The following is a 62,912-nucleotide window of genomic DNA, read 5'->3' on the forward strand; positions in this document are numbered from 1 at the left end:
AAGTATTTATCCTTTTCTTTTAATGTATCTATAGTTAAATTTTCTATATTATTTTTTTTATTTTTAAACTATATTTTCTATAAACTGTATCAGATAATTCCAAAACTAATAGTGAATATTGATGGATATCTTTGCTTAAATGGGGCAACTGGGGGTAGTGATCGAACTTAGAGTTATCAGTTTTTTGCTTTTCTACAATTCTATTTAATATTTCTTGTAATGGATATTTTATAGACTTTAAAGATTTCTTTATATATTTTAAGTAATTCACATACCTCAACTGCACCGAAACTGTCAAGTGGTCCATGCATCATTGTAAACATAGGTAGGTGTATCAAACTATAAACATTGTAAGATATTAAACTGTAACACATTTTTTCAATAATCGAGAAGCTATATAATTGAGTGTCTGACAAGTTTCAGCACATGCTAAAATACGAACACAAATACTAAAAGCATAGAATGATTATAAAAATCTTTATTTAATTTACCTTGCAAGACAATTTAGTATAGTTATTAGGTAGTTAATTTAACAGCAATATCGAATAATTATAAAATAAAAAAAAAAAATGTTCAACGCACAGACTGATAGGGCAAAAACGGTTTACAATAATAATTGCTTCACGTGTATGCGCATTACAGTTGAAAATGCAATAACGCAGTGTCAAAAATATTATGTGTGGTGACTGATGGCTGGTGGGTGGATTAGATATAGCCACGTTTTAGCGGCAAGCGTGGGATATAGATAAAAAAAATACAAAAATGCCAGTATATTTGTCTATTTATAAATAATAATTTAATTCATTTGTTATTATAATATATTTTTTCAGAAAAAAATACAAAAAAAATTAGATCTTGAAGATGTATTTTTTATATTATGCAGATGCATTTATTACAACCCGTGAAAATGCCATGTGGCCATACACTCTGACTAGAATGCTTCTAAAGTATGGTGGATTTAACGGCATACCAGTGTCCCATGTGCTAAAGACGAATAAGTAGGTAATTGGCTTCGTAAATTCAAACATGATTGGGATGCCGTGCTTAATGTAAACCTTTATACCTTTTAAGCTATAAAACAGCAGTACCCAGTAGAAGTACAGAAAAGATTAAATGATGAAGATGATGGTCTCGATGAAAGTAATTATTATTAATATTGATATACACCTATCAAATACATAATAATGTAACAAAGAACAGCTCTTATGTTACTTAGGTGGGCATTAACTTGTTAAAAAGTTAAAGTTGAGTTGAAAAGTTAATTTTTTTTAACTTTTTAACTTAACTAGTTAGTTTTTTTGGTTTTTAACTTATTAACTTGTTCAGTTAAATTTTGTATTGTCTTAATTTAACTTTTTAAAGTTAATTATCATTATTGTACAGTTAAGTTAATTACATTTTTTTTTATCATGTGTGGAACCAAGAGACAAAACTTATTCACTCGATTTTGGTAATTTATTTTTCTAATAATATAATATCATCAATTCATAATAATCAAATTATATTATAATCTATATTCTATAGGTACTACAGTAAAGAGTAATAATTAGTATACTATCCATTGTATGGACTGGCTATTTTCACGAATTCTATTATTTAATGATCTACTCGGTATTGAATAATCCGATTTTTGTTTTATCTAACTCCCCAATTCCTAAAAACAGGTTTAAAACCAAATATTATCATAGTCTTTAAATGGAAATCATTATATCAATAAATATACCTACTGATCAGTCCTGTAAAGTATTTAAGTAAAAGTATTTGAGTAAAAGTATTCAAATACTTTTTTCAGTATTGAATAACTTTTTAAATACTTTCAGCATGAAGTATTTTGAATGGTATTTTAAATACTTTTTTTTGTATTAAATACTTTTTGGTATTGAATACTTTGGTTTTTTATTTCAAAAATGTTATTTTTATTCGAAATAATTGGTTAAAAAAATATTATTGTCAACTACAATAATATTTAATAGTTTTATTTAATATTCTATATTTCTGTGTTAGCCGAAGCCCAAAGGTTTGTGAAAACCAGATTTCTAAAAAAAGTTATTGAATATAACAATATTCCCTTTAAAACTATTAGATTACCTACTACCTATGTGTTTATATTACGATAATTAGAAACCCACTTTAAAAACGAAAAGTATTTGAAAAGTATTCCAAATACTTTTTCAAAGTATTTGAGTAGTATCTTAAATACTTAAAAAAAAATGTATTTGAGTATTTACTCAAGTACTTTTTAAAAGTATTCTTTACAGGACTGCTACTGATTTCTGGTAAATACGACAATAATTCCAATGGACAAAACAAAAAATCGTCCGAGATATTTATATTGCCGTATTTGTTATGAATACAAGCAAACGTATGAGATTAGAAAATAACATTATCGAAATAAATATGGAAACAAATTTTGGTAGGTATTATACTATTATCATTATTCATTGATTTTATTTTAATAATAGACTATTATGGTACTAAATATAATAAGTCTAACTAGGATAGAAGACTTACAGTAAAATGTATACTACCACTAAAAATTAATATCTTCTCTAGACTCTAACAAGTTTAGTATAATCTAAAGTTTATAAGTTAACCTATAACTTATATGTTTCTGCCAACAATGAAATATAATAATAATTTTAATTTTTGTGTTTGCACAGTGCTAAGCGTCTTGGTAAATGTCCGTACAAATCAAAATACTAGGGCAATTGATGAATTATGAATATTATGACTTAAAAAAAAAATTATTAAATTATAATATATAAATTTATTTTCCATCTTAACTTTTAACGTAACTAGTTAAATTTTATTTTTTTGTTAACTTTTAACTTAACTGAAGGTAATTTAATTGAATTAACTTAACTTTCCACAGTTAATTATTTTCATTAACTTGCCCACCATTGATATTCTATTAGTAGGTACGTAATCACTAATCTAGTACCTATTCCAATTTCAAAACCTATAATATGGGAGGGAATATACAACTTAAATACTTTCTTATAACATTATTATAAATTATTTCTGGACACTTATCAGAAACATGTCTACAGTTGAAAATTATTTATTTCGTTAAGTATTCATAAAGTAGATTTATGATGGTAACTCAGACCATTTGAATTCTGAATATATTCAGAGCAGTGGCGTATTTAGCATTTTTTTAGGGAGTGACAAGAATTTTGGCATACACAGACCGACAACCGTGGAAGGCTACAATAATTATATAATAATACATGTATTTAAAGAGCTATGCTAGCGGATCTGTCTTGAGATCCGCCCCAATAAATACGCCTCTGATTCAGGGACTAGCACATCGAAATGTATATTAAGTACCTACTTCGTTTACTTGATCACAAATAAAATTAAAAACACAAATTATCATTGTTTTCCATATAATCTGTGACCTATGGTTATATCACAGAACCATAACGGCATAACATTAATAATATCAACTAGGTATTAATTGCTATTATGGTTTTTCAATGATAATAATATCGGAGTAGTTTGATCTACCTTCGTAGTTATGTATTTAATCGGAGAACTCGTATTCGTAACATTTTACATTCGGAGTTATATGTTGGGAGCAGGGACGGCGCCAGGGTTTGCGAGGCCCTACATTAAAATTATTTTAATCTTTATCATATGAGGGATTGTACAAAAAAAAATTAATAAGAAGTCTTTTAACAAACATAATTACGTGATCGTCGGCCTATATTCTGTCGTCTTGGTCGTGGCTTTTTTTACACCTAAATCCATACAATTGAAATTGAATAAAAATCAATCTCATTTAATCTCAAACCAATTATTATTTTATAACCATATTTATCTGAAAAATAAAATTTTTATTGTCATATTATGTATGTGCAGCTGTACGCGATATATTTACTGCGCAATGCGATAATGAAATCGAATGTGACGCACGATTTGATGTAAAACTGTAGAAAAAAAAACAAATTAATTAATTTCCATGTTTCCGTGGTTTCCGAGGTTTCCACTTAAATATATACAAAAATAAATATTGCTATGTCGCCAGGTGTGCACTTAAAAGGCCATGACTCCGGAACCACTTATCGCACAGCGTACAAGCTTCACAGAAACCATCTACATATCCAATCCTTATATGCCCTGAAATTTTTATCGAAATCGGTTCGGTGAATCTTGAGTTATAAAATTTATTCAAAATGTACAATAATTTTTATATATATAGATATCTATCTATATAATATAATGTATCTACCTTATTTAATTGTTATTTCGACATGTATGGTTTCCTTCCAATCATATATAAATCCAGGTCCAGGCCCATCGGGCCATTCCCGTTCACCCTCGGGAACGAATAGAAGGGCAGTTTCTCAGTTTCTCCCAGTAGATTTCCGAGGCCTTCACATTTTTGCACATCTAATATTTCATCTCTTGCTTTTGTAATAGCTATTCGTATAATTCTGATTCCGTCTAAATCGTAGTCAGTCACATCGTACATCTGTGGGCAGAATGAAAAAGACAGATAGAGAGAAAGAAAATTAATCAACCGTAACTTATAATTTAACTTATAATTATAAACACTAGGTAGCTAAATAACTCGGCTTCGCCCGTTGCAGTTTTTTTTTTATTCGTTTTTATAATATCTACATGGAGATATTATGTTTAGATCATTACCACTATTGATAATGTAATAAATTATTAGTATTATTATGCATTCGATCACCTTAATATATTAAAAATCTGGTAAGTGGACGTCACTGTGTTAGTCTGTTGTATAAGTGGATGGTGCTAAATTTGAATTAAATGATTTAAAACCATTTTATACGAAATAAAGCCTATAATATTAACAAGTATATTTGACAATATTATTTATTTATTTTAAAATACACGCCCGAAGTAATTCAGTATAGAATTATAACGAATTATTGTGATTAAAGTAATTTATTTTACTATCAGGCATTACTAATATTAACAGCAGGATAGATAAATTTTTTTCAAAAAAATTACATTTAAAAATGTCATTGTGTGCATATAATATAATAGTGTACTCTAAGAGTCTCAAATACCCACGAATAATATTTTCGTTATAGTAATTTCTTCAAATTTGAACTTAAAATGTCTGTAACAATATATATTTTAGACTTTATGGTACAGTATTGATACTGCATAGTTATCGTTTGCTAGCTGCAGTACCAATTCATACGGTTATAATACGAGGGTCTAGTATTAAAGAAACGTAACAACCAAAAATGCGATATTTTGATTATTAGCATAAAATATTCATTTTTAAAGTATTTATTAGTAGTAGAACGGCGTATTTGAGTATCTCCAATGATACTAGATTGACTTTTTTTTTTATTGAACGTATCAACAATTATTAAAACTGTAAATTATTCATGTACGCAGTATTATTGTATTATTCATGAAAATGTATAAAAAGTGTATGACCATGGCATCACTGTATGTGAATATGTCTGATTGAAATTCAGTATTGTTTGTCTATTTAAATAATTTTGTGCCGACTTCCACATATTTATCTGTTGTACATATCCTGTTAAAATGTTTATTTATTAAATGGTATTGTGTTTGTGTATAGTTATAAATTAAAATCGGTTATTTGAACAACTTACGGATTAACTTCAAAACTTTCATCCAACTTTAAATAATTATAATAACGTACACATTTTTCCCTTAACTCACGAAATTTAAATTTAATAATGGAATAATATATTTGTCCATTACTACAAATTACTTGTCTCTTATATATATCAAATGTATTATAAATAAAATCTATAATAATATGTTGCAACTTGCAACACTCAACATATAATATAAAAATATTTTTAAAATTATTGAAGTAAGTTGTAAGGCTACATCTGTAAATATTTGAATTATTGTCATATTATTATTAAATATTGTTAAATAATAAATGCTTAATACTCACAAATCTGTGTTAACAAATATATTACTTTCTTCGACCTTCATTTTGTTAATCAAAAAATCCATCATTTTCATATACTGTTTGTTATTTGTTATTTTATTTTCTTTCAGATATAACCAAAATTCATACGGCAACATATTAGGTAATTTTTGTATAATGGTATCAATTCTATAATTATGTTTATATACAATTCTTATACTGTCTTGACATTGTATTTTTTTTTGATTACTACAGTTTCTAATAAATATTATAAGTGTAAAGGTAATATTATAAGTTTTAGGTAGTGTAATTATAGTATACATACTTGTGGAATAATTCATATAAGCCAAATAATTTTTTAATTTGTACACTATTCATTTTGTTCTTGGCTTCCTGATACGCCACTTTTTTAATATTTTTTTTTTTTTTTTAATAATTTTGGCTGACCATCCACATACATTTTTGCCAATTTATTGATGTCATTGATCGAGGAATTTTTGCACAAAAACTGAACTATTCAACAAACATCTTCAGATAAATGAAAATTGTAGAATGTTCCATCATAAATATTTGATTATAATTCACAAGCATTGCCCAAATACTTGTGAGTGTCAATCATCCGACCAAAACTATTTAAAATATTCTTCAAATCTTCAAGATTTACACTGATTGTATTTTCACTGTCCATGATATTTTGTGCTAAAACAATAGCTCCCAAAACACAAATTGTTTTTTCCTTGTAAGATAGAAGAAAAAAAAATTTAATTTGGAAAAATAAAAATTAAACTCCATTTATGCTTACATTTTCATAAACTTGTATAGTAAAAGTAGGTAATAACAATATTTAAAATTTAAAAAATACCACATCAAATTTTATATGGTTTCTATATTGGAATTTTTTAAGAAAATTGAAAATCTAATAATTTTAAAATAGTTCCATATTAATAGTTAATACTTAATACCACTCTTTAGTTTATTTTTTTCATTAAAATGTAATCAATATTAGTTGAAGTATATCTGAATGCAGAATGAAATATGTGAACATGTATCTATAAATAGTCAGACATGTTATAATAATTTTTAAAATCTATGATAAGTAGTAACATAATATCCCACTGAACAATTATTTGTCTCACCGATGTTACTGGGTTGTTTTTTTGAAACACGGAACATCATAGATTGCGTTTCATACACGTATGAATAACATCTCTTAAACTGTCTTTACTCCGCAATGATGTCTTTTAAGATACGTATTATTAACATTTCTTTTTAACATCCCTTCAAAAGTTACACATCAATGTTTTATAAACGTAAGATAATTACATCTCTATAACATCAATTGAGGTTGCCAAGATGTTTAAAAGTAATCTTCCCTCAATACATCTATGTAATGTTTCAAATTACCGTAATATGGTTGTTCTATTAAAAAAATATAATAGGCATACAAACTCATTTTGAGCATTGAACTTTTTATAATAAATACTAATAAAAAACAATTTTTTAGAAATGAATAATAATTTATTATGAAAACATTAAACATATAAAAAATATAAGAAATATAATAAATATAAAATACAAGTAAATTCTTTTATGTAGTTATAATCAGCTTGATTTTACAAAAAAATAAAACAAAATATAGATAACATAATTTATACTGCATGGTTCAAAGAAGAAATCAATGCTAAATTGTTTGAGATCCTAATAAAAAAACATTTGTATTTAATTTCAGTTAAATTTGAACAAAACAATTCAGACATTTTAGTAGTGTCAATGATGTACACACCAATTTTAAAAGATGATAATGGTACAGTAGTAAATTCTGAAAAACTAAGGAACTGTTTTACAATTAAACACGCTGGTTTGTTCCGAGACAGAATAATATGTTGAACAGAGACAATTTTACTATTTGTTAACATTAAGTATTTATCTTTTTCTTTTTTAATATTTATTGATGTATTAGAAAATGGTAAAATAATTTTTTCAAATAGTACATCATTATTATTAAAAAATGGTAAAGGAATTCTATGTATAATTTCATTGCATAAGGAAGGGATTGGAGAGAATAATTGAGAAGGAAGTTCATTACTTATTTTTTGACTTTCTATTATTCTATTAAACATTTCTTGCAATGGGTATTTAATAGATTTGATTGATTTTTTTAAATCTTGTAAATAGTTTTCATACCGGAAACAGCTAAAATTGTCTAGTTTACCATGTTTAAGTACAAACATTGGTAAATTAACTAAGCTATGGACATTTTATGTTATTAAATGAAAGCCATATAAGATAGCATAATCATTCACAAATTTTTTAAGGAACTGAAATGCTAATTCATTGTATTTATAACAGGTTGCAGCACAAATTAAAATTCTAATTGCAAAGACTAATAATAAGAAATGAAAGTAGAACTTTTTTTTTAAATTACCTTTCAAAACAATTTGACCAGTATATAATAAAAATGTCCTAAGTTCTGTCGCTTTATAGTACTCTATGTCATCTAATGGTCTTGGTAAGCGACATAACTCTGATGGTACATAGGGTCTTATATTTTTTAATTCATTATTTATCTTATCTTTTTTTTCTTTTACCAACCTAAATTGTTTATTCCCTCCAACCCAAATTTCTATTAATCTTTTTATTACACCTAGGCAAACATTATGCATATAGTCTAATACGACTATATCTGTTATGTTGATGGGTAAACGAACTAACGGGCTATTACCTTTGTGATAATCATCATCAGTTTGATTCCTAAGAGACTCATCAGTACGCAATGGTGAATCCAACCCAGGATATGTCATTCTATGCTCTAGATATGTACCCTCTTCGGTACAAGATGTACAACCAAAATAAGCATTGTGGCTTTTAACATTGAGTAAAAAAGCTTTTGCCGGAGCATCATAAGATATATTAGAAATTGTTAATGTAAATAAAGTTTCATTTACATTTAAGCCATTGTCGATCACTTCTAATAAATCAATAATAAATGTATTTAGATATTCTTCTATAGATTTAGGCTTTTGAAATCCATGAAAAATACCTATAGGAATCACATTATTTGGTAACTCTTTAAAATTTAATATTGAAATTAATATTGGCCAAAGTTGGCTTTTTGAACTTTTAGCGATTGGTAGTCCATCTATATTAATTCCAATATTTAAAATACGGGACGGAATATATAGTTGCGCATTTTGTCTGATTAAATAGGGAATCAGCATATTTCTAATACCCAAATGTATGTATGAGCCGCCAGAATTTTCAACAATTTCATGGTGTTTAGGCGTTTTCATTAACGTTCTTATATTTTTGGGAACATCTAAACCTTCACCTTTCAATAAACCCAGTAAACTATTACAAAAATTGTGCGAAACTTTATGTTTCATAATTAATAATCGTAACTTGTCATTAATACTTAAGTTAGGTACACTATTTTTAAATGGAGAACTTAAAACTGTATGATCAATTGTACCCACATCACTAGGATTGTTAGAGGGATTATTATTATTGGTTTTTAGTGGTTCAATATTCAACATATCAAAGGAATATTCAGAAGGCATAACATTAACTACTGATTCTGTAAATTGAGGTGTAACATCATTAACATTTAATATTACAGAAGTACTTACAATTGACTTAATATTGTTCAATTGATTATGTTGGTTGAAAATGACACATTTATGTTGCTCAGCTTTCAATACCTTTTTAAAATGCTTTGCTGAAACAGTAGATAGCTTTTTTTTTATATATACTTCTTGAACCTGAAAAACAAGTTAATCATTCTTATTATTTTTTTAAAAATATTTTATGACAATTGTCTATTTAATTAAACTCTGTAATTTCCTTAAGTTATGTATTTTGATTTTGTTATAACATTTAAGTTTAAATTTACATATCCCATTATATTTCATAACACAAAAAATTCAATGAAAAAAGTACAATATATTATGTTTATGATACATATTTAACAATTTTAACTATGTAAAATAAATTATAGTAGAAATAGAAAAATAGTAAAAATACTAAGGGCCACATTTTATATCCTAAGCTTAAGAATAAGTGATAAAAATAAAAATTTGTGATCATAACTAAAAGCAATGCTTAAGATAAGTCTCGGGCATCCTTAATTTAAGTAATACTTTTTCTTTTCTTAAGCTAAAGTCTCATTTATGAATTTCATTTGTGACATAAGTTTAGCTTACGCAATACTTATTCTTAAGCATCAACAATGAAATAGCCCTAAATAACCCAATAAGTATTTTTTTTTTATAATTGAAGATTTTTAATTAGTTTATAATTTATATACCTAACTTATTTTGATCTATTCAAACGAGTATTGGCATGTCTTAGCCAATTAGCCACCACAATTTCAAACTCTGAATCAGTTACGTATTATTTGAATTAGCTTTAATGATTCCTAAAAAACAACACAAAGTTTAAATGAATAAATGTGTATATCCTATTAGTTATAGGTAGGTACTAAATAAAAATTTGAATTTATAATATAATCACTTCTTAATAGTTTCACAACATCTGAAGTGCCTATGGAAATAGATATATTTTTCCCATGACCAGTCCATGTATACACTATACATAGTTATAACTATAGTTATTATAGCAAATTCGTTAGTAAATAATTTCTGTAGTACCTACTCTTACTCTATACCACTACCAATATTTGTGGCTGCTTATAAATATACATGTTATAGTTATTTTTTACTATTTTTTTATGTGGTGAGTACCTATTCAATACTTCTTCTTAAAGGCGTCCAAGTAAGATTTTGATGCCGGTAGTCATATCTGAAATTGGAGTACCTATAGGTACAATCAAAAGTGTAAAAATGTAATATAATTTGTAAGATTATTGTATAAAAAATATAAAATTCAAATCGTTTATCAATTTTGTGTAGGTATAAATTAGTATTATCAATTATCAGTATTTTCCACTAAAATAAATATTGTATTATCAAATATAATTCATATAATTTATTGCTGAAGTTTTAACAAGTATGTCGGTACCTATATACTGTAAACGATGCCTGCCCGCTAGTCATATAATATATTATAATACTAATATTTTGATGGGTGTTTAAATTATTTTTATAGTATATATTGGTAGGTATATTATGTACATAACATATAGATATACCCAAACATAAGTGTATATTATAATAGTTAAAGGTTTATGAGATCGCATCGCAGAGTTTTTATCATTATTATCGCGCGCCCGTGCGTTAACTACCCGTGAGATGTATTATATTATTATAGTTGTATACATTAAACCTACGTAGTCCATCGTGTGTCAGTCGTCGTTCGATTGGGTCACGCGCGTTCTCCGGAAATCTGGTTAATTTATTTACCGATGCCCGGGTCCCTCTGTATCGCACCCACCGTAAAAATATAATAGTAATAATAATAATAATAATATGTTTATTTAGAGTCTGTCGACGAAGGATCGATTTCTCCCAGTGCAGTTAATATACTTATACATATGAATGTGCGTGTTTACTTGTGTGTGTATGTGTACGAGGAAGGTATATATTTACTGCACACTCGCAGTCATTAATTTACATTTCTCGTTTTGTCTTCTATATACATTCGTGACGTTGCGGATCCCTTATATATAATACTACCCACACACATATCTATCTATATATAACACGTAAACGTATTTGTGAAAAGGAGACGGTTGTGCAGTGGCGGCGGCGTCGAACGAGAGGTGTTGAGGTGAAGGAGTAGCAGAGAAGAGCATAAAAAGAATAATAATAATAACAACAACAATATAGCGAGCGTGCGAGAGTGAGTGAGTGAGCGGTGTACGTGTGGAGGAGTGGTGTCGTCTTGTGCGCAAAGAGGCAGTAGCGGGGTGAACGAACAGCTCAATCGGCCGGCCAATAGCGCTGGGCGGCGGGTACGGTGGGCGTGGCCCAACAGTCGCGCCCGTTGGCCCGCCGGCCCCGTGTAACCATGGTACGGGGTCGGGCGGAGCCTGCGCGGCGGCCACGGAGGCCCGTGACCGGACGGCACGGTGGCGCCGGTAGACTCTTTCCGACGACGACGATTACAACAGATCGAGCCGCGGAGACGAGTCGCACGCCGCCTCCGTTGCCGCCGTTTTTCGGGTAATACGCGCGGCCGACCGCGAAACCGCCGCCGCGCACACGCGCTAAACAGACGCTATTTTCAACATTTATATTATTATTATTATTATTATCGTACGCATTGCCGACGACGTCATATTATTGTGTAGGTTTGGCCCGTTGAATTATACGTAAGCCCGCGATTGTCGACTTTTATCGTTTCACGACGGATCCAGGCCTGCAGGTCATGGCCCTGGAGACGGAACGTTGCAGCCCGAACAACGCTTCAAGCCCCGGCCCCACGGACAACAACCGGCGGCCCGGGCTGGACGACTGCAGCGATCAGACCAAAGAAGTGGTGTCATCGTCGGCGTCGTCGTCTACAACGACTTCGCCGCAGCAGCCGCAGCCGGACGTCACAGTCTCTGCGTTCCGGCCTGTGCGTGACGGTGCGGCTGCGGACGGTGACGACGATCGGATGCCACCGAAAGCCGTGGCCGAGGAATCGTCACTATTGGCCTGCAGCAAGCCGCTGAGCATATGTTCGCCGCTTCAGAACAAGACTGCCGTGGCGGTCGACCCACTCTATAATCGTCACTCTTCACCACCACCACTGCAGCAACCCGTGAGGAAGAAATCATCAACACACGTTCAGAAGGCTCAGCAAGTGACCACCGACGTGCCACGATGGGTCCAACTGCAGCAGCAGCAACAACACGTCGCCCACAATGGCGATCACGGCCCGTTACAGCCACCGTCCAACGCAGCGGCCGCAGCCGCGGTCGAGTACACGATGGCCATGGCTGCGGCCGCCGCCGCTGCTGCCGGTAGTGGCGGTCACGTGCCACATGGGTTTCCATTCAACTCTTGGATGTACCGGTTCAACTTCCTGCCAATCGTGCCAGCCGCGGCTGAATATTTCCGGGAAATCCAACATCACAACCTCCAACACCCGACCGACGGTGGATCGCCCGAAACGACCGACGACCGACCACCAGCCGCGCTCCACTTACAGTCGCAGCACGCCGAATTCGCGAGGCAACTGCAGCTGAACGGTACGGTTGGCAACCTACACCACCACCATAATCCAGTGGTGCCGTCGCCACAAGTGGTGCAGTCAGCAGCGCACCAACCCCTACAACCACCGCCACCGCCGCCGCCGCCGCCCCAACCGTCTTCGCAACAGCCGCCAATGATGCCCACCGGTTACGTTTCCCGACCGGCCAGCACTTCTGGTTCATCGGACGTATCATCGTCGTACGGCTGCGGTGGCGGTCCCCTGATGGCCGCCGGCGCCGGAACCACGAAGAACTGCAGCAGCTACCGTTCGCCGTCACCCCGCTCGCCCAGCCCGTTCCGATTGGCATTTTCCGTCGACAACATACTTCGACCGGAATTCGGCAGTAAACTCCATCACCACCTACAGCAGCAGCAGGAACACCAACATCACCTACATCACCATCACCACCAGCCTTTGCCGCAGCACAATCGTCTCGGCAGGCCGTTGTCCGCGTCTCCACCCCCGCCAACCGCCGCCAAACTGCACTTTAGCACTCTGCTGCAGAACAAGCCACACACGCAGCAGTCCACACTGTCGCTGCATCGGCCCGCTCCGACCCGTCCCAAAGCAGCGGTTGTCGGTCCCAAACGACCCGCGCCTGCTGTCGCGCCGGACAAGGTAAACAAGCGAAAGCCGGCCCAACAGCCGTTGCCGGCGTGTTCGCCTGTCATTAGCAACAACAATAACAACTGCTACGACAGCGATAACAGCAAGTCGGCAAACGGTAGCCGGAACAACCAGCACCACCACAAGCCAGACGACTCTGGCAACGAACAGGAATCGGCGGGATCGGACGCGACCGGAAGCGGCGACCAGCAGTCCAACGACAAGGAGATGTGGCCGGCCTGGGTGTACTGTACGCGGTACTCGGACAGACCGTCTTCGGGTGAGTGCGAAAACGGGCTTTCGTTATCTTATATTATAATATTATCGTTAAGTTTGTATTCGGATTTCCGGTCTGTTGCACATCTCGCGCGAGAGTAATATATATTGACAATGAAGGGGGTCGTTCCGAAAGTGGTCATCGTTTACTGCCGTATATCACATAATTTATAATATTACTTATATCTGAGGTCCTTAGACTATATCATAAAAGTTGTATGTGTGCGTATAATAATGAGTTCTTCGTCGGCAGTTGCGATGTTTTTTTTTATATTCGCCGTCTGTGTTTGCCTTTAATTTCTGGCAGCCAGATTGCCGCTGCTGTCGCTCGCAATTATGTAAATTCAATTTTATGTTTATGATAATATGTTATTTATGCACGCGCGAAACCGTTTTCAACGCGATTTAATCGAGCGAACAAACCGCAGATAATAATATGATTATTACTATTATGCTATAATATTGTATAATATAATCGCGTTCTCGCGTAAGGTATAATATAATATAATATGTATATACACAAACGTCGCTAAACGTCGTGTGATAATCGTATATGTTTACATATTATATATGCACACACACACACGCATAGTATAATATATATTTAGTCATTAGCGTTAAATAATATATAAATTAACATACGAGAAATTAAGTCATTCGTCGCGTACGAGCGCAATGAAAAGAAAAAAAATAATCCGCGAGAATTTCGATTCCGTTCCTACGTAATATACACGCGTATTATACTGAACGCGTTTATAACGTATAATTTATGTAGATAAATACGGAAAAAATCAAAAAAAAAAATCGTCTCTATTCGCCGCCGTCGTATATATACATAATATTATACACGTTGATACGGTCGTACGATAATATCATATTATATTATATTGTCGCACACGTTGAATACGATTAATGATTATATAGGTATAATAATAATAATGTGCACAGGTATAAAAAATAATATTATATACACATTAGGTATAGATATTATGTCTATACCTAATATATAATACGCGTAGGTGTGTTATTGTGTACACATGCACATATAATGATATAATTATATATATTAATATAATATATATTTCGCATTCATGTCTATAGCCGATTTTCGTAATGATATATTCGTTGCACTTGTCGTCGTCGAATGATTGATGACTACTTTACCGTGTACACGACTTATACCTACAGCTAATGTGCATGTGTGTGTGTGTGTGTGTTTGTGTGTACACCGTTCCATTGTCTTTGGTCCGATTGTTCGCTTATTATAATATTGTTGTATATTATTATAAATCGACGGTTTAACGGTTTATGCGCAAGCGCGAAACGTGCAATGTTGCGCAATGGTAAGCGAAAAGTAAAAGTCAAATGATATGCCTACTTATAAAGTTATAATAGGTAGCTACATAGGTAGGCTATTTAATACGCATGTCTATTGAATGTACGTATTTAAAAAGGTGACAACTCGCTATATTATTTCGAAACGGTGTCCTATGAGTTTTCTACCTATATACCTAAAAACCGAAATTAATGTGTAAAATTTACAATATTTACGATTTTATAGTTTGTTTCTTGGCTATTGTCAAACGTCGTTATTTTTTTAAGCGACTGTTCATAATATTTTAGTGACAGCGAATTCATCGCAGGAATATATTATAACGCTTATTATTGACCATTAGGTATTATCATCTATTAGTTTTACGCAGTATTATACCTAATAGATAACAAAATATCATACACCAATGTTAACTCGAGTGATTTTCGGGAAGAAAAATTCGATTTTGGTCTGGGCCCTAACCTAAACATCGTAAAATCTCGGAAGTTTCGTGACCCATATGTATGCAGCTTTTTGGGCGCCTACGTGTCGGCATGACTTGTCGTTGATTTTCGCACATTCCCGACGCCCAAGCATGGCTTACAGTAAAACTGTATAGTTCTACTGTAAGCCATATGTGGCCTGTAGGCAATATATCTCAATAGGAATTTTTTCATGATTATTGATTATGTTAGGTTATATTATGAGGGAAAACAGTAAATACTGTATATTATACCTTACCATATATATATTGAGTTCTTAAACGTAAAATAATATAAAAATTCGTCCCATAATGCATTATTATTAATAGATAACATCAAGCGATATCACATTCCATCATAAGTTTTGGTCATTTAGATCAAAATTTCGCGGAAAGTCGAATAATTTCGGGCTACAATTAAGTAAACGGGAAGCGAGCCAATCGAATAATTGATTATATTATAATATGCACGCATTTAAAACATTAAATCGACGCCACATATAAAACCACATTTACATTAATTATAATTGACATAGAATATAAGCACCATTTCAACTGGCATCGACTTATCTTCAGTCGTTTGGCTTTTATAAAACGTTTTCATAATAGAATAATTTTGGTTTAATGGGTTTAATAGCTAATGCCGTGGATCACCGCATGGTTAGTGGTTATTGGAATATATATTATGTACCTACCAGGTACATAGATATGGTACATATCTAATGTGTGGGTTTCGGGTACATTTCGAATAACGTGCAGATTACAATGATATACGCGCGTTTGGTCCTGCACAATATTCACGATGTTTATGTACTTGTACCAATTTAATATAATATATTATATTCGCAATACTCCGCGGATGTGATAATTTATAAATAATATTTAATTGTGGTTTCGCGTGACTCGTGTCATCGCATGCATATAGAGTGAATTTCTAAACGCGCCCTACCACGAAGTTACCTAATTTTTCGTGACAAATTGTTTTTGAAATGGTTTGATTTGTCACCAGGAAGAAATAGGTATCTCGTACCTATCTATGATTATTCTTATTAACTTGGGTGTTCAAGTAGAAAAAACATCTATTATATTATGATGGTCAATAATAACGATAAAAAATTGATTGCAAACATTTAAAAATATGGGTATTCCACTAAATCACCACAATACACCGGAGTTGTGGTGATCGTTGTCTATTGCGCACAGTATTTATAAATTAATATAATGTTTCAATATAGAACTACGTATGTAGATTGCATCACGTAGCCCCTTACCCGATATAGCCGTTGACAAACAAATACTTACTGATGATCTAAGGTATTATATTCGATTCGCCTACATCGTAATCACTTCGTGATGACGCGGCAATGCAACATTTTTATAATAAATACAGTGTCTGTGCGACCTACCAAAATGTTTTTCGACGTATTTAATCGATTTATTTTCAATGTGTTGTCAATAAATGTATGGGTAATATACATGCTCGATGACACGTTTATGTTCTTTTTCAACAATCGTGGCGCAATATTTATTAAGCGACACGACTGCACAATTAATCATCAACTTTATACTGAGCATAAAATCTATTTGGTATAATTAATTTTTAAAGTCATTCGAGGTCGAGATTATAATCGACCACCAACGAACTGTATAATAAAGAACAGCGCGTGCCCTGATTTTGTGTAAAACAAAAAATATGATAATTTTATAAATTAGCCCTCTTCCGCGCTGAATGGTATGTACAATAGCTATCTTAATTTTTTGGCACAATAAAACTCTTAAGCAGTATTTAAAATAGAGCGATAAAGCATAAAGCACTAAAAATCATTTAAGAATAAACCGAAAAAAAAAAGCTTAAACGCGCCTATAGGCGGTAGCCGCCGCCATTATATAGGTACCTTGTACCAACTAATTTTGTTTTTTTTCTATGCATTTGTTATATTATAACAGTATTATATACCTATACCTGGCTACCTATTACCTCATACCTGCGTCTATAATAATCGTATTACAGGTTGGTTAAAAATTCCAAATCTCAAGATTTGTACGTACATAGACATTATAAATGATGTTAAAATAAACGTTGAGCTATAAAATATTTCAGATTCCATTGAATAAGAATACATTTTGTAAAAAAAAAAATAACTTAAAACAATAATATCTTTTTAAAAGTAAATAAAAAATCATAAGAAAAAAATAGCTAAAAGAAATGTGTAGGTATTATATATTGTATACGTTTTGTAGGAATAAATGAATCAAATTTATAGCTGACGTAGTTGTTTCTCATTAGACAGAATAAAAAAAAATGCATACGCGCTTAGGACAATAACGTTTGATTTTACACGATATAATAATGCCTAATAATAAGCGTACACGATCGCTTATAATTTTATATAATATCCATGTGCTGTCGGATTGTGGTTTTGTATTCTATATACTATATATATGTATGTTTATGTGTGCATAAAAACGACGGGGGTGGTTTATGCTCTCCGACTGCCGTTATATGCATGCGGCAAATCCCCAAACGTATTCACACTCTCGCACAGACACACAATATGTTATGTATATAAATAATACGCGTGTGTGTGTGCCCAAAACCACCCTAATCGCGTAATAGTCTCTCGTGTTTTTTTTTTTTGTCATTATCTCCGTCGCAGCTTCTCACCACACCCCCTCGTTTCGGTTGGGTAGGGGTGGGCGTCGGCGGTGGCGGCATCGCACAACGTCGTGTTTAACGCATGTACGAACATCGCCGATGGTATATAATGACATGATATAATATCGCGATAAATAAATGATTGTAATAATAACACAAACGACGTATAATGGTCCCCGGGCGGCGCGGGACCACATCGGCGGCGACAAAAGACGATTTTATTACATACTATCTAGTATATATATTATTATATTATTTCACGACAATGGCGGTTCTTTTTTTATTTATCTTTTTTCCCGTTCTGCGTTCGCTTGTGTGTTATTGTACACACGGGCCTTATGTCGCCGAAACCGCAGCGGGAGCCGCGTGTACAAATTTTGGTTCGTCGACTAGCGTATATATATACAGATTTTTTGTATATTGTTGTTGAAAAATAATGATATTTTCGATTCACTCCTCACCCCACCTCCACCAAGAATAGACTTTGAAATCCTCGTTGATCCTTGGAGTTATAATATATTATATAGGTACGCGTGGATCAATCGGCGGATTAAGACACTCGAAATTGATCAGGATTTGACGATCGTCGTGGTCAGTGGCAGAGGAGCTAAACCTCGGTCTTAGTATATATTATAATTATATTCATATATATTATGTATTGTGTACCTACAGATATATAGTATGGAGACTACTGCATGTCTGCATGCACCGGTCACTTTGGGAATTGCGACGCATGTCATTTTAACCGAGAACACAATTTTGTTTATTTTTTCGCCGCAATCATCCTATATATGTAATTAGATTCTCCGTTTCTACATTAAAAACGATCGTATACCTATAATATATATATATTATTGTATATATTAAAATATAATATGTCTGTGTATTTATTTATAAACATTGTCGGTCATATTAAACATAATAATATAATCCTTTGAGAAAAAAACTTGCAATTTATGCACCTATATAAGGTATTTTCTACTTGAGAAAACAAATAAATCTTATGAGATTTTTAAAGTATAATTTTTTTGGTTAAAATGATGTCAATAATTTTATTTGCAATTTACGAACCACCACCAATTCTATATAGGTACATAATACCTACGTATATTATATTTATTTATAAGCTACCTGTAGAGTAAATTCGCAATAAAAATTTGGCGTGTCTTTTCACACCGGTTTTCACAGGTCTCGTACGATTATAATATTATTTGGCTTACGTCCGTTTAATATATATGTGTTTATCCTGTTTACTTATTGTATAAACACATCGGTGTCCACTGCAAAATCGTCGCAGAATTTGCAAAATTTCCACGTACCTACCACCAAGACTGTGTAACATTTGTTGTTGAGGGAAAAAATGTCAAAATTGTTTTTATATAATGAGTCAATATTAGTATATGTATGAAGGTAGTAGGTACAACAGTAAAAAGTCATTCGTTTACTTGTATCTATATATATTCCATACTATATCTATGGACACGGACCTTTTGGTTTTCGACCATGACAAAAATCATTGTCTTCTCTTACTCGTATTTAATATTTTTTGAATTACAAATATATTTATTATTTACAAATTTAGGCTTTTCTGCTACATAAAATAAGTCCAAGCCGTGTACTCCATAGTAATAAAATAGGCTTATTTTATGTTAATTTTTCACCAGTTATTTTATTATAGATTGGTTGATGGGCATTTTGTGTCCAAATTCATACTTAAACAAATTTTCTGGTTTTGGAAATCGCACTAGTATTAAATTTAAAACGTAAAATATTAGAGACTCCATTATAACTATAGATATTCTTACGTGTATTGTACCATTGTGTAGTTATTGCACAACTAACTGTTAATTTAAAAACACAATAGATTTCAGTGGTTAGTCCGTTAAAATATCCGTACTATAGTTCAAATATTTTATTGAAATTTAGGCACACTTTTATAACAACAAATAAGAACAATTTTATAGGTAGGTAGGTACTAGGTACACAGGTATCTTAATTGTATTATTTGTGTATTTTATACGATTTTGTACTTTTACATGTATAAGATCGTTTTGATAAGTTAAAGATAAATTAAATAAAAGTTTAAACAACTAATACAATTTAACATTATTTTCGTGGTTCCAATCTATACATATATTTAAAGTAAATTTGAGTTTTTTTTATGTTTATGAAATAGTATAGTAGATTTAAAATAGGAGGTATATATATCTATATAAAATGTATTTCATAAATAGGTAATTGTATAGGCAGGTTCTGCATTTTTAAATATTTACAATAACTTTAAATATGAACTATCTAACCGTAAAATATTCTCCATACGATTTGTTAGGATGTGATGGGATTTATTTAATATTTATTTATTTTAATTATTTGATACTTAATAATTGAGAAAGTAGAATATAAAACATATTTTTAATATAAGGCTCTATTATGTCGGTAGATTATAATTTATAGTAATACATTGCAGAATTGCCGCATATACATCCGAGATGGCGTCTCGATTACCGACTGAAAACATTTTTTAATATTATTACCATTTCAACAAGTCACAATAGGTTGGTACACGGTCATTTGTTCAGAAGGACTTTTGCGTTCTACAATTATTTTTTATCCATCTATACGAAATACAAATACATAGTAGGTAGGTAGGTAATATAATATATATATAACAGTGACATACCGTACTACATATATATTTCATATATGAAAACAAATTTAATGATTTCGCAGTTCGCTGTTTGTATTCTTTATTTTTGTACGCAACGCGCATTTTAAAAACCACTGCAGCTATTCAAAACGGGACCAGTTTTTCTCAGGTAACATTTTTTTTTTTTTTTTGGATATCCGCTGGTTTCCCGAACCCGTTATTGAATTTGTCCATGTTATACCCAGGGTATATATAATGAACCTGCTCCATCACGTTTCAGAGTTCACGGTTTAAAAGTCCATTAAAAAAAAATTATATTCTTATTGTGCCTGCAGTCTTATATATAAATATAAATATGTATCTATATTATATTATAGGTAAAAGCAATTTAAAATTTCACGAAATATGAAAACAAAAATTATGGTTGCTAATAATTTATTGTATACCATGCATGTTAATTTTTGTTAAATAAAATAGATAACTGATAAAAGTCTTTTTTATTATACAGGATTAGTGGATATGATTTCTTTAAAAGTTGTTTCTCCATCATATATTAAGTTTAGTTATCATAACTTTTGAATAATATTTAAGTCATACTTCGACTGGAAATAAAAATTAAAAATTAAAAAGTAAAAAGTAAAAACATTCAACATATTATGGAATCGTTACAATAAGTTTCCTTGGTTAAATATTGTATATGGTTATTTAATTTGAATTGCTTTTATAAATAAATGATATTGAAATACAATTCCATTAAACACAGATAATAATGTAGTAATTATTATTAGTGTGCATTATAACGTTTGTACCACAATAATTTATTCAATTTTCATAAAATAAATATGTGATGCGAATTATCAAAATCTTACTAGCTCCGCCACGCAGTGTCTCACAATAATCACGCGTTGACATATGTTATTGTTTTACATAATATACATAAAAAATAATTGTGTACGGGTAAATAGAGAGCGTTTCAACGTTAAACACGCCGTATAACTATGATATATTAATTTTGTCAAAAGGTCAACCCGTGCTTACGGTAAAATTAATTGACGTTTAACGGTTTAACCAATATTATACCTTTAGGTATATTGTATACAGTTCAACGCCTAAGAAATTCATCGAAATCGATAGTAATTAAATCGTCAACGAGATTCCGTAGTCGGAGACGATCGATTTTTTTCTGATCACTATACACATATAGGTATAAATAATACAGGTATTAAGCCTACGTTTCGTAGCACTTCGTATCGTTCTTATAATATAATCTCGAGCTTCTATATCTTGAAATTCTTGGCATTTTTGCCATGTATGTGTAATGTGTAACCGTATAAATTATTCCCGACCCCATTTTGGGATTTGACATAAAACCGCAACGAGACGGTATTTATGTCATACCTACGTACAAGAAAACGATTTTCAAAACATTTTTAGTCTTTTTTTCTGTTGAAAAGTCGCATATTGTGACGTCGTCAAGGCAATTTAAAATATCACGCACTCACGTGGTTTCGAATTAATAGGTTACCAATAATAACATTATTAGTTTCCTAATATTACCTAAACTTATTGGCCAGGTTATTAGTTTTTAATTTGCATCTAAGAAACAAATGCATTCCTCGAAATTGAATTTTAATATTCTACATTCAAAAATCTAAGAATATCTTTTTAAAATATCTATAAATTAATTAATCATTAATCATGTTCATAAATAGATTTTATATAGGTACTGATTTTACCGAATAAGTACACCTACCTACATTTTGTCCAGTTCCATGTTAAGACTTAAGAGACATGGTGGGAGGGAAAAGTGTTTGGCAGTTTCTCGGGTGTCAATCTTTTAAAAACAAAACAAATGTTGTATTTTTGTAATTTCTGTAATTTTCTTTATTTTTTTTTTAGTTATACATAGGTACTCAGTAATTATAGGTATTGAAAAATGTGCATAATAATAACCTTATCGGAGCTGGTAAGCATTCGGTGGCCGTGCCGATATTATTGTTTTCACCTCAGTGGTAGTAATAATATATATTATGTTGCATGCGCAATATTATATATTATAGGGCTCACCGCAGCAGCGATATCGTGTTACATAATGATAGAGATCCTGGACATGTCATTGCGATCGAACCGATTCATTTCATTTTCATTCATATTATTTTCGAGTATATATAATGTATACACATATTAACTGTTTAGGTACATCCTCATATACTTACATTGTTATTTTTCGTGTTTTCCCATATAATATTTATTGAATCTAAAATGTTATATATTTTATACATTAGGTACCTATTTTAATAGTCTCTCGTATACTCTCGTTTCGATACGATACTAGAGTAGCAGAGCACCTACTAAAAACTCAAGTAGACCATTTCGTTTGACACACGACGCTGATATTATTTGCATAATTTGATGTTTAACGAATTATAGGTACATAGGTACAGGTTATGCGTGAAGGTGATGATTAGGAAAATTAAAGTTGAACGTGAAATTAAAAAAACAACATTCGAACAGTATTTTTCAGTATTTGTATTATTGCACTGCGGTCGTCGGAATCCGGTATTTCATCAATACGCGAACATTACCTTATGCCGCAGTGCAAAACAAGTGGCGTGCATGTACCTACGTGATTTAATAATTTTCTCGCCGATTTCCGCGTCACAGCGAATAATTTCGATCATTCCGACACCCATTTTGCGGGGTTTGCCCTCAGACCTATACATTTAACCGAACGGCGTCGGCGTATAACAAAATAATAGAATAAATATATATACCTACATTTATTTGCGCGCGCGTGCGCGTGGGTGTGTGAGACGAGCGCGATGATCGATAAAACGCGAACGGTCTGCACCGCTGCCGCGTTTCACCGCCCAATTACCGCGCGCGCACAGTGTCTGCGATTGTTTTATTTCGCCACGCTCGCACAATAACCGACGACCACGACCGCGGTTGTTTATATTACATTTTATTTATAATGTGCATATGTATAGTGTGCACGTATGGGTATATAACAGCTACATATTATTCGAATAGTATAAAGTATAAATTGATGAACGATAACACATTTAACAATAATTGCAAGTAGGTACCAAGTTATTTTAAACTTCCGCGTCAATAAATTGTTATTCGTTATCACAGGTGCAATAGAAGAACGTATCTTCACTTACAATCTGTATTACATGACACAATAAGTAAAATAGATGACTGACATAACACCTATATACATAATAAGAACAACACATGAAGCACAATATGAGGGAAATCATCCAGCGATGGAACCCTCCAATTTTATAGTTCCTAGTCTAGTTTCATAATATTTTGCTACCAATTTAAAAATTATATAATATGCTTTGTGCATTATAAATAGGACGTTTTGGTCAACGAATTTAAAATTGAAACCTAAGTTCGGTTCCGTTTGTTTTTGTGGCCCCCAATTAACTAATTTCCTTCGGGTGTAAGAACATACGTATACGTAAATACTCGTTGCCGGAAACTATATACAGTCACAATATCTCCGTCCTGTATTTCAATGAACACGTACAGCCCGTAAACTCTAAAATGGTACCTATTGATTTTGCATTATCGACATTCGGCAGATTTATTTTTGTGTATGAAGACATTTTTCCTAGTACAAAAAATGGTCCGACTGGTCATCAACTGTACTTAACTATGTCCTTTTGTCTGTTAAATTGATAAAAATTAATAAATTTAAGTGACTGGGAGTAATTTAAACTTTCTTTAACTATTCCATATTGGACTTTGGAATTAAATATTTGAATAACCATGGCAGAATTTTCAATTATATTCAGAACATACCTACTATATTAAAAGGCTAAGATCTAAGAAATGCATTTTTAGTGTTGTAATAATACACAATTTTCTAGTCTGCTGCACGTTTATTAATGGCGGTAGTCCCTCGTTGGCCTAATCGATTAAGTTTCAAGTCTCGGCTCCCTTTTCAATTTCACTTTCGGCTACGAATCATTTATGACTCCACAGTCAACCCCTGCACGTGCCTCGCAAATCCCTCATGCCCCTCACATCATTTTTACATAAACGATGTGTGTAAACATTTTATTTGGTTTTGTTTTACTGCGCTTGTTGTGTTATACACTAACCATTTAATCGTCTACGCTTATAACCTTGCAGTCAATTATTCATAACTCTCATTACATTATTATGTCCATATTGTTCACACGAGACGTAATAACTCGATAAATAGCTAATGATATTACGTTGAAAGTGTGGGAAACCATTATAGGGTCTGTTGGGTGATTTTATTTTGTTTACACACTTGGTTTAGTGCTTTAGCTAATTTATATTTTTATTGTCTGTTTGTTTTCGATCTTGATATTATTTATTATATTATAGGTTAGGGAATTATGCATTTACACAATGCCATTGTATAGAATCGTTTTTAACGGTTCCAAAATATTAGTTATATACTTAATTAAATAGGGTTCAGACATAATATTAAGCACAATCTGCGGATTATTTTTATAGATGTTTTTTTTTTCAATCACAAATGTATTATTATGATAATCGATTATATTGTTTACTATTTAGTGTTACTTATTATAAGACATACGCGATCATATTTTATGATAGGTATTAGTGTTCTTATAATATTATACAATATTATATACCTATATAGGTACAGCCAGTATTTGTATTTCATATTTTAATTTTCAGCCGTGTCGAAAAATGTAATTCGCAGATAATTAGGACTGCAAATTCATGAACAACGACAATATTAAATCTATACCTACCTATATTGTTATAATATTATTGCCTCTCGAGATCAGAGAGAATGCGCTTAGTAACGATAATAATTTATCCACGTGTGCCTTGATAATATATAAGTATGTACCTATACACGCCGATCGGATGATACAACTGGCTATTTACAGTGTGTGTATATACTTATATATAACATAGGTACCATACGAACCGGGGCAAATCTCAGAAGAGATCTTATTTTAATGTCAGTTTATAAAATAATAATACTCTATGGGTATTGGTATATGTGTGTGTGTGTGTGTGCATAATATATATATATTAGGTATCAACCTACATTATCGTAATATACATCGTGGTAGTATGCGTCGTCGTCTATATATTATATATAAGTATATAGGTTTATTATAATAATGTATATAATTGTAGATAGGTAGTATTATATAATATAGTAGTACGTGCATATATATCTAGGTACCTATCTGTAATAATAATAATGGTAGCGGACTCTAAAAAGCGATCACAAGAAACAAAAGAAAATAATAATATAATGAAAAAAAGTCTTGTGTTATAATATATTATATAGGTACCGAGTGCGCGTTTTACAAAGGGAGAATATTACAGCCTACCTATATTATTATGTATACTGATATAACATTATACGGGCATGGACATAAGTAATATTAAACATGTATTATATACCTAAACATATATTACGAGCTCGTGTAATTTTTTTATTTAATTTCTTCTAATGGCCGTTTTTGCATTTGTATAGAATTACAACCTCGGCCATTTAGTACATATATAGGTACCTGTATGCACTACCCCGCGGAGCTCGTACATATACGTTTTACGCACATGTATAAACGTATGCACCAGACTTATTTAATGCATGTGAATTGGTATTTATAAATGTACAATGATACTGTTTGTCGGCGTATAAGTTACTTGTAGAAGTGGCGTTTGCCTATTTCCAAGTAGGTACAGATAGTATACTGTTATATAGATATAAATATAATATAATACGAGCACGTTCAATGGGACCGATTTTTCTGTTGGAATAAAAATAAAAATATACTTAATAATACGAAAATAAAGAAACAATGTTTTGTTTTTGACAAACAACATTTTTTATTATTGTGTAACGAAAATGGATGAAACAAATTTTTAGTTTTTTTGCTTAAAATGGCACATAAACAGATAATGTTATAAAAACCATGCAACGATTGTTTTTTGTATTGGTACAAATGTACGCTGCAATGTATGCTGAAAATTAGCAAACAACTTGCACTTTGCGCAAATGATGTACAATAAATGTACGTGCCTAAGGTAAAGATCTCGGTCGAGCACCATCGCCAAACTTTGAACTCTAATCTCGACTTCATATGTGACCTATACGTCTGGCGTTTGTGAATCACTTCGTTGCAACTTGCAAACAAATAAAACCCTATCGTACTTATTCCGTCAGTACAAAAAGTAAATAATAAATAGCTAAAAAATAACGTATGCTGATCAGTAAAAGCCATTTCGCAGTTAGTGATTTATAAATTGAAATATATCGGAACACACCCTGACACGTGCAGGAGAGTACCATATCATAATAGAATCGTGATATCGGCTTTACGCAGGTCGATCATAAAAATATAATTTTGTCAATCCAGCTGGTGGAGCACATTAACCGGCCTACTAAGTTAACTGTGCGGAGTGCGATAGTGGAAAAGTATCATATTATTAAATGCGCATTAACAAAATTACTTTTTGTTTATTTCGTGTAGTACCTACGGCGTTTTTCCTCCGAAAAACGAGCGAGCACGCGATTACCTATTTCGTTTTAAATCGATCGCGGTGTATACAACAACAGCGGTATAAACCTAACGACCGACCGGGTCTGTCCAATAGCGAATATTAAACGACGCGACCGCGGTATATACCTACAATCCATAATATTATATACGTGATGGCCGAGGAATTTTCGTGACGCGAAACGCTCCCTCTAAACGTGTATAATATAACCATATATAGATACAATACGGGCGTGTGTATTATAATTTACAACACATATTATATACAGTTCATCGTCGTTATAAATTATCATATTATGTAGTTATTATATACAAGACGCGTCCTATATGACATTATGATGCCAATTTATAATACGCCCACCCGGTGGGTGCGTGTGTAGACATACACCCCGCTTACAATGGTTATTATTACAACGCAAATATTGTATGGAATAAAAGTAAAAACCAAAAATGTAGAATTCGCAAATAAATTCATAATAAACAAATCACGTAGGATTTTTTTCAAACTTTCGGCTAATATATATAGAACCCAAACCATGTAATATTGGAAACACAATACACTCAACTGAGTTGTGCCTGCAGTTAGAACAAAGAAATCGTAGGTACCCAGATAATATTATATTCCTACTCTTATTCCAACTTTCTCGCCAATAGTTCCATTCTAGAACACTGTTGAATGTCAAAAAATAAAATAGGAATTTTTGACCTTGTAAAGATTACCTAAAAGTATATTTTATCATATTTATCAGCTATCATCATATAAGTGAAAGAAAATGTATTATAATTTAGGTAAGATAGAAACTCTGGTTCTATGAATTTACGATCGTAATAATTTCGACACTGAAACTGTACTCTCTGAGTATCTCCAAAATCACATTCCGAAAATACTAATTTATGAAAAAAAAACCGTTGACGATGACTATAAATATTATAATATTATATCAACGAGTTTACATTATATACAACAGCCGACTACAGACGTTTACTGCACGATGTACTTTGCATAATAATATATAACACGACATAATATATCGTTGTATGTGCAGACGACCGCAAAGGCTGCTTTTGGCGAACAAACTTTGTGCGTGCGCCGTAGATAAGCCTTTCCCGCGTCCCCTTATTCCCGCCTACATGACCCTTTCACGCCGCCGCGCACATTATCACGCCCGACGCTTTTACATCCCGCCCGTTATTATAATATAATACAATGATATATGTGAGGTATCCATTTAACACACCCTTCTCACTTGCTCAGTAAATTGTTTCGATTTTCCAGAAATTTATCCACTCAGTCCGTTATTATATCGTAATTTTGCGGCATGAAAGCACAAATTTGTTGTTTTAAATTAAAAAAGTTGGTATGAAAATAGTTTTATCCGTAAAAAAAACTGTTACGTCATCTCCTGGTCTATTATTTTCCTATTTACTTTAACTATAGCACTATAATTACATCCCAATATATCCTGTATAATATGCTTCGCAGTCGTGATTCATATAAAAGCAACGGGTCCGAACTACAGTTTCGATACGCCAGTAGTTGACATGCTAATTAGTAATTACCACTGAGTTAATGCCAGGTGTAAATAAATTATCGTCTACATTATCGTTACAAACGTGCCATTATTCCATATAATCCTCTTAATCTGCTCGTTCATATATTATATAGTCAAGTGAGCAATTATTTTCGCTTCAACTCCTCTCCATCACGAGTACCTTTATAACGATTACAAACTCTACCTATATACTACGAACTTTGTTGCCGATAATGTTGATTATTTATATTGTATAAACAACTTTTTGTCAGTGGATGGTAAAATCGGACCGGAATGCTGTATACCGATGGGTACGATTTCCAATCGGGTCTAAAGTCAGTTTTAAGCATAGATCGTTCACAATTAATTTAACTATTGCGAAATCGTTACTTCTATTGTTGCAACGAGTTAAATGTGACATCGTTTTAGAAGTTAAATGTTGAAATAAAACGATGGAATTTGTATGATGGACACTTGAAACTTTTTAAAACATTATTATCCATACCGAAATTAGTTTAGCACGACGACGTTAATTGGTTCACACTGTATATAATAGTAATATTATGATGACGTGCACGACCGCCTTATTGATAATAACGTACGCACGCACCCCGGGTCTTTGTCGATTTACATTTTAAAACATTTACATAAGCCGTATTATAGGCCAACGTGGTGTACTTAGACTTATAAACTTGTGTACGCGACGAGTTGAGATAATTATATTTGAGTAGACATTTTTCCATAATTGTATTATATCAGTATAATAATATAAAATTCAACACGTGCAGTTAAAAGTATACTGATTTAAAATAGGATTATGTTAATTAATTATTTTAATTTATAAACAAAACTAGAATCCTAATATTTTTTGATTTTAAACTTGTATGAATAAATAACAATAAATAATAATAATTTAGTTCATACGTCCGTTAATAATATTGTTTTAAGTTTTCTATTAGACTTTCTGGTCGACCATTATTTTAACGTCATATTATAAAATAACGTTTTAATTTATTTTTTATTCCCATGAACAATCCCGTTTCATTCTAGGAATATCCGACTACCCTAGAATGTTCCCGAAATTATACACGTGGGGTTGACTTTTCCAACTCGTTTTTACGACATCTTTCAGACTTGAAACACAATCATAGCACAAACGAACAATCGCATCTATATGTGCCTGCGGACTATTTACGACGCCCGACCACGGTATTGTAAATAATAGAAATTTGTATGGCCTTCGGATTGGCTATGCCCAACTCGAATGTCTATAGTTTATACGGTACACAAACAATACATTTGATGTAGACGCATTATTCTCGGTGAACACACTCGCTGCACCTAACCTGTACAGTTATCACAATTGCGTTATTTAGAGTTTCTTTTACTCGTCGTGTGTGCTCGGTAAAAATAGTGCATATAGTATTTACATATCACCAAAACAAATCATAGTAGCTGGTATGTACGGTAACCATAATAATTATATCTCCAAGAAGCGAATTAAGGTCATGTGCGTGTTACCTATCATAACATTTGACCACGACAATTATTTACTAAAACGTCTTCTGATATTTCTACAAGAAATAAAACATTTTTAATGCTACGAAATAATATTATATATTGATGAAACCAATTTTCGTATTTTTATTTTATCGAAAACGGGGCCCAGGGTTTGGGCGCTGCCTTTCCGACCAAGAATGTCCCTCTTAGTATACCTTCTGAAGTACCTATACCGACTCTATACGCGTTAGGTATCTATACGGCGAAAAAATTTCACACACACCACGCGAATCATTTAATAATATTATTACATTTTACGGGTAACGTATCCACACGAAAACGATTGCCGCCGTCAAGGTCGTTATAATATACCACGGTCTACGTTATGCACTTATGCGTGTCGTTATCGGTGTCTGCCTACCTAACAACATAGCTATAATAATAATATCTTAATTATACGAAATATGCACGTGCGTGCGCCGTTCTCCATTGACACTGTAATATTATAATATTATCGCGTAAATAACACGCGTAGGTACACCGTCGTACCATGACACGGCATGAATATAGTTATTTAGTCAGATATCAGGGGCACTCGGACGAAATAAAAGCGTGAAAATAATATCGGGTTACGCCTCACGCACGTGCATAATATGAGTGTGTGTGTGTGTACGCGATTTGTATTAATTTTTCTCAGCATAGTCAGCAAGTATGTGTTTTTGCAGGGTATTTTCGGTCCTGGTTGAAATGGAAACTAATTTTGCTGTGCAAGTCGTATAGTGTTAGCCCGGTTGACACTGACAACGTACGATTTTCAGTAGGTACACCTACGGGGCACTATATAATAATTTTAATGCATTTTTAATATAACCCGTTTTGACACTGCACCCAACTGTATACATGTAAAACGACGCGCTTGGTTTTACTATATTTTTTGACTGCCTACCTAATGGCTACTACCAATTATTCGAAAACAATAAAAAAAATTATTATTTTCGATCAACGCATTTGTATTGGAAAATAAAATGAGAACTTCGTCTAAAATTCGTCTAAAATTTAATTCGATTAGAACATTATATGTTTCGATATAATCTGGTGTGCCCTTATTCTAAATAGACTAGTGTTGTACACATTTTAAAATGTACATACTTTATCAAAGATACAACTAATAATGATCAATTAATGTTGTTTCCGGCCAACCACATTAATTTAGTTTAATTTCACCTAATAATAACTCTCATAATATAGTCGTATAGATATTATTGTTACGTGTCACCCGAATGCCTGATCCACTTGAAACTTTACTTTTTAAATATCGAGATAGGTCACAATTGATTATAATTACAGATAGGTATAACTAATAACTGTTGTTACCGATATAATTGCAGAGGTACAGTTTGAGACTTGAAGTGAATGGTGTATGACCTGCCTCTAAATGTTCTTTCAACTGTCTCCTAAATCAACTAAATTGTCTTACTAGTTCCATGATAGGGTCCTGTATCATATTTTACAATGCTCTTGGCAAATGATCCGCCGGCCCCTCAATTCTTAATAACACTTTTTTTTAAACATTGCGAAATGTATAAAATATAATTTCGTTAGGTAATATGTATTTAATTATTTAGCAAAAGATTTCCAAATACAGTTTATCTTTAAATTAATAATAGGTATACTGAAAAAATAAATACTAGGACAACCACTGTCAATTTAATCACCTCAGTAGAAACATTTTGTTCTCTCAATATTGTTCAAACATACCTACATATTTATAATTGAGAAGTAAAATAACCATATAAATTCATAATTGTTCAATAAAAATATGACCAATGACCCTCTGTAGTCGTGGCCTCGTGGGCCCACGTTATTAGGTCCACAATGTCACCATTTCGTCATTTATAATTATTATATATTACACACTTTCATTACCTATGTCAAAATCTTCCAGACGTAATTTTAAAGTCTATAAAGATATAGAAACATGTTAAATGTTTTAAATATAGTTATAACTTTATAAGCATGTAATTTAACGCTTGGCTTCTGACATGTTATATATACCTATAGACCGAGATAGAAAGAACCGATAAATGTAGGAAAATTTGCAATGAATAATGACTATAATTTATTGTTCTAATCACATGAAAAAAATTGATTATATCCAAAATGATTATGATGGTTAATTAATACCATTTGTCAGTTGTTGTTTACATGTTACGGTTACACCCTGTATACGGGTACCTATAGCGATATTTATATTATACAACACGGCGCGTCGCCCCGAGGTCTCACGTGTTAATATTCTATATTATTATAACACACGATATATGTATACCTACTATACAGTACTATACCTACCCATATCGACTCTCGAGTCTCGATCGCAATGAAAACGATGTTCGTCGTATAGTAATTTTCTGGCCGCCATATTATTTTATACACGCGTACATGGTTGCATCGCACGGACCGTCGCTATAAAACATTACACATTTTACGATGCAGCAGATGCGAATATTGTTGTGTGCATCACACGGCGGTCCCCCTCATAACATTCGCCGCGACGACAGAAGACGTGTTCAATATAATAATAATATTATAGCGTACGCAACAGTCGGAAACCACAATGCAGCGGGGTGGGGCTGTGGTAACAAAGTAACTGCTGCCGTGTATACACAATATTATCGGCTGCACAATTTGTTCGTAGAACGGCGCCCTCCATTGTTGATTGGCAAAATTTTTTATTATTTTTTTCACCGGTCTAAATCCCATCCCCGAAAACAAAATAGACCCACACGGAGCGCGCTCGTTTAGGTGTACGTCATGACTCTACACTGATGACGACTACGACATAAAAACCCGCAGAGGTTGACGACGTTATATTAGGAACTGCTGCCGTCATACCATGGCTGACGGCTGGTACCTACCTGCCTACCACACTCGTGGTATACCTACGTGCGGCCGTTGTGTGCGACGGACGAGCACCGCCGTTTTCCCGTGCCCGGTGCGTTTCGGAACCCTCGGGGCTATCAGAGCCGACACGGGCCACGCCCCGTCGGGCCGGAGCAACGTCCAGCTCTTTTTTTCAATTCCTCGTGCACTCGCTGCACGGTGCACACCAGCGCGACCATACACGGTAATGATAATAATATTATTTTTATTATTATACGACGTACCCATAATTTATAACGTGTATTGGTATATAAAATATAATTCCATTCCGTAGTGTAAACAACCGGCGCATGAGTATTATATTATAGATGTAGTTACAATATATATAGGATAGGTATAGACACGACGACACATTATGGATGATCGTCGTGTGTATTACATTGTAAAGACGCTATGCCGATTATATACGCAACGCGAGACGCACAATTATAATGTTATAATTATTTATATAAAGATAGACACTTAGGCTGGATTAAAGAGGCTTGCTAGTTGTCGATGGCCACTAGAAATGGAGAATGAAGTTAAACGTTCTAAACTAACTCAAAGACGGTTGAAAAAAATGGCTCCTTATTTAAAAATCTGGACAAATATTTGTTATATATCAGTTATCTTTGAGCTGTCTATATCTATCTCCCTCATGATATTTAATATTTCTGCGGCATTACTGCAGATTCGATTTTGATTGTTGACTGATTGAATTTATTCTTCATGACAATTTTTTTTAATCCACTCTCGTTATTTATATAGATTGAAATGACACACGATGCTCTTTGACATGAGTGCATATTGCAGAACATCATTTTTGATACTGCTCAAACCAGATACTTTATATGTTTTGCGATGTTACTTTCTGTATAGATAAATATAATTTTCATAAGAAAATAATATGACTATCGTATGTTGTATGCAGAAATGCGAAACGAAAACTGACAATCCCCCAACATGTTATATTTGTTGTAGTAAATATACTGTATATCCTTATATAACTGATATAGGGTCTTTAGCAATTAATTACGGTAGAAGTATTAAGCTCCTTAGCACCCGAAGAGTATTCGTTTGAATGAATACCTACATTTTATTCATGTATCAAAAAATATATGAAAAACATTTTTATTTCGTACTGTTTTACTTTAATCAAAAATGTTTAAAAAAATATTCAATTTTATTCAAAAACATTAATTGACTTCCCACAATATTTTTTTACAATTTATCTAATTTAATATATATTATATTATATAATACAAATAAATTATCTAGGAAATAATTTTTTTTGCACACAAAAATATATTATGTATTTGTTTGGATAACCTGAAAACTTTAATGTACCTACTTTTTTATCACAATTTAATTTGTACAGGCACAACACATAAATTAATTTATGACTGTTATAGAATTATTTTTGTCGCAACATAATTCAAACAAAATATATCGTGCGGGGTATTGGGTTGACTTCACAAACCCACCCTAGGTTATGGACTTGCACGTAGGTACATAATAATATATTGTTATACAAGGTTCACTGCACGCGCTTAATATTTTATGTCATCATGGCTAAAAACATCAATTACAGGGCGCGTTTAGTAAATCGCCCTGAATGTATAAATGTATAATATACACCACGCAATTCTGCAGCAGTTTATTTTAATAATATATTATTTTATATAGTTACTACGCCTGGAATGTATTACAGCGGTAACATAATGCATAGGTCAATATATAAATATGTTACAGGTAAATAATAGGTACATACCCGTAGCCCTGGCTATATGGTATAATAATATAGACGAGAATAGTGCATCTTACGTGGTATAATGTATACGACAAGACTTGACGATGTGTCGTACAGAACACACATTCCACGACTGTTTCATGTGTACGTACATATTGTATTAGGTATATAGGTAGTTATAAGTTCCGTAGTCGCGAGCGTCTGGATCTCTATACAGGGCGATCGCACGAGTCCATATATATACCTACACACATTTTTAACTATATGATATAATGATATACGTGTTACGACAACGGTCTAGATGGGATCTATATAGGTACATAATATATACCTACATAGTACTCGCATATACATATGGATCGCGAAGTGACGTCCTGGAATTCCGTTCACCCTGTATAGTGCTCAGCTACATACGTACAAAGTCGTCTCGCGTATATAGGTACGTTTGAATCCAGGGCTTAGCACCCGAATCATTTATTCGGGTTTCGGGTTTCGGGTACTGGATGTATTCGGTTGTTCAAACACCGGAATAAAAAGTTTAAACAAACATTCAGGTTTTCAAAACCACTATAATTCGGGTTAATATTGGTTAATACGTGTGTTGAGTAGTCTGGAAAAAACATAACTTTTGATGACCCCCCCCCCCCCCTATTATTAATAATAATAGCAACAAAAATGCGTGAGAGGTGCGTCATATAGTGATACAAGTAACAAACCTGCAATTTACCACTTGCGAAGTCAATGAATTTAATAAAATGTTTAAAATAGGTAGGCCATAGGGGCGTTGAAGCGTTGAGAAATAAAATAAAATATAAATTATGATTTCGCGATTTTCGGAAAACTGGTAAATAGTCAAGAATTACGATATTCGTCACTAATTTAAGTATAGACAGTTATAAAGTGATAATAATACCAGTTGGGAAGTTGGTGGAAAATAATACTAGGTATTATTATTTACTAGTTATTAGTTTTTGATATTTTGGCAATACTGTCAATACCTTATTCAGTTTTATTGAGACCATGTTAATATTTTAAATTGCTATTGGCTATATTTGGATTTATTTTATATACCTATTAATAAAGTAATACATTATATTAAATGCCTATTAGGTATAAAAAGATTTCATTAGATTATATTTTCAAGAAAATAATTATTGAGTTTACCTGTGATTGATTGTAATATTGTTTACAATTTATTATTATTATTAAACAACTAACTACAGAATCGAACTCACCACAAGAAATACATACAAAATGATATATCACATGAAGAGTTTGTAATAATCAAAATTATTCGGGTTTCGGGTTAACCCGAATGATTTATACGGAAACGGGTGTTTTGATAACAGAATCATTCGGGTTATAGGGGTTTCCGGTGTTTGATTTTTTAGGGATTCGGGTTAATTAGTGTGCAAGGCCCTGTTCGAATTTTTAATCAGTCTCCGACACACGTCGCAGCTTATTGTGAATCGTGTGTGTGTGTGTGTGGTACGCGTCTTATCGGTAGTCGGTTTTTCGTTGCATAGGTTGCATTCGTTGTATATATTATTACTATTTATTTTTCTATTGCGATGATCACGTGACCGTAGTACAAACTGGCATGGAAAACCGTACATTATTGTATAGATTAGGTACCTACACCTGGAAATCGACCTACACGTTGAACGACATGTGTCCATATACACTGTGATCGCATTTGTGTGTGTATCGTGTTATTGATTTTATCGCACGAATATAGGTGGTACGCAGGTATTACGCTGATATACAGTCATACACATACACAGCAGACTTAACTCCCCTATTTCACTATGACGAAACTATATTGTGTGTGCGTGTGTGTGCGCGTATGGTGTACCTATACACAAAAATAATAATATTTCTCACGTTCGACGCCGGAGGGGGGTTCGGTCGTTGGCTCTAAGGTTGCTGTATAGGTACTTGTCTCAGAACAATCTTCGTTATATTAGGTTATTTTAGTTGATATTTTTTTCATTGATATTTTAAAAGTAATAAATAAAATATAATAAATAAAATACAATAAATACAACTAAGGGCCGTTCTTATAATGTCCGGTAAAGTGTTGGTTAACGCTAACCGGATGATAACAGATTTTATTACCGGCAGAATTCCGCCGGTTAAGTGTCGGTTAACTTTAACCGGAGGTCGTAAGAACCAACCTAAATGATCAAATGTTGTTTCCGGCCAGCCATATTAATTTAGTTTAATTTCACGCAATAATAGGATTAGACATTCTAATATACTACTATCAAAGTCATATAATATGAGCATGTTATGAGTATGTTCTAGTGAATCGGGTTCTGGATATTTTAACAAATTATTATCATATAATTAACTAACATATAAAATATTATAAACCCTTCAGATGAATCAACTAATACGGAATGTGTATAGGTAGGTATAGTGAATTATAGTAGGCACATAATATTGTGTACCTATAGCCCGTATTGAATTAAAAATCTGTATATTGAGATTGAAATTTAGTAAGTACGTTTTTAAAGAAATATTAAAAATTAAAACAGTTTTAAATAGTATAGTATAATTTAATATTTAATAATTTAATTTTTTACCTATTTAATAGGTACATGTTATGTAACGATGAGGGAAAATTGATAATAATATTGTCATTACAACCGACGGGTCGTGTTTGGGAGAGTTCGAAAACACCAAAAACGCGTCTACTTCGGTGACCACCAAGGAGTGCACTATGGCAGGCGGTTTCCCTAGCTATAATCGCGCCATCGCGCATTTCAGAGTCGTCCGCCACCCTTTTTTTATAATTCGCCCCTACTTACACCACGCACGCGCTTAACGAGCACTGGTCCGATGACGGGCTATATTATATTCTCAGTGTTATTATCACTAAATTTATATATTTTATATATGAGAAGCATATACCTTATAAACAATAAAAATAAATATTAGTCGATTATATACTTTAATTATACGTTCTAAAACCGAATTGGCTAAAAAGAATGTCCGCTTGATGCGATGTATTTCATAATTTATTTGTTTTGAAATTTAAATAATTAGTTTTGGTACTTACCTATCTACCATGGAAGCAAAAAAATCCTTAAAATAAATCTCATATACATGAGAAGCAATCTTATACATATATATATATAACATTCTAAATATATTATAATATTATACATTTATGCAGTATACGTACCTACTAACTGAATAACCCGACTTTGCTCGTAGAAAAAAATAAAAATCGTGAAATTATTAATATGCTTCACCGAAAACTGCAGGTATCTGCTGTGGTTCGCCGCAGCTGGATCGAAATATTTATTATTATTATTATGACATACCAAGGTATTCGTTGTATTTTCGGTCTTCATACAATACGTGTCAAAACTATTATCGAATCGCCTACGGAAATTGTACGGATAGAAACTTAATGATACCTAGATTCTATCAACTCATTGTGTGAAGAATTAAAAATCTTTTTGTGTAATGCACTGATCTTTATTTCGTTTCTTATAGTTCGACGCAATTATTATTTTTGAAGTTCTAACATAATATTACCTTTTATCTATCTGTATAATATATAAAAGAAAAAATGTTTGCGACTGATTGTGTCCTTTGTGCATTCCTAATTGTAATAATAATTATTATTAATGCAAAAATCCTGTCTATTTCAGTAGAGAATATGTTGAGTTTGAACACGGTTTTGGTGGACCATTTTTTTTGAATTTTTTGATACTTTAGAGTTAAATAAATTATACACTTACGTACGCACTACGCGGGGTCCGCGAGCTACCGCAGGTAAATTACCTACCTGATAATATAGTGCTCGCATAATCACAAAAACCTAGCAATCTAGCAACGCATTGCAATTTGCAGACACTGCTATTGTTATTTTATATAATAAAATAAATAAATCAAATATATATAATAACAAAATAGTAACAAATTAAGTACTGTAGATGCACATTTTGGTCATTTTAATTACACATTTTAAGGATTTCAATACGTCCCGAACTCTTTTTATTACAATCAATCATCTTAAACATTGAATATCAAATGTTGACATGATACATTGTTATTTTTTTTTGTTGGTAGTCCTATCGAGCAAGTTTCACAACGTCCGCCCTCCATTGCATTATGATATTGTAGGCAAACATCTATATGACGATCATATTATTATTAGTTGCACATTTGTTTCGCTCACTAAATATATTAAATGAAACCACCCTCTATAACCCAACCATCACCCATCTTGATCAGTGACGCGATGCGTATGTACGTGTGGGTCTGTGTATGTGTCGTTGTATGTGTGTGTGCGTGAACGAAGAATTTAATCGATACAATATAAATTAATACGTCGGAACAACGATGAAAAGCGTAATAAATTAATATCCTCGCGTCACGGGACTTTAATTAAAACTCTATATCGCTTCGGTCGATCGCCATCCAGGTATATAGGGGTGGTACCTACAGTATATACCACGTCATGAACGGACGGTTTTATTCTCGTCGCGTTTTACGGTTTCTACGTCGTCCTAGACTTATCCACCCACATAGTAGTAGGGTAATAAAATATGATGGCGCAGAGGGGTTACGATAGCAGCCCACTATATATTTTTTTTATTTAGTTACTTACTTAAAAATTATTTCGTTAACGGTAATGTAAACGTCTGTCGTGTTTGCTACACGCGTATATAATTCCAAAATATCTCGTGGGCTTACTTCATGTAATATAATATAATATGATGTAATATTCTCACAAATGTCTCTCGTAATAATCTCTCTCAATATTCAGAAATGCAAACGATGCGAATCCATCTCGGTTCATTGTCAACCGGGTATAATGTATAGGTACGCACTATACACGCATTTCTAGATGTCTTCTAGGTAGATTTATTTATTCACATATACCTAGGTATGAATAAAAACAAACACTTTCACGACTCGAACATCCCGACAATAATAATCATCCACGTGTATACAGGATTTCCAAGTTGGCCCCTCCCCTCCACTAAATAACACTATACGACAGGCCTACACGGCGCGCCGCGAAGGCCGTATAATCGGACATCTTACGAGTCGTCGCGTCGGTCGTGTCCGGTAATAGCCGGTATAGATATTATATTACACTGGTACGATGGTGTTTTTCCGTCGTCCACACACACACGCACACGCGCTTTTATTATTACTTTTTCCGTATCATTACGTAAACGCGTATATAATAGCCGCCATGGTGTACCTGTACAATATAATATTATTAAGTAGGTATAGGACGGATCCTTTTTTCTTCTGTTTCGTATTTATTTTTTATTTTTCGATTATAATCGGTTTGGACGGAACGGACTAGTATTTTTTTCATTTTTCATCGCTCCTCGTCCTACTCCACCGCTCGTCATGACAGCAACGCTCGTTTAATGGTCTAAAAACAACGCGTTGGAATACCAGAACCGCGCGCGCGTCTGTCTGTATCGTCACCGCGGGAACGTATATTTACGCCTTCACCGGTCGACGATATATTACTACCGTTGTTGTATACATATTAATATATTATAGTGTATAACATGGTAATAATATCGTCATAAAATTTTGTGTATATCTATTACATAGTACCCATTATAATAATATCATATCGTCATTTCGTCGTCGGAGCATTAAAAAACAACGTTGTAGGTATGCGTATTCAACAATACAAATAAAATGTACCTGCGCGAGTTTGGTGGCCCTGCACAGCGTTCTGAAATAAAAAAAATACACTTTTAAAGGTATTTAGATTCAGAGACGTATTTACAATTTTAATATCATAATATCACCCTTTTTACCATTCTCTCCGGTAAACACAGCGGGGCTACATTAAACAAAAAAAAATTTCTTCAAGGAAAAAAAATCAAAAAAATCATTAAAATTTAAAATAACTTAGAAAGATACAACTTAGTACATAATAATTTACAAAATGAGCATCAATATATTATATAGTAAAAAAATATGTGTATATATTAATAGAAAGAGGCTAACAGCGGATAAACAAACACACATATTTGTTCATTTCCCTCCACGAGTGTCGCTTTTCAATGCATATGCATGTATAGAAAAAATAATAATGATTTATATTTCAAGAGTGCTCTCGTTAATTACTTGATGCATTGATGCATGTATATATATATTTTTTTATCGTTGATATTTACTTACTTCCAATGTTTTTAAGTAGCCATCCACCATGGTAGTATTGGCGACGACGGACGTTGTCTCGATTTTTATCGCACACACATAGAACAGGTTGGTACAGGAAGGTGAACGAAAAAATATTGTATTTATAATACAAACGTCGCGTTTCGTTTGGATTTCGACGGGAAACGTTAAAAACGCAAACAGATGACGATAGACACCGACGAAAAATCGCGTAAACACGTCCGCGGCGGCACCCCGGAAAACCGTCGCTGTCTACACGTCGTCATCGCGTTATTTATGTACTCGCGGCGTTTTCATTTGTCAAACGTCGTGATTTACCCGTTTACATAATGGCGAACACGTCAGTGCTCGCACACGTACACACAATGCGCGTGCGATATTTTATTATACACGCGATTTTTCATCGCCCGAGTGATAGGTGGGTAGGTGGTAAAAAGATCGCACTTGTCCGATGTGTGTGTGTGTATAACACATACGACCACTTCCGGACGATCGCACGCTAATGGCATCTGCCTTTCAGACGTCCGGAAACGTTATTCGTTATTAATGAAACGTGTGCATATTATTATTATTATTATTGTACGATCGAGCGCGCGTATACACTTCCGAAACCGCGGTTCTATGCGGTTTGTTGTGCGTTTGCAAACGTCGTTCGAGGCGGTCCTGCGCGCTTCTCAAAGGCGTACCCATAATATAATACCGGAAACGCATTAGCGTACTGACGCGATTCTCCGACGTTCGGTCTAATCGATATCTTCACATCACACGTGTCTATATATCTAAACATATGTTTGATTTTTGAGAGGCTGTGAAGATAATATTTGTTTGTACATATATACATCACAGTAGCTCACCGCGCACCTATACATCGTACGTATAAATGGTAATACCTATTCCTGAAATTATATTCTGCACTGATTATAGTAATTACTTGGAATACCGGAGGGTGGAGATACATTTCTGAATCTGAAAGTATTTCATCTAACAGTTTATATTTAATCCTTAGAAAGTTTCCAATAGGAAATTTCAACTACACTGAATAAAAATAACAAGAGGTTTTGTAGATAAACAATAATATATTATCTAATATTTTGAATTTATGTACCTATATTATAACCTTGTTTTTTAACGTAAAATAGTTGAAAACGACCTGATATTTCAAAAACCATTCTAACATTTTTTAAATAAAAAAAGACAAAAACATTAAATTAAATTGTCAGTATTTTGCATCTTAGGTTGTATACTGGGTGCCTATAATGTTATCTGTATAAAAATAAATAAATTGTAATACTTTTTTTAGTCATTCATTACCTCTAATATTTTTCATTTTTTTTTTAAATTTGAGTTACAAAAAGAAATTGTTGATAAAATATTTCATAAGACTCAATTACTAGATATAGAAATAATATAATTAATATAAATCAGTAAGTTAGTTTTGTAACCAATGGTCTTTTTTCTTGGATCCAAACCGTATAGAGCTGTCGTGTGACTGATTGCTACTTGATGATACTTGATTGATAACATTGTTCTATATAAATTAGTTTATTGAGAACAGTTGGTACTTATCTATATTTATTTTTTGCTCGGCATGTCATCTGTTGGTTTTTTGACTTTTATAGTGAAAAGCGACATGCGATTTTGGTGTTAACTCGACGGAAGGTGTTAACAACATAAATCAGCAAAGTGGTCATTCCATAAAAAATGCAGAGTTAAAAAGTTCAATCAGCTTAATTGCTTAACTAATTAATGTCACCTAGACGACGGTGAATGCGAGACGACGACGACGACGACGAATGATGGTGATTATAATAACGCGTACGAGTTAGACCTAAAATACGACTTCCGGCTGTCGTAGTTACACTATGATGTGCACATACACAGTGATGAAATATTTTTTGGATGGAAAAAATAGGAGAAAAAAACCAAAAAGATCATGGGACGTGGTGCTGCGGGTATACCTACACGCACACGCACACACACACACACACACATATATATAATACATATGTATGTATAATATAGATGGGTACGTTAGATTTTTTCACGATGGTTCCCAAATAATAATCGACGTTGCAACAGGCTCGTAGTATTATGGGTTGCCGAGGGGATTCGTCTGACGGCTCCGCCCACTCGGCTGCGGAGCACAGGTGAAACACAGGTATATAATATTATCATCGCGTAGACCTACATAATATTGTTATAACGATGTAGAAACGTGTAACACAATATAATATATTGTAAAGTATCATCATCCCCGTAGAAACGACTTTGGCGGCGGCTAGTATAATAAATATCAATATATCATAATATGTTATCGTTGGTTGTCGTCGTAATTACGTTAGGTATATTTATATTATATTGTTATTATACGTGTCTTACGATTGCCGGCTCAAATTGAAAAATTCCCGGACAACGGTGGTTAGGTCAGCACGTCAGGAATATATATAACATTATACTCGTAGGTACTCAGAGCCGGATTCCGCCATTCCTATATATAGACAGTGCAGTATAACGTGCGTACAAATATAATGAGGTTATCCTTATGGGGACATTGTGTACCGGTGATGCGGGAAGTGGTGTGCTAAGAGGGCTTCCGGCTTGGCGCCCCAAAATGTATTTGCCGAATAAAGAATATAAGACCCAATAAATTGCGTTTGATTACCTACAAATGGTTCCAGGTGTCATATATTTTGATCCTGCCTTCAAAGTAGCTACTTATATCAACAATATCAAATAATTTTCATTTTTTTTTTTTTGTAAGTAGTCGCCGGCGGATGTTATTAGCCCACGAAAATTAATTTTTTTTAACGAGACCCCGTAGGTATACCATAATTTTTTTTATATTTGAATTTCGATTAAGACGAAAACGTTGCGAATACGATATTTAAGTCTAGTTTTGTTTTATTGTAGCATTATATAATATTATGATTATATAATAATATAATATGACACCCGAGTTAAACTTATACTGAATTATGTTGTTGTTTAATGTTTACGCACGTTTTAAAAAAATAGTGTTTTGGCTATGGGGCTAATGAGTTGGTAGGGACCTACATCTCCAATTATTGTTGGCCGCAACATTTTATTTATTCATAAGACACGTGCTACACGTAAGCTCAACCGTAAACAGAAATACTAAATATATAATTAAACATTTTACGGTGTTTGAATATCAATGCAAATTGGCGTCTATATAATTGTTATAGATAATATGACAGTCATACATTAATTGTATCAATCTAATTCGTTCAAATACTCGTTTATTCGCTACGGTAGAAGGCGGCTTCGGTGGTCGCTGTAATATCCACCTTTTTAATTCTGCCCTTTATATAGCATATGTTACATATATAATATATTTATTATAATATGTTGCTATATTATAACAATAATATAATATAATAATTAAAAAAGTAGTTTTATACTCTTTATCTATACTAGCATGGGATCTAAGATAAAAATCTTCGAAACCACTAGAATATAAATATAATGCTGTTTTATTCAAATGATTGAAAAACGTGAAGATTAATATCCTAATTATAAAAAAAGATATTAATCTATAGAAATTAGTATATAAGGTGGGAAAATGGGTATCGATTGCAGTAGTTACCTACTGGTAACTAGTTAGGTATAATCTACTACATAGCAAATGGGTCATTGTAATCGATGTGTTAAATTTATATTCAATGATGTATCATATTGTACGTATATATACAAAAAACAATTCTGAATGGATGAGCTGGTCTGTCAACCTTGTATCAAGTACCTATATGTTTTTTAATAATGATAAATAACTAATTAAATAATATACTAGTATAGTATTAGTGTACTACGTTAGTCGATGCTGGTGGGCAACAAATTCGAGCGCTGCAATCTGCAGGGATGCTAAAATATACAGTAAACACATACTTATACGCAAACGTCACTATCTGCTCAAGTTGGCGAAGTTCATTTTCCCTAGTCAGTCGGTGCGGTTGCATTTACCTTGATTAGTCTGCCAAGCACCTTCATGAATCGTATATAGTACTATATATACGAAACGTAGATATTCAATGCAAAGTTTGGAAGCGCTTCGCTATATTATTATAACAGCTCTATATATTATATTAACAGCAGCATTGAAGTTGACGTTTCAGCCAACTCCATGTATATGTAATAGCTGTTGCGCGGAGACACCCTCATTACAGCTCATGGATATAATAATATACCCACCTATATTCGACTTCCTACATTTGTTATATGTAAGTACTAGTACACGTCTGACGTTTTGCGGTGGGGCGCGGAAACTCCGTTATTCGTATACACGGAAAGTCAGACGTATATTTAACGCGAATTTCCACGAGGCTGGATGCTGGTGAAGGGGCGAATCGTTAGGTCGAACCCCAATTCTCGGACCCAAATAAACACTAATATATGCACATAGGGTTGTACAATTTCGTGAAATGTAATTTTTAATTTGTGTAAATTAGACGGCAGTATCGTTTTCCGACTTTAACCGTTTTGCTGGAAATATCATATCGAAATAAACTCGTGAAGTGAATGAAATATATGTTTTTAAGGAACTTGAACGATTTTAGGTCACAACGTCACATTAAGTAAACACTGTTGTTTATTCATACATAACTATTAATTTAATACCAAAATAAAACAAAAATGTTTAGACAAAATAACTAAATAGTACTTATAGGTTCTTTTCAATGTTTGTATTTAAGAAATACAAACAAATCGTTTTTACGAATTTCCTAGTTGCTACTTGCTGATTTTCTTATTTTTCTGTAGGATTTATATTGGTTTGGGCTTGGATATGGTAAACATTTCAATTCTTAAACACATTTGATACTTAGGTAAGTACTCAATAAATCAGGCAAAAATTCCTTTTAAGACATAAAACTGTATAAACTCATGAAATTAGAAATGTGGACACTATTTTTTTACTAGTGGGAGGGGTGTGGCTCATTATTATTTCAAATTTAACTATTTTAATCACCTATCTTGTCGACAATGTCGGGGTATTATTACCAATGTTGTTATTACGTATGTAAGGAACCGTTATTGTATTGATATTACATTATTATGTTATTTACAAATAATAATATATCTAATATTACCACCGGCACGAACGTTTGCCAAACGAGGTTGATTTTTTTTTTAATTGCGACCGTGCGGCGATCACAGTATCATTTATTACTCGAGTAAGTATATTATGCTATACACACACACACACCAGTCGGACCTAACCTAACGCGTGTGTAATAATAATATTATGATGGTAATAATTGACGTGGGAACTCTGCACGTTGTACGTACACATCGCTATAGGCGGGCAGGTATATAATATAGGTGGTTCAGGTGGATAATATATTTAAAATAATATAATATTATTGTGCTTATACTGTAGGGCAGAGATCGTCGGTTTTCCACCGTATTTATAATACAACATTATACCTACACACCCGCACGCGTACGACAAAATATAATATGATAATAATTTATTATCGCCATATCGATGTGTGCATCGCGCGTATAAAACATATTATAATAATACATTCGCCGCACAATCGTCTGTCGTCGTCGTGTTTGGCGCGGGGCCAAAAACCTGCGCAACCGGCCGACGAACAATCGTGGACGAGGGACAACGCGTTATGCGATAATTAATATAAAGTGCGTGTTTGTGCTGTACGCCTGTACGACATGATATATATTATTATTATAAATATCCTCAGCCCGCCGAGCATTAAATACCGAAACGATTGTACGTCGGGGAGATCACTACGTCGTTGAACGATGATTTAATGGCCGCGATTTTGAAAAATGAAAGCGAAGTTTGTCGGTGTTTGAGCTTTTTTCTGTGACCTAAGGTGGCTCAAATACCACCTTATCGTCTAAATATGCAACATGTATTAATGAATTAGTGTACAAAATATACAAAATTATATATATATAATTATGGCAATACACAATACATGACATTTTCAGAAAAATGTTCTTGTTTGGGATATAACTAAAAGAGAAAATATCGATTGACGTTAAAAAAAAATCACTGCGGTGCACCATGCATGTAAATACGTATATTTATATTTATTGTAGCTCTTCACCCTCGCATACTAATTTCTTTTCACTTCGAGGAATGTTTAGTATAGTTTTTAGAATTTCCGCGGACTATTTGTATTAGGTACCTATAGACCATAGGCAATAAATAAAGGCAATCAATTAATAGTTTAACAGTACAATTTTATCAGATTTTAACATAATTAGCAGCGATCCACCTAACCAACATCTAAAAGTACCTAGGTACCTGTAATATACCCAATACCTTTTTTTTTCCATGTTTGAACCGACGGCGCCGCGGGGACTGCTTTCGCAATGCTTCCGCGACGCCGCTGTATATATACCTAATACCTATATAATATTATAATAACGTGCAGTTTGTGCTCGTTTTTTCATATAATAATCGGATGTTTTTTGGGCCATTTTGCAGACCCCGTTCGCGGAGGATGAAACGGAATGACAAGTGTTCCGGAAGAGAAGCGACCCAGGACCGCGTTCAGTGGCGAGCAGCTTGTTCTGATTGAAGATAAGTTCAACGAGATCCGGTACCTGACCGAGTCGCAGCGCCATGAATTGTCCACGAGCTGGGTTCTGAACGAAGCTCTAGATAAGATATGGTTCAGACAAGCGGCAAGATCAAGAAGTTTAGTGGCTCCAAGAACCCGCTGACTTGCAGCTGATGGCACAGGGACTGTACATCACATCACGGTCGCCATGTCCGACGAAGAGATGGATGACCACATGACGGTTGCGTCCTCGTAATGTCAGCTGGCTCCATTCTTGTAGCCACTTTTCTTTTACCAATCGGGTGTATATACGCATCGAGCGTCTTTCCCGTTGGAAATTGTTTTTCTCTCTAAAATCTTAGAAAAACGCGGGTTAACCAGAGTTCCTTCTGACGGTACTGCGCACTCTGTATACAATACAAATATAACCTTCCTCAGTCCTACCATAGCTCCGCCAACAGGTGGACTCCGCGATAAGTGTATAATCGTCGGTTTTTATTCCGTTTCTTCCACTTCCTGTAGTGTCTTTTTCGTTTCATCTTCCGATAATCGTCTCCTATCCCGTGGTCCACCTCTGCGCATATTTTATATTATTTACGTGCGATATTATATTATAGGTATAATAAATATATATTTGACGCGTTTTTTTTATTTTGTTAAAGCTTTGTTTTTCGTTTCTATGCACATACAGTGTGCCTATAGTTGGATAACGTGTTAAAATTATACTAAAATTTTAATTGTACGACTCCGGTTCGTACACCGCGTACGAGTGTATATATTATATATTATTATAATAGTAGTACGTGTCATGTAAATAATGCATAATATTATAGATTATAGGTTTATATCTTAAAATATAGCAGTCTCACCTTAGGTCTTTGATAATTATTATTAGTGCGAGTTTATACGAACGACATAGGTCGATGATCTATCTATATTGTTATTTGTTATGTACCTACACCAGCTGTAGGGCTGCTGTTATATTGTATTACCGTCGAGTCTACTTACAACATTTTTTTCTGTACTTTTCGCGTTTCGTTTGCTGGGTTACCTTAGGCTCGCGTTTTTGTATTATGTGTGTACGCAAAAATATAGATATAAATATACCATGGCTGTGGGCGTTTTTCATCGCTAAAAGCCTAATATTCTATTATATTTTTGAAAATGCAAAATTACTCAGAAAAACTGTACAACAGAATATGTTGTCAGGCGACGGTCGTTGATTCGATAAAGTGTGTTAAGGTGTATTTTGATCAATATCAATTCTTTTCGACACTTTTTTCGAGAATATAAATAAACTAAATCATTAATTTTGTAAATACTTATTGTTAATAGGTACTTGATTACACGATAATCGTGGAGCCGCGATGATTGTTATCGGTAATTTCCATCTAAAAAACAACATTTAATTAATTATTTTGCAATCTGATATTTTCCATCCCTTTAAACGAAACATCGCTCATGGTCCCGCAATCGAATATTTATGTATACAGACATGGGTATCAGTTTATGGGATTCTATCACCATTATCGTGTCTTATAAATTTATTTAGGTACGATTAACTAGTGTAGCCATAATTATTGTGGCATACTAATGTGGCTTAATTTACACACAAGCACTCGCCGGGAAATGGTTTGTTTGGACAAATAGGAAAATGTAGGTATTTACCTACATTTTCCTATAGCCCTCAAGAAAGAGCTATCATCCTTGTCAGAGTCAGTGCAGAGTGTATACAAGACGTATGATATAGACGTGTACTTAATGTAGGCATAGAATCAATAAGCTCGAGACGATAATATTTCATTGGACTAATCGTGATACAATTTAGGTTGGTATAGAGGACGACAGACGAAGTAGACGGTGTGAATTATGTTTAGTACCTACTACAAGGTATGTGTTTCACGGTCGTGATGTTCATAGGGATAATAGGTATAGAATGTACGTCTTAAACCAGCGGATCTAGTAATATAGCTCTACATAGCATGTAAGACATGTATATTTTAGAAATAACGTAGACTGAAATATTTAGTTTTTTTTTTAAGAATTTTACGATTACATATTTTTATTTTTAATTGTATTTCTAGTCATTAATAACTATATATGTATTATTATATTATATATTATATCATTATATGCTAAATGTACTATTATATTGTCTGTATACAGTGTACACACATATATATTATATATATACATATACCATATTATATTATGTACTCGACTTCTATGTTATATGTATTTTGTGTTTAAGTGTACCCTAAATGATGTTCCATAGGATCAATTACGTTTATACTTACCTGTATCAACTTTTAATAGATATATACGTACCTAATTACATTATATATAATAATTATATAGGTACACACGTGTAATTATCATTATAAAGTATAACATTATCATTACGTTTTCTTTTTGAGTCTTTCGTATATATCCACTGTAAAAATACAATGACGATAAAAATAACAATAAAACAATTAATATAATCATATATTTCAATATTTAATTTGCTGTGTATTGTCATTTATTACTCCGTACCCGACGTAACGATGATGATAAAATATAATTTTATATCATAATTAGAAAATTGTACTAAATTGGAAACAAGGTATAGTGTGTTCATAGGCGCAAATAGCGTTTGGGATTTGGGGGGGCTTAAGCCTTATTTTGATAATACTGAATAAGCTTAAAACAAAACGTAAGAAATGTTTGGGGGGTTATGGACATTTTTGGGAGGGCTTAGCCCCTAAAGCCCCCCTACTATTTGTGCCTATGAGTGTGTTAGTCGTAAGTAAAAACCCGCTATCCAACTTCATTTATTGGTACATACACCGACAGTTTATGTTTTTTAAGGACCGTGGTATAGACTTCAGTATAAATAATTATTATTATATTAAAATAAAATAAGAATAAAAATATATATAATCACGGCAATCGTAATGCACTATGCGGGGATCTATGCAACAACCAGATTATTGTACGAAAACAATTTCACGAAAGAAACACGTTTACGCGTCATGCAAGGAGGTTATAATATAAATATGTAAGATGTAACCAAATGTTTATGTTTTCTAAGGACCGTATTATAGATTTCAGTGTCTAGTTGTGCAGAGGATACGCGTGATATGCGTGCCTAGCACTTTTGGGGATTCGCACTTTACGCCCGCTGGACGAAAAAAAGTCGCTTTCCATCGCTTCAAACCTTCAACCGTCATCGAAAACTAAACTTTCTGTGCAGGCTTGATAAATCTACTATAATAAGGTCGCGATTCTTTGATATGGGTGTCGCAGACTACAGCGGTTAAGGACCGCTGCTATACAAATATATATAACCTAACCAATTAGATAAATAATAATCATTGTTGTTGTACCGCTATAATAACGTAAACAATGTGTATTGACTATTGAATGATGTGTTGGTTGTTAAATATGTATATTGTATAATATATGTAATTGATAATAATGTTCAATGCTAATTTGAATCGAATTTAATTTACTATTTTTGCTACCTGTCCCAGATTTTCTTGATGATATTATGGCGACATTATATTTATCATACTGTATAGTATAGATTAACACATTTGAAATGATCGCAGTCAAATAGGAAATAAACGGTATATGTTGACGGTACGTATAGGTTATATGTAGGTATAACTAATATATAGGTATTATGTACATTTATATATGGTATATACTATATATACCATATATAAATGTACTATTATATAGGAACACATTAACGATCCAATAAGTCTCGAACGTAGCAATTACACGGGTATTTTAAACCGATGTCGTTTCCGCAGATATACACGACTTTAAGATACAACAGGTAAGATATTTCCTGTACAATATAATATATAATATATATTGTACTAAGTATAATATAAAACCATAGTGGTGATAGGTACTATTCAATTACCCTCATAATATTTTTATATTAATATTTAATTACTATAAACCAATGCCAATTGGTAAATCATATTAATCACCAAATTATCGTATACATACATATTTAGTGTGCGACAAAAAATAAATATAAATAGGTAATAAAATATTAAATGTACCTATACCTTCATGCCATAAGTAAATCATTTGAGTTATCTGATAAAATGTGAAATATAACAAGAAACAAAATAATTAAAATATCATTGTTTCAAGACCTACCTATCGATATTCAATAAACTAAAAAAAAAATATATAATAAATTTATAAATTTAAATATTGATAGTTTATCAATACTGGATCTAGATGTTTTGCAGTTGTTTCCATGTCATTCTCTCAGAAACGCCCGAAAAACTACTTATTATACAGGGCGTTCCACCAAACATGCTCACCCCCTTTTTTCTTCAATAAGCAGTTATTCAAAATCTGAATTTTTGAATTTTAAATTATGCTTTAAGATTATTTTTTTTTTCAAATTCTTAGGGATTTTTGTATTAAGGAGTGTTCTGTGGAGACACTAACTTCTGTTTTTCATACGAGAACACCCCTAATCAACTATAAATTATACAGTAAATAATTTTTCTGAAATGTAGGTATCAAACTCAAAATTCTTACAAATAGTTTTGAGTCATTTAAGTTTCTGTTAAAAAGATAAAAGGGCCACGGTAAGTAATGTGCTTATAAGATATGAAAATTAATCATTAATCTTAGTCTATCGATATCAATAATTTGTAAAAATGACCCAAGTACCTATAATAAATATTATATCCAATTTTACAATTATTTTATATTTATGCAATACCATTTTTAAGGACTTATCCTCAATACAAACATTTTAATAACTAATCAACAAATTACTGACTCATTCAAATTTTGAATGTGGCACCTTGAAATTTTCAAAAAGTTATTTACTAAATAATTTACAGTATAAAACAGAAATTTGTATCCGTGCAGGAAAATCCTTAAGTAGTACAAACAAATTCAAAAATTGGTAATTATGGTATTTGAGTAGGTACCTATATTTAAAAATGCCAAAAATCAGAATTTTGAATAAATTCATTATTAAAAGAAAATATGGGTGTGAGCATGATTGGTGAATCACTCTTTGTAGCCGTGTATGTACATAGTATTAACAAGGCTGGGCAAGTTAATGATATTTTTTAACTCAGTTAAGTAAAGTATTTTTTCTTCATTTAAATTAAATTAATATACATTTTTCAAACATCAACTAAGTTAACAAATACTGTTAAACTAAAAAAAATCATTTTAAAGGTATTAAAATATGGTATAATCACTTGTATTATACCTATCAAAGTAGCAACAAATGGATATATAAATAATATCAAGGCTGGGCAAGTTAATGATTTTTTTGAACTCAGTTAAGTTAAGTTAATATGCTCCAATAACAAAATGTTGAAAGTTAAAAGTTAATTTAAATATAGGTTAACTCAGTTAAGTTAAAAGTTCATATACACTTTTTGTTAACATTTTATTAAGTTAAAAAAAAGGTAATTTGTTTATACAACGCTAGAGTACATACTTCATTTTTTTCCAACTCAAAACTAAATTATAGACTGTATACAGTTGTACAGAAATTTCTATATAAGTTAGATTCGAATAATATACATTTTTAATTTTAAATAATTCACGGTAAATATTTTTTGGCATGGAAACGAAATAGACTGAAATAGTGAAATATAATTAAATTAAAAACAAAATAAATTAACTTAACTTATTTCTCAAAATGAAAAATTAATTCGTTAATTTCACGTTAGTTAAAAAAGAAATTTAGTAAGTTAATAGTTAAGTTAATGAAAATCCAAAATTAATTAGTTAAGTTAAAAAGTTTAAATAAATTTAACTTTTTAACTTAACTTAACTCATTAATGCCCAGCCTCGTATAATATATATTATTATTTACCTATGTATAATTTAAAACTTGTAAGGCTGTATCATTTTAGAAATCTATATTTCACGCTGGGTTCATTTAAAAATAAATATTGTGTGTAAATGTGTTATGTATTGTTTAACACTTTTAATAATTCAAAAAATAAATTACTCAAAAATTTAAAACTTTTGAAAAAACGACTAGGTATGTTATTTCTACTTATAAGTGGTGAGTATTAAATATATATTTAACATTTATATTTTACAGCTAAGTTATTCTAAATATCTATTAAATTTTAATAACAGCGTAAACTGTATCAATTATGGCAGGTATATATGTACAATAAACTATTTCTTTTATGTATTTACCCCGGTATAAGGTAAGTAGGTATTTTTGAATTAAATTATAATATCAAATGTAATGTATAAATCGAATTAAAATAGAATATTTTTATTTTTTTTGAAGATGACTCAAATGGCAAACAGTGCTCAACGTTATCAATAACAAATAATACATACAGAAATGAAATAAATACAATAGTTAAGGGAAACAATAAATAGAATCTAATAAACACAGGAAAAGAAGTTACAATAATATTATTTGATAAATTATAATTAGAGTTAGGGTGTTGATGACCTTAAAAACACACAAAAATGACCAAAAACGCGAAAATGCGAAAATTCCCTAAAAAAGTGCAAAATTGCCCTAAAAACTTCAAAAGATGACCTTAAAAATTATCTAAAAAACTAATTAAGTAAGTGAAAAAACGTATTTATAAATAATAATTTTTATTTGAGATATGGGTAATAGTAATATAATATTATAATATTATATGATATTTTTAAACTGATATTGTAACAATGTAGAGCCTTGTATATAATTTTCGAAGATTTTAACCCAACGCATACAATTTTATAGACATTTATTCAAAAAAAAAAACTAAAAAAATTGAAAATTGAAAATGTCTTTAGAAACTCAAAACCAGTCAAAATATTTTGAAAATTGTTTATTTTATAGAAAATAATAAAATAAACATACCTATGGCATAAATTTCAAGTACCTACCTATAGTTATTCGTTTTTGAATTACTACAAAATTCTAAGGAAATCACTCCATGTGTGAATATCCAATGTTGTAAGAAATAAATTGTACTTCAGTCATACAAATTTAATCTTATTTTCCAGCAGACAGATTTTCAGTTTTTTTTTGATAAAGGTAGAACAACTTATGAGAAATCTCGTAGGTACTTATTAAATTTTAAAAAACTTTAACTAGATATCAAAAGAAAAATCACTGTCAGAAATCGATTACCCTTATTTCTGGTGTAAACCGACGATTTTGCACAAAAACGGCAATCTAAAGTCCAGGTGGCTAGAACAACATCACGCCATTTCCATGACGTCAATCATGCTTTCCAAAATCCCGGCATGTCCCATATAAATAGGGGCCCTGTTTCACAGACACTTCAGAAGTAGTTACCAGTCCTTACAAATACTTGTGTGGGTCGCGGACTAGAAACAGCCGCATCGCCGTCCACATCAAGTCTAAATTAAATTACAACTTTTCTCCGGCTGAATTATTCATTCGGTCGACAAATTTAATAATTTAAATTAATTATATCAGTTCTTATTTAATATACATATATCTATTTATATTGATCTACATTGGTGTTCGTTAATTCATTTCATCAAAACTCAACCATCCTCCGATCCAGTTCAACGACGTGTACGTGCCTTCGTCGTTAAAGAAGTGTGGAGTAACCAATCTGGTGACAGCGACGGGTTACTACACTGGGTACCTATGTATAATATTGACAAACATTATTTCTAAAAAAATCGTACTTTATAGGTACCTAAACATTACAATAACAATTTTACAAACATATGTAGGTAGGTATTTTAGATTAATTTAAATTAATTTATAATTAAATTGTTTAAAAAAATATATTAAATAGTTAATATTTAATAGTAACATTATAATAAATACATTTAACTTAATATAATAAACTTTAATAATAATTAACTTAATAAACAATATAAAAGTAAACACATTAATTGAACTAATGTGATGGAATCTAATGTAAATAAAAATGCCATTAAATTAGTAAATACACAAACAATAACTAGTTGGTTATCACTTGATTCAGAGGTAATTGGTTCATGGTTTTGTTAGTTTTTCTTGATCAAAATTTTTTCTTACATTTTAAGATGTTATAGAAAATCAGCAAAAATAATGGTTTTTGTGATAATGTTAAAACACCGGTTGAATTGGAAGAATAGCTTATCTAGGATTTTTTAACGGGGGGGGGGGGGGAAGGGGTTATAAAAATGTAAAAGACATATTCTGTATACCTATTCATATATTAATATTGTTATATACGTGTTGTATTGTGTACTAAATTTGGTCTCCGGGAGGATATGACCCCCATACATGCCCCCGTAGTTACGCCAATTATTAATATTCATTGCCAAGGTTTTCTCTAGTAAATTTTATAATCATTACTTTTTTTCTTTAGCTAGTTGACATACGAATTTTCTGCTCAAATTTTAAAACAATAATAATAACTAAATATGAATGGCGACTGACGTAATCAATAATTCAGATAATTATATATTATCTTAATTCGTGAACGTAATGAATCCAATACGCCCTCCCTATTTTCGTGTGCGTGAAAAACGGTCGCTGCGCTAGTGTCAACGATGCGTCAATGGTCAATCATGAAAGTTTCATGATGAAACGTTTCATTACATACTCCGTTGGTCGTGCACTCAGACGTCGCGCCTTCTTTCGTTGTCAATAATCACAAGTTAGCACTCATCATGACAAAATAAATAAATTTTGTCATGGCACTCATTAGTTATTAGTCATTTTACAATCTAGCATTATAGTCTAAATGTTGTTTTTACTGTATATTCTGATAGAATCCGCTTATAATATTGTCTTAGTTATAAATGCTTTCCACTGAAAAAAAAAATGTATATTACCGCAGATAAGCAAAACACTAAATACTTAACTACAATTATTTCAACTTTTGACTGAGTTACTACCGGCTTAAATAATGTGCATTAATATTACTGTAGTTTAAGAATGGACACGATGTATGGTGATTGTTTTACACTCGTATTGAGTATTGAGAAAACGTTTGTGTTTACTGGTGTAATAATGAACACGAATATCTTACGTGGGTTCTCTATCTAAAAAGAATAAAAATAATTATGAATAGGTAAATGGCATCCTAGCGTAGAGTGAGTATTTTTTTAAATATAAATAAGACAGATTTTTATTCTATGCAGGTGATGAATGCTGTGAAATTTGAATTGCTACAATTGCCATGTGCACATATAGCCATATAGGTGCTAGTCGTGTGTGAATGTTGTCTTTAATAAAATATTGGTAGGTGTCGAAAAGTTTGACGAAAATATTATACGTAGGTAACGATCAGTACAAAATTACAAAATATCGTCTCAATCGGTTTTGATGATTCCGTTGATTTTATAATTATAATTAATGATTAATGGTTTACACGGTTTGTAATTCGATTCTTGTGAGCCACCGTCTGCAAAACATGTTGCGTGTACACGACTATCAAAAGCTTTGCACATTACTGGAGCGAAAATCACATCGCCATTATATTAAACGAAGAAACATAGGTAACCTAGGTATCGATTGATTATGGGGAACAATACAAACCAACACAAAATCATTGCTTAGCGTGAAAAACCTATTTAAAAAAACCCAGTTTTTAGGAGTCCCATTTTAATAAAATAAAATCATGCGTAGGATGAAGTCACCAGTGTTTGACAACATAACATATTAATTTCTTTTCCTATCTTAGAAAATAAATCTTTAATTCAGTCTTGTTATAATATTGATTTATTAACCTAATTATGAAGAATCTTGTACTCTTTCATATACTTATTATTTTGCAAGTATATTTTTTAATATTAACTTGAGATACCAGTGTATGACATAAAAAATCTAGTGTTTGACACAAAAAAAACCAGTCTTTGACAAAATACAGTGTTTGGCAATATAAAAATCTAGTGTTTGGCGTTTAGGTTTAAAACCAAAATTTTATCAAAATTATAAATAAACTAGCCGACCCGTCACAGCTTCGCCCGTGATTGGTTGTTTATTTTGCCTCCGGACGTTGATTTGTATAATTTTTTATTCAAATTTTATCGTTTAATGTGATCGGCAAGTAAATATAAAAATGGTTAATGAAAACGTATTGAAATGTTTCTAGCGGTAATAATGATAAATATATTTTTATCAAAAATAGCTGATCCCGTGCACTTCGTTGCCCGTTAAATGTACCAACTCTATATGACTCAAACTTTATTCAATTCGTTATTTTATAATCGGTGTATGGTGTTCAAAACTTGTCTTAACTTTTCCGAGGCCCAGAATAAAAATTCTGGTTCGCAGCAGTATATTATCAGGTAGGCAATCTACTGCGGTAGATCGAGGACCCCATGCTGTTTGTACGTGAGTGTATGATTAACCTAACTCTAAAGTATCAAAGTTATACAAAGTTTGTCGTTTTTACTTAATTCCACCTACGGTGGAATAATATAATCAATTAATACAAAATCCTAACCTAACCTAAGCGTACTAAAATCCAATAAATAAAAAAAACTAAATTTAGTCCTTATTAAATTAATCTATCTTCTTTCCAGAGGTCTACACACAAACATTCATACCAAGCTGAACCCGTGCACTCCGTTATCAGTAAAAAATTTCAACTTAAAAAAATTATGATTGTTCAACTGTTTTTGGATGTAACTTGCTGCAATGTTAAATAATTTGATTTGGTGCTAGCTTGTACCTGATCTGCCCAAATAACCAATGGAAACCAATAATAAATAAATACTAATTTCTACTGTAGACTGTAACCAATGGCAACTATTTAAAAAATAAATAAAAATAAAATTTCCAATTTCCACCGTGAATCTCGATATCCCTGTTTGAGCACCTCTTTAAAAAGCGAATTTCGAAAAATCCTTTCTTAGTGCGCCTATATGTATATATTAATAAGTACATTTACTGAAAATTTCATATCCATAGCTTCAGCAGTTCCGGCTAGGCGATGATGAATTACCCAGGACAAGTCTTTTTATATATACAAAGAACAAATCCTTTAAATAAAGTATAATAATAATAATACAATTAAAATACTTAATTAAATAATAATTTATATATATAAATAAAAAAAAAACAAATTAAAATATCTTTTGGTAATAGATAAAAATGTAACTCTTCTTGACATAACAAAATAAAATGTACTTATAAAAATAATTAATAACTATTAAGTCTTCTTGACATAACAAGATAAAACAAACTTATAAAAATAACTGATAATCATTAAGTCATCTTGACATAACAAAATAAAATGAACTTATAAAAATAATTAATAATTATTATATAGGTATTGTACTTATTAAAGGTACCTACAACATACAGTCTTGAAGTTTCTTTTTAGTCGTCTTCATCATTTGAGTTTTCATTGAATTTATCATCACTCGAGCAATTATTGTCTTCTGTCACACAATAATGGCATAAAAATGCAACATTTCCACCATTAATATTATTTAAACCAAATTCTTTTTTGTGATTTGTTGGCAAACAGTCAATATGAAATTGTTTTGTGCATCCATTACATTCTCTACCCACTCTCTCATCTAACCTCTTATTACCTCTGAGTTGTATCGACTTCTACATTCAGAAAATGTCCAGTCTTCGTCTTCAACTTGTGCTAATTCTTTTTTCTTGGATACTTTTTTGTTACTAGAATATTTCTTTTCTTCTCGTTTCCTTTTTCTCTCAGATTTCAATATTTCTATTTCTTGCTTTTTGGCTTCTTTTTCTCCTTCATATTTGTCATATTATTGTCCAGATGTGACTACAGCTGGGCATCCAAAATCTGCGACTTGTTACTGTGGTTTTTTTTGGTAATTTTGGCCAAAGTAAGTTTCTTTAAAAGGTGATTGAACACCTTTACCTGAAGTCATCAGTAATATTTTTTTTGCCAGTATTTCTGTCTTTTTTCTTCAGACCCAATAAGAATATTTTGCTGAGAACAGCTAGCTGTGGAAGTACAAGGATCATGTACATAACTATCAACAAGTGAAATTGGTATTATATTAACTGCATTTAAACTTTTTGAAGGAGTGACAATACTACTTGTATTGGTTTTTTTATACTTTTTCTCCAAATCTCAAACAAATTTTTATTTTCTATCTCTCCTTTCCAATAATTATCTATGTTAGCTTTAAATTCATCAAGCAATGTTTGTCCTATTAAATTTAAAATCACGAAACGAGTGGACTGCTGGTAGAGGGTCATAAAACTCAATGGGAAATTGGACACACAAAGTTGAATGAAAAGAGTCAGCGTTAACAAGTGGTGAAAGGGCTTGAGTAACAGAAGGCTTATCAGAAGTCAAAAACACGAGGTCAAGAAGGCCATCATGTGTGTTATGAATCAGATTGAGTTGAAAGTGGTTAAGAAAAGAGAAAGTGTCAACTAGGTGGAAAGACGTTGCAGATAGATTGCCAGAGGCTGTAAGTCCTAAACGTGAGACATTACTAGACTAGTTTTATATATGGCAAGTCACCACACAGAAGGGTATGCGTAGGGTTGATAGAGGATAGTACTACTCAACTGTGGAAGTGTAGGCTTCGTACAACGGCAAAGGAGAGCTGGGTGGTAGATAAACAGTAACAATCAATAGTTTGAATGTGCCTATCAATAAGTAATAAATTACTAACTTGCCTAACTGCAGTTTTAGGGATTTGTACTTTTGTCACTGCAATGGTTTGAAAGCTTAGATCTCCTTTAATGCAACCATACTATTTGCATAAGTCAAAGACTAAAAACGAATTTACTAGCACTATCCAAACGCGAGTACTTATGATTTGTAACTGGGCTACCCGGCAACCCAGCGGTTACTATCATAATTGGCTCCCAACGTCTGTATTTTGCCGTAATACATTTCGAAAATGTATTTGATCGATAGTAGAAGCTCCATGGAACACACTCATATCATTTGCAAAGCTATGGGTTCAAGACTTGATTTAATATGATTTTGTACGTGTATACGAGACCCGTGATTTACTACGATTTTCTGAAGGTGAGTAATTATGGTTTACTACGAGGTTGCAATGCAAAGAAGTTTTCACTTCAAAAAATATTATAATTTCGGGAAAACAGTATTAACATATGGAAGATTGTATCGATATAAATCTATTCAAACTGAAAATTTGGGATTTATTATTGGTGTTTGAATGCTATTCAACCTTGGTTTTTAATAATGACGCCACGAATGGTTTTAGTGGATGGTTCCTATACATAAATGAAAAAATATGTCACATAAATAGTGCGTGAATTGTTCACTTGAGCGCTAGTTTCCAACAGTGTATTCAAGGAATGCATGCACTTTCCATCATTGTCTGCGTTTTAAACCGACCTTGGCGCTAGTGTCGTCGAGCGTCAAGTATGAAATGTTCCATCTCCTCCGTTTAGTGTTCCTATTACCATACGGCATACACCGTTCGTCGGTCGACGGGTCTACTTGGCGGTGTCATTACTTATTTTACAGTCTTGTCGTCTGTTACTAGTCATGTGAATTAGTAATTTTTTCGAAAAGCAGAAAACCTAACTACTATTGTAAGATTTCATTGTGCATTTTCCCATTGATGTGTGAACGTTTTCTTTAATAAAATATAGGTAGCTAAGTGTTTAAATGTCTGTACGACAATAATATTATAATCGGACCAAAATTGACTGGTTTGATAATTGAAAACCGTTGACATACCTAGTCTAGGTACAAACTTGCCGCTGTGTGATAATCTTAATGTTGTGGGTACACGGGCACAGCTTTGCACGTCACCCGAGGTAATTTAATTTATGAATAAAGATTAATGGTTGGGTGGTGAGTATATGTAGTACCTAAATACAAATATTTTCCAACTACCAAATTCAAATACACGTATTATAAAAATATAATACATTATACATTGATGTTAGTATCAGCCGTGTTCAATTAGTTGAGGCATGTGTGTCACATTTGTAATAGATCACGTCATTTAAGACATTTAAACATTATTCGTAACGATACACGTGGATTACCACACTGTTTAGTGCATCTAGAATTGACAATTGATGTGTAATTGCATGATATATGTACTTGATTCAATAATACCTACGTCAGGTGACAATGACTGGCCTGGTGAAGCATGACTGTCATGACATAGTGAAAAAAATATAAAACTAATTATGTAATATTTTGACCCAAATCATAGACGATAAAAATGTTGTGTAAGTACTGACTTAACACATATTACAAAACTTTTATTAGTGCATAAATTATAGGACTTGACACATTATTGAATTAACAAAAAAGTATTAGTGGTACTTCCCACAATAAATGCATCCAACTTATCAGTAAAAATTCTATAAAAAAGGTTAGGTTAGGTTAGGTGAGCCATTGTGGAGTTTTATATACAGCCTGATGTTGGTTTCAATGATACATGCGTTTTAGCTTGTTTAAGCAGTTATTTTAAGTATTCGACCAGGTCGCAACAGTAGGTATAATACGGTATATATTAATGTCTTGAAATCACTGAAATATATTTAAGCCATATTATTTAAAACTTGTTGTTTTTTAATTTTAGCTTGATAACATAATTCGACGCCCTAGTTCAAAACTGCAACAACTCGAGTTATAACAAATTCAAGTTATGTACACCATCTTATAGACGATCTTGTAATGATTTCAGTTCAAGAACACAATAAAATATAGTTAAATTATTGACCACGAGAGAGCATTTTCAAAATTATAATTTACATTACGACGTTACATAGAGAAACAATATAGAAAACACATTATACCCAACAAACCAATTATTTGGGTTGTTGCAGTGTTGATCTGGGGCGTCGAATTATTCAAACATATTAAAGTATTAATGGTAGTGACAAAAACGTATTTTATCACCAAAAAAAATACAAAAATCATACTAAATAACCTGACAACCAATGAATACATAAAAAAAAAATCCAAATAAATAACAAAAGTACATAGGTAGGTATCGTCGGCTAC

General features: G+C 32.5%; 1 protein-coding gene across 1 annotated transcript; it reads left to right on the plus strand.

Annotated features, from left to right (window-relative positions):
- The first annotated feature begins 11,931 nt into the window (after positions 1-11,931).
- LOC100167040 (segmentation polarity homeobox protein engrailed-like) lies at positions 11,932-50,051 on the plus strand. Its single transcript, XM_008191652.3, is given in 6 exon segments — positions 11,932-13,944; positions 47,910-47,943; positions 47,945-48,104; positions 48,107-48,145; positions 48,148-48,174; positions 48,177-50,051. Coding segments are annotated over 6 exon segments (2,046 nt in total). The 5' UTR covers positions 11,932-12,223; the 3' UTR covers positions 48,242-50,051.
- The last annotated feature ends 12,861 nt before the right edge of the window (positions 50,052-62,912 follow it).

The sequence above is a fragment of the Acyrthosiphon pisum genome, chromosome X (genome assembly GCF_005508785.2).
Source record: "Acyrthosiphon pisum isolate AL4f chromosome X, pea_aphid_22Mar2018_4r6ur, whole genome shotgun sequence".
Lineage (NCBI taxonomy): Eukaryota > Metazoa > Arthropoda > Insecta > Hemiptera > Aphididae > Acyrthosiphon > Acyrthosiphon pisum.